This window comes from Miscanthus floridulus, chromosome 13 (assembly GCF_019320115.1).
Source record: "Miscanthus floridulus cultivar M001 chromosome 13, ASM1932011v1, whole genome shotgun sequence".
Classification (NCBI taxonomy): Eukaryota; Viridiplantae; Streptophyta; class Magnoliopsida; order Poales; family Poaceae; genus Miscanthus; species Miscanthus floridulus.
In genome coordinates, this window is record NC_089592.1 from 81,883,751 (window position 1) to 81,955,285 (window position 71,535).

The 71,535-nt window shown below is 50.9% G+C and overlaps 4 protein-coding genes across 4 annotated transcripts in view; 2 read left to right on the forward strand and 2 right to left on the reverse strand.

The window, feature by feature from the left end:
* Positions 1-2,786, forward strand: part of LOC136502083 (probable L-type lectin-domain containing receptor kinase S.5) — a 2,913-nt gene extending 127 nt beyond the window's left edge. The window contains exons 1-2 of the mRNA XM_066497569.1: positions 1-1,215; positions 1,708-2,786. The exon at positions 1-1,215 is cut by the window's left edge and continues 127 nt beyond it. Coding sequence (XP_066353666.1) covers positions 1-1,215; positions 1,708-2,555 — 2,063 coding nt within the window. The 3' untranslated portion in view covers positions 2,556-2,786. The remainder of the gene's footprint in view (positions 1,216-1,707) is intronic.
* A 2,390-nt stretch (positions 2,787-5,176) lies between these two features.
* On the forward strand, positions 5,177-7,303 carry LOC136501248 (BTB/POZ and MATH domain-containing protein 3-like). Its single transcript, XM_066496750.1, has 2 exons — positions 5,177-5,465; positions 5,666-7,303. Coding segments are annotated over exons 1-2 (1,038 nt in total). The 5' UTR covers positions 5,177-5,464; the 3' UTR covers positions 6,703-7,303.
* Positions 7,304-26,951: 19,648 nt separating this feature from the next.
* On the reverse strand, positions 26,952-43,314 carry LOC136498993 (cytosolic sulfotransferase 5-like). The gene is made up of 5 exons (XM_066494690.1): positions 42,786-43,314; positions 42,067-42,086; positions 33,013-33,038; positions 31,816-31,825; positions 26,952-27,389 (listed from the first exon to the last, which is right to left on the reverse strand). The coding sequence occupies exons 1-5, from the start codon at positions 43,312-43,314 to the stop codon at positions 26,952-26,954; spliced, it is 1,023 nt and encodes a 340-aa protein (XP_066350787.1).
* Positions 43,315-45,071: 1,757 nt separating this feature from the next.
* Positions 45,072-56,007, reverse strand: LOC136500154 (lysine histidine transporter 2-like). The gene is made up of 7 exons (XM_066495541.1): positions 55,999-56,007; positions 55,330-55,533; positions 45,968-46,195; positions 45,751-45,852; positions 45,506-45,601; positions 45,302-45,370; positions 45,072-45,170 (listed from the first exon to the last, which is right to left on the reverse strand). Exons 1-7 carry the CDS (start codon positions 56,005-56,007, stop codon positions 45,072-45,074), a joined length of 807 nt encoding a protein of 268 aa, XP_066351638.1.
* Positions 56,008-71,535: the final 15,528 nt, after the last annotated feature.

Consider the following 71,535-nt stretch of genomic DNA (forward strand, 5'->3'; position numbering starts at 1 on the left):
CCGGGTTCAGCTTCTCCCGGTTCGTCAGCGCGAACCGCGTCGTCAACGTGACGGTGCTCGGCGACGCCAACATCAACCAGGGCGCGCTCCAGATCACGCCGGACTCGCTCAACGACGCCGCCACCTACCTCACCCACAAGTCTGGCCGCGTGCTCTATGCCACCCCGTTCAAGCTCTGGCACCGCGACAAGGCCACCAACGCCACCGGCGGGGGCAAGCGGGTCGCGTCCTTCAGCACCGTCTTCACCGTCAACGTGTTCCGGCCCAACGGCACGGAGCCCGCGGAAGGGTTCGCGTTCGTGATCGCGCCGTCCGCGGACGTGCCGCCCACGGGGAGCTCCGGCGGGTACCTCGGCCTGACCAACGCGGCCACCGACGGCAACGCCACGAACCGGATCGTCGCTGTGGAGCTCGACACCGAGAAGCAGGCGTACGACCCGGACGACAACCACGTCGGGCTCGACGTCAACAGCGTCGTCTCCGTCGCCACCGTCTCGCTGACGCCGCTCGGCATCGAGATCTCGCCCGTCGTCCCCGTCAAATACGACGTCTGGGTCGACTACGACGGCGCCGCGCGCCGCATTGCGGTGCGCATGGCCGTGTCGGGGAAGGCGAAGCCCCGGCGCGCGGTCCTCGACGCGCCGCTGGACCTCGGGGAGACCGTGGCCGAGTGGTCCTACTTCGGGTTCGCGGCGTCGACGGGGCACAAGTACCAGCTCAACTGCGTGCTCGCGTGGAACATGACGCTGGAGAAGCTCCCGTGCGACGACGGCGATGGCGGTGGCAAGAGACGGACGCTCGGGCTCGCCATCGGAGTGCCCGTGGGTGTCGTCGCGGTGGTCAGCGCCGCCGTCCTGGCGTACGTGTGCGTGGTGGAGCGTCGGAAGGTGCACGGCGACGACGGCAACAGCAGCAGCGCCATCACCGGCACCATGATCCGGAGCCTCGCCGGCGGGCCGCGGGAGTTCGAGTACCGCGAGATCCGCAAGGCCACCAACAACTTCGACGAGAAGATGAAGCTGGGGCAGGGCGGGTATGGGGTCGTGTACCGGGGCGTGGTGGTCGGCGACCACACCAGCCCCGGCGGCGCCGGGAGCGCCGTCGAGGTGGCCGTCAAGAAGTTCTCCCGCGCCAGCACGCAGGGCCAGAACGACTTCCTCGCCGAGCTCAGCATCATCAACCGCCTCCGCCACAAGCACCTCGTCCGTCTCGTCGGTAAGCTAGCTAGCCCCACATTCTTGCTGTCCTCCGTCCGCCCGCCGGCGCGCCGCCCATTTCTCCATTCTTTATTCACCTGTGCTTCGGTTCTCATCATCTCATCTCGCACATGGAATTCCCATTAACAATGCCCGTTTGAACGCACTGCACTCGTCTTTCCAGGCGATCCATGTGCGCACAACATTTTTTTTTGTTCTGTTGACTCTCCACTTTGCGTCCAAACTAATTAACATACTAAAGCCCCTTTGACACGGCTCATCCAAAACGGCTTCACCGGTGAAGCCAAAGCCGGTGAAACCAGAAAAACTGGCTTTTTTCGGCTTCTAGTTCATTTTAACCCCGGCTTACAAAACGGCTTCACGCTACAGTCCCTCGATTTGCGCAAAATAGATAAAGCCGAAGCCGGCATAAGCCGTGCCAAAGAGGCCCTAAGTGGGCTACCACAATCACTGATTAACGACATGTTTATGGCTATCTTTGGACGGGCAGGGTGGAGCCACGACAATGGCGAGTTGCTGCTGGTGTACGAGTTCATGCCGAACGGGAGCCTGGACCAGCACTTGTTCAGCCCTGCTCCAGGCCGGCAGCTGCTGGGGTGGGAGCTCCGGTACAACATCGTCAAGGGCGTGGCGTCGGCGCTGCACTACCTGCACGACGAGTACGACCAGCGCGTGGTGCACCGGGACCTCAAGGCCTCCAACATCATGCTGGACGCCGCCTTCAGCGCGCGCCTGGGCGACTTCGGCCTGGCGCGCGCCATCGAGACCGACAAGACGTCGTACATGGAGGAGGCCGGCGGCGGCGTGCACGGCACCGTCGGGTACATCGCGCCCGAGTGTTTCCACACCGAGAAGGCGACGCGCGAGTCCGACGTCTACGCGTTCGGCGCCGTCGTGATGGAGGTGGTGTGCGGCCGCCGCCCGCGCTGCGACATCGAGGGCTTCCACTTCCTCGTCGACTGGGTGTGGCGCCTCCACCGCGACGGCCGCGCGCTGGAGGCCGTCGACGCGCGGCTCGACGTCCCGTTCGACGCCGACCAGGCGGAGCGGCTGATCCTGCTGGGGCTCGCGTGCAGCCACCCGAACCCCGCCGAGCGGCCCAAGACGCCGGCCATCCTGCAGATCCTGCTCGGGTCCATACCGCCGCCGGTGGTGCCGCCGTTCAAGCCGTCCTTCGTGTGGCCGGCGACCGATGGGGGGCTGGACACCATGTCGACCACGGCGGGCACCACGACCAGCCAGCTCAGCTTGACGTCGGCGTCCACGTGGAGCGGCAACTTCATGAAAGGCAGCCTGAAGCACGCGTTCGAGCAAGAAGGCACCGATTCCTTGGCGTAATGACTGAGCTATCATTCTTAATGTTTGTTCTCGTAAAACACCGCAACATGTTCGACACGATGGAATCTCCGTCATGGTCACTGTAGAGGTTAATTGTTCAAAGCAGAGTGACCTCCACGATCACAAGACGATCAAAGACCGTAGACCGGAGAAGATGATGATCTAGTGATACGGTTGTTCGTATGAACATAAATGTCATCTTTGTGTTTTGTTTGATTTCTTTACTTTCTTTTGCTTTGTTCAGATTTTATACCATTGTAATTATGTTTTTTTTTAGATTTTTTGATGTCGTCACTCGGTGATGAAGGTCCAGAATTGGCCGTCCACTTCTCTCTCTCTTGTTTACGCAATTAATAGAAAGTACATATCTAGCTTGTCGACTACGATGGGAACATATATAGTGCCGATCTTTCGTCGGGATAACTTTAGATTTGGTGAAAGATGTTGAGCAAGGTCGAGGGTACAGTGATACAGGGATTAGTAGTCATCCGTGTGTGTTTGCACATGGAAGCCTATCTTTTCTAAACGTCGATCATCCACGTATGTTTATGCGTGGAAGCCTCTTTTCTCTAAATGTGCACTAATACAAAGTTTTTTTTTGAAAGAAAGCACAAATACAAAGTTTTTTTTTGAACCTAGCACAAATACAAAGTTAATATAATATAAGTTGTTGGAGGAATAATTTTGAATCTGTCTATCCAACAACCGGTTGTTTTAGCCCCTCCCAACAACCACATTTTTCCCATGCACTTACGTGGTCTTATAACTATATTTACAGCGTCTTATTACTATATTTACAATGATTTCTTCAGTGTAATTTACTGGACAGAGTGATATAATTTGGAGATAACACAACTTTTATTTCCATAAACTGCAGATCTCGTACCAAATTTTTCATAAAAATTTACAAATTATTTCTATGATCAGAGAATATATGTTAAATTATTCATAAATTGTTCACGAGCAAATAACAAATTGTTCTCGAATTGCAGTGGGATCCATCGGTTGCGTTGCATACGCTCGTGGGGGTCGTGTCTGGTTTGTCAGAGAGAGAGAGAAAGAAAGTGTGCATCCGTCTGGTTTTGGCGGTGGGGGCCGCCTGCATGCAGTGGCGGATCCAAAGGGGGGGCTAGGGGGGCTCCAGCCCCCCCTAATATTTTGATTTCAAGCCTAATCACTGTAGCAAAAGCTTGATTTTACCATTAAATCTTCATGCAAATCAACATCTCCATTGTTTTAGCCCCCCTTATCCCGCATCGTGCATCCGCCACTGCCTGCATGTCTGTGCTGAGGGAGGTGCAGGAGGCGATGCTCCCTACAGGCCGTCGATCAGGGGCTAGGGGATCCAAAGGCCCAGAAACCACACGTTCTCGTGCTTTATCAATTAGCAAATCTGTAAATTTTTTATCCTACAAAAAAAGTGGGTTTAGCGAACTATTGGAGATGTTCCTGTATCTACTTCCGGGTAAAAGTGTACCAAGCTATTTCTTTAGTTTTCTTCAAAATTGATTTAATTTGTTTATATAGTTTTTTGTGCTGTTTTTTTTTGCGACGAAAGAAGAATTATATATTATATAATAGTTGGATACATCATTACGTTACAAGCACTCTGGATTATACAAATATCCAAAAACTGATTTTCATCTAAATTGTACCCACGCTGTGAATAACTTCAGATCTCAAAACCAAACCTATACGACGCTTTGCAGTATGGATGACCGCACGAGCAAACACTCGGCAAAAGTCATGAGAACATATGCCCAACGAACGACGGCCAACATTCATGTCGGCGGAGTGGAGAAACTTCTTTCTTTCTGGTGTCTTCCTTCTTCTTCTTCTTTCTGCCACCGAAGAATAAGAAAGACTAATCTGGAAATTATTCTCTCTAGTCCTTCGTCGTGGCTAGATCTAACCACGACAAAACGGAGAAGAGACCGGAGAAAATTATTCCATGGCGGCGACATCATCTCCACCTTGATGTCGTCCTCCGGAAAGAAAGGTCTCCATGTCGTCAAGCCGGTGAAGTTGATGACACCATAGTTGTCGCCCTCAGCTCCAGCAGAGCCGCCATGGAGAAAACAATTCCACCCTTCCTCTTTACCGTCGTCGGAGAGGAAGAGGTGAAGATAAATCATCAATACCAATAAATTTGACATGTAGAGACCCTAACTCTAAGGACTCGATCTACTAGAAAAATTTATGAAAATAATGGATTCTCACTCCCTCCGCCCTCCAGCGAGATGCCGGAAGATAAAGGAGGGGGACCAGCGGGGGTGCAAGGCGGCGGCGGGGGCGCTGCTTTAGTTTTTTGTGCTGTTGGAGATCCAACTTTAAACTGAATCTAAACGGACCTTCATCAAGATCAGCTAATTTTACCTTTAAATAAAAAAAGTAAACTGAGTGTAATCGACCCAGTCACCGAGCCCAATTCATCAAGGTTTTTATCGGTCCTAGAGCTGCAAAGCCATTCCTGGGCTAAATTAAAAAAAAAAAAAGCAAATAATGGGATTGAGACTGCGCCGTGGAAAAGCTGGGCAGCGCCGTTAGCATATCCAGTGCAGTGCAGGCCCAGGCCCAGGCCGTGTGGGTTTCACCCTTGTGAAGTTGTGATCCCATTCGTACGCTCGCACCCGGACGCTCGACACGCGGCCGCTCTTGCGCCTGCAACCGCAGTCCGCAGAAGCGAGACGAACCCTAGCGGCGGGCGAGGCGACGGACGTCTAGGTCCCGCGGAAGTTCGTTGCGGGAGCCGGGTAGGTGACGACGGTGGTGACGGGGCCGCGTTCACGGTCGGCCGGAGGACCTAAGTCAGGAGTGCGGAAGACGGAGGAGCTGCCGCCGGCGAGTCGCTGCCACCAGCAGGCAGGTGCAGGCACCAGCCATCGCCACGGCCACCTCCGGCAGCAGATAGTGAGTACCCCTCTCGTGCGCTTCAGTTCTTGCAGATTACGGATTTCGTTTTCAGTCTGATTTGGTGGTACACTGATCTGATGTGTGACTGCAACTCTGCAAGTGGAAGGATAAAAAGCTTCTGATTTTGTGATGTTCGATTTCTAGATCTGAGCGCCATTGTATTTGGTTTAGACTGAGTTTAGTTCCCGTTTATGCAGTGAGCAAGCGACGCCGGTTGGCTGGGCTGGAGGGGCAGACCATTGATTCCACTGTGCACGAATTCAGTGTATACTATGGGTGCAGCAAGGGCTTCAACTCCATCCACTCCCAACTCGTCTCCGCTGGTGGCCACATGTGGCGGGTTAGCTTCTTTCTGTGTGGGGAACATGAGTCTGGCCAGGCTGAGTACCTCAATCTCAGTATCCGCTTTAAGCTGGTGAGTGATTCCGGAGGCGTCTATGCCATGTTTGAGACATTCTTACTGCACATGAATGGGCAGCCACGTCATGTGGCTGCAGGAACATCTTCCATTCGTCCGTTCCTAAGTGGCCTTCATCTGTTCCAAACTGACTATCCTGAATGTGGCTGTCAGCACAACATTTTACGGACTGATCTGGAGAGAGAGTACGTGACAGATGGATATTTAACCTTTTTATGTGTCGTCATGGTTGTTTGTGACAGATCTATTCATGTGCCGGCTTCAGACATTGGAAAACATTTTGGCTCACTGTTGGATAGCTCAGACGGGACAGATGTCTCGTTCGTCATTGGAACTGTGACATTCCATGCACACCGAGCGGTGCTTGCTGCCCGTTCGCCGGTTTTCAAAGCCGAGCTCCTTGGTCCTATGGCTGAGTCTACAATGTCCTCCATCACCCTACACGACATTGCCCCTACAACATTCAGAGCCATGCTTCGGTTTGTTTACACAGATGCCTTCCCAGGAGGTGATGAGCTTGGGGACTCTCCTTCTGAGATGGTGCAGCATCTGCTAGCTGCGGCTGACCGGTTCGCATTGGACCGGCTTAAGCTTATGTGTGCACAGAAATTGTGGGAAGGGGTGTCTGTCGATACGGTTGCTGGGATCTTAACTTGTGCTGAAATGTACAGCTGCCTAGAGTTGAAGAACAAGTGCATTGACTTCTTTGCATCTGAGGAGAATTTCAAGAAGGCTGTGTTGACCAGGGGTTATGTGCAGTTGGTTCAGGAGTTCCCTTCAATTATTGATGAGTTACGACAGAGGATTGGGTTATGACAGTGTGTGAGAAGGCTCCATGTACGTAGTTCAAGCGTTCAAGTGTAGCCGAATATGGTGTTCAGATATTTTGGTCTAGTGTTTCTGTAGTTTTTCGTGCATAATGGGGCATTGAAATCTTCTCCTTTCAGTATTGAACTAAGTCGCTGCCATGTGAGGCAAGGTGGAGGATATTGTCAAATATGGTGTTCAGATATTTTGGTCTAGTGGGCATTGAAATCTTCTCCTTTCAGTATTGAACTAAGTTGCTGCCATGTGAGGCAAGGTGGAGGATATTGTCGCATATCAGGTTCAGCTGTCCAAGGCTATGAGGCGAGGTGGCTGTTGTCGCTCGGATCAGGTTCAAAGTTATGGAGCCATGGTTCAGATCCGGTGTGAAGCTATGGAGATTATGTTCACTTAGTAGCCTAGTTTTATTGTTTCAGTATTGTCTTGGGTCCTATCGTGTCCTGTATTTGGTTATGCTTCAAGCTTTTGAGATGTTCAGTTTTACTTTGCTACATTGTCTGGTCTTAACTTTATGTATTCTCATCTCCATGAGTAATGTCTGGCCTTTTCAAGCCTGTTGGAACATGGAAGTAGTTGGCTTTTGCATCACGACTATCCACCATTGCAGACTTCCGTTTGGTAACTGCAAACTGTGGTGACTTAATTTGTGGCGTGTTCAAGTCAATGCTCCATTCTATATGTCTCTTACTGTTTTTATATAACTGTGGGGGATATGACCCTAGTATCTATAAGACAAGACATGGGCCGCACCATCAGAGGTGGTCCAGCCCACAAGATTAAGACGTGCACATCACTGGTCGACGTGCACCGTAAGATATTATATAGTACCAAAAAGGATACTTTCCTTGTAACCCTACCCCTCCAGAGTATATAAGAAGAGACAGGGATTCCCTAGTCGACATCTACATACATCTCATATTCAATACAATATACCAAAGACACAAGACGTATGGTATTACGTCGATCAGACGACCCGAACCTGTCTAAATCGCTGTCTCTGCGCCTTGTGTCACAATCCGGTTCCTGATCACGCGCATCTCCACCGATCAATCTACCTTCGTGGGATACCCCTCGGAGGACCGCTGAGCATCTTTTGTCGACAGTTGGCGCCCACCATGGGGCTCGTGCGCGCTGATCCCTGGCGAACCAGATGGCGTAACTCAAGATCAACATCCTTCGCGGCAACTCGGCGGATCGTGTCGACATCCTTCGACAACCACGGCGCACGTCTTCGTACGCGGATTGACACCACCAAGCTCCGACTATGTCGTCCTACTCTAACACGAGATCAACTTCATTCCAGCCGTCAAGCGAGCCGCTAAGCGAGCTTCCCGCGACGCCGACCAGATAACGCCATACGCCACTGATCAGACGTTCTGTCTAAAGCTAAGTCACGCTTTAATATTTTTCAAAATATTCTCCGATCTTCATATATCGCCACGATGTTTCTCCGAGCTGTTTTCTCCATGTTTATTCTCCAAACGATTTTCTTTCATGTATACCATCTTAAAGATGGCATACAACTAAGTCTAAGGCAAATCCTCGAACAATCATGTTGATGCTCGGATGTTCCTAGAGACGGCCCTGTTTCCGACTCCTCCCTACACGTGTACGAGCGTCTGTCCTCTACGTTATGGGTGGTCGACAGTGGCTCCTTAGCGACGCTTTATTCTTCCTACACGCATACGGGCTCCGCGCTCCGCCTTATAGTTAACAGGCTAGCTAGGGCTGGAGACTCAGCTACACACTAACTGGTCGGACGTTTTGTATTAAATATAAATACATCTTCACACCAACTGATCGTTGAGCTGCATACGCTATTTCATCACCATTGCTGATTTTTCTCTGGAGTTCATATATTTTTACACCATGTACTACCCGTTCTACATATTTATTGCAGGATCATCGTCCAGGTGATCGAACCACCTGGTGTTCGGACTTCTCCACCAATCAACTGGTCGAACCGCTAGGTTCATGGACTTCATTGTCGACCAGTTGATCGGACTGTTCACCGATCGCTTCTACTCAATGCTCACTTCGCCGCCGACTAGTTGACCGGACTGTTCATCGCTCGTGCTTCATCATCAGCTACGCCGGGGACTCCTCGGTGCTCGGACATCGCCAGCTACGTCGGAGACTCCTCGGTGTTCGGACATCGCCAGTTACGCTGGGGACTCCTCGGTGCTCGGACATCGCCAGCTACGTCGGGGACTCCTCGGTGTTTGGATTCTTCGTACAAGCATCGCTAGCTAAGCTGAGGACTCTCTTGGTGGTCGGATCTTGCTACATCTCATTGGTGTGCTATCAAGCTGCTCCAAGCTGTTCGGATCAGGGTGCAGATCTTGGGCAGCACGTTTGGGGTCTTGATACGCGCATGTCAGATGACGTCGGCAAGCTTTCAGACTTCTTTTCTTTGACCCTGCTACAAGATTCATTCTTCATCTTTCAGCAAGCTCGGGGACTAAGTAGCTACACTTCACCTGGCAGTGAATGTAGTGCTTATTTCTTGATTTACCCTCCTTATTGACGGAGTCTAAGTGGCTACACTTCTCCTAATTGGAAGAATTTTCAGAATTTTTAGATTTTGAACTTGAGCTCCTTACATCCTTATGACAAGCCTTACTTGGATACACTGCTCGGTGATGGTTCACAACTGCTCGACGATGGTTCACAACTGCTCGGTGACGGTTCACAACTGCTCGGCAACTCATCATGGTGGTCGGACCATGAGTCTAACTGCTCGGCTTTGTTCGCACCTGCTCGGACAAGCTCAAGATGACATTGCACAACGGATATAAGGCGCTCGGGGACTAGCTGTGGGGGGATATGACCCCTGGTATCCAAATGACAAGACATGGGCCGCACCATTAGAGGCGGCCCAGTACACAAGATTAATGCATGCACGACACTGGTCGACGTGCACCGCAAGATATTATATAGTATCAAAAATGATACTTTCCTTGTAACCCTACCCCTCCAGAGTATATAAGGAGAGGCAGGGGTCCCTAGTCGACATCTACATACATTTCATATTCAATACAATACACCAAAGACACAGGACGTAGGGTATTACGTTGATCAGACGGCCCAAACCTGTCTAAATCGCTGTCTCTGCGCCTTGTGTCGCCATTCGGTTCCTGATCACGCGCACCTCCACCGATCAATCTACCTTTGTGGGATACCCCTCGGAGGACTGCCGAGCATCCTTTGTCGACAGTAACTAAAATTATACACCATTTGTTTGGGTAAGATGCTTGTTATCTTGTACATAGGTCTATGCCCATGCATTGCCCCGGTAGCTAAAAAATGATGCCATATGGATTTTACTTACCCATTTAAAAAAACATTCAACTTTCAAAGTAAAAAGGCAGGCTCCATTTCTACTAAAATGGAGAACAAAACTTCAGAACAAAGATTGATAAGAAAACCAACCTATGGGGGTATTAACCCCTATACCCTTATGGCTAAGCTTGGGCCGGCCCGGATCGGTGGGTCTGGTCCACCAAAAGACGACGTGCGGCCCGGCTAACCTGATCGGAGTCCCGCGCAAGGAGTCAAGGCGGATTTGGCGATCAATCAAGATCCTGGTCGGTTAGAATAGAAATCCTTATTCGACCACATATGGCAATTGTAACTGGCTAGGATTAGTTTCCAGATCTGTAACCCTGCCCCCCGGACTATATAAGGCGGGCAGGGGACCCCTCTTAAAAACATCTCTCATTGACATACATCAATACAAATCAGACGCAGGACGTAGGTATTACGCCTTCTTGGCGGCCGAACCTGGATAAAACCTCGTGTCTGTCTTGCGTCACCGTCTTGTTTGTGGCTTGCGCATCTGTCTGCCGACAATCTACTACCTTGGGCATACCCTTAGGTAGACTGCCGACCATATTTTGTCGACAGTGGCGCGCCAGGTAGGGGGTGTGCGTAATGCTCTCCAAGCAAACAAGATGGTCATCATCTCTGGCTCCATGGCTACACCGAACGGCCTCACGTTCACCGTTGGCTAGATCACCTGGACCACCGGCTCCGACGACTTCATCGCCATGACCCCGGAGGAGGCGCGAATTCAGTTTGCGCCGACCACTGCTTCACCTACATCGGCTACGGCTCCGACCACGATGGATACGGCTCCGACCATGATGGATCTGGCTCCGACCACGGTACATTGGCTCCGACCATGCCTGCATCACCTTCAGCCATGCCGATAACTCGTCATCCGCTTCCCCGCTACAAAGGGAAGCGGATCGACAACACTGACCTGCTCGACTCCATCGATCGGGTCGGCACCAAACTCGCCGAAACCCTAGCTCTGGTAAGTATGATTCAAAGTCAACCTAATGAGCAGGTAACCACTCCCCACAATAGATCTACCCGACCAGCTCAGACCAGTCATCCTACACGATTTGGTACAGATCTCGTGGTCACATCTACTCCTGAAGGGCGCTCTGCTCGTCGCCGGCCAGCCTTCGCGACGGGTCTCTGGCTCTCTGAGTACGAAGCCTCGACGGAGAACCACCAGGTCCAGCCCTACGGCCTGCCAAATGCTGCCTCTAGCTACGTCTACAACCTACAACGCTGCTTGGATCTGTGTTTTATGCACCGACCTCGGCCGAAGCCGCGCAACTTCGTCAACATGATCCGGATTGAAGATTATCAAGAAGGGTCCGTCCACACAGTCCAAGAGGGTGACTCCAGCTCCTCGTCTGGCACCGCATCTAATGCATCTGTCCACACCGAGCTTCAGCATCACGAAGATGAAGGCGTCAAGTACGATCTGGATATCCCAGACCATGCCCCGAGGTTCTCACAATTCCCGTCTTTCCCGCCAAGACGAGGGGATTTGATCCATGTTGTCAGCAATGACGAACCGTCAGCAGTTGGCGAAATAGAACAAGAAAGGACTGCACGCGAAGCACGCAATATTGACCGGTTTAATCACCGACAAATCGAAGCCGAAGCAGACCAGGAGGCACGACGCATAAGGGTCCAGCCACGTGACCTCAACGATGCTTTCGATAGGGTGGGGGACAAACATGTCTTTAGGACTCCAAGTGCCAACGTAGCCATCGCCATGGCGACAATGCAACGGCTACCCAACACCCCAGAAACCCAAGCAGTTCGCGATAAAATACAAGCCTATCTGACGGCTGCTATGACCCAGACCGTGGAGATTGTAAACCAAGCTCGGGCTCCATCCATTTCAGTCTAGTCAAGCCACAACCGCCAGCACCCAAGTCGCTCACAGCCACTCAACCAACGTGGCTCGCGCAACAACGACCCATCAGACAACCATCAAGGTGGAAATGGTGGCCAACCGCCGCCGGGACAACAACCGCCGCGACATCTGGGATGATAACCGCTGGGACAACCGCGACAATCGTCGCGATAACCACGGTCGCAGGGCTAATCCAAATGGCAATCGAGATCGCCGCGATGGCAATAACGATCTCCGCCATTACCTCGGTGGACGCGATCTGCGTGCTCGCATCAACCAGAGAGCCGACGACCGAGCATCCCATGAAAGTTACCGCTGTATGGAATATGACACTGCCCACGGTCCGCTGGGTTTGAAGCAGTTTACTCCACACCTTCGCCAAGTCATATGGCCCAAGAATTTCAAGCTCGATAAACTTCAGAAGTATGACGGCAAGGAAAACCCTGAATTATGGGTCATGCTTTACGAGACTGCGTGTAGATCAGCCATGGCTGATGAGCACGTCATGTCTAACTATTTCCCAGTCGCTGTTGGCCATGCGGGTCACCAATGGCTGGTCAGCTTGCCGGCGAACTATTTTGACTCTTGGCAGGAGCTCAAGCAAGCCTTCATCGACAACTTCATTGCTACTTGTGAACAACCAGGCAACAAATACGATCTGCAATGGATTTGAGATCGAAAAGATGAGCCACTACGTGAGTATGTCCGGCGTTTCTCGGAGATGCGCATCAAGGTCCCATCAATCTCCGACAACGAGGCAATCGAGGCTTTCATCACTGGCCTCCGCTTCCATGACGCCCTAAGGGACAAGCTTCTCCGCAAGAGACCTGATTCGGTCACAGCGCTCCTAGCCACCGCTAAGAAATATGCGGACGCCGATGACGCTAAAAAGATAATTATTGAAGAAGCAGCAAGGGTTCCACGCTCCGACCACCCCCCACACCGCGATGACTACCGCGGCAACCGTGGTCGGAACGATAATTTTGACCGCCACAACCAGCACAACGACTCCCACGACCACCGTGACCAACGTAATCAGCAGCGTAACCGCCGTGACGATTACAGGAGCAAGCGTGCTCGGGAAGACGATGGCGAGGTCAACACCGTTAAAAAGGGTGGCAGACGTCGTAACTATGAAGACAACTACGCCAAAGCATTGAAAGGGCCCTGCCAGCTCCATCCTAAGTTAAACCATACCATGGAGAATTGCCGCATCCTCAAGTCTATCTACACGCGTCAACAGGCTCCGGATACGTCTAACAAGCGTAACGACACAGGGGAACAGCGCAACGATGATAACGACGATGATGATGCAGACCCTCGTCACAAATACGTCAAGCCAACCGATCGCGTGCACACCATCATCAGAGGCAAAGTGTCCATTGAGACCAAACGAGAACGCAAGCTGCTCACCCACGCTTGCTTGAACGTGGCCAACACTGACCATCTCCTCACCGATCCACGGCTCCCTCCGTGGTCTCACCACGAAATCTCCTTCAGCAGAAAGGACCAATGGGCTGCAATACCTGAGCCAGGGCGTTTTCCCCTGGTCCTTGATCCTTGTATCAACAAGGTTCAGTTCGACAGAGTACTGATCGACGGCGGCAGCTCCATCGATATACTGTTCAAGAATAGTTTGCCCGCCCTGAAGATAGCTCAGGAGGACCTCAAGCCGTATGAGGCACAGTTCTGGGGTGTTCTCCCCGGACAGAGCTCTACACCTCTCGGGCAGATCACGCTATCTGTGCAGTTTGGGACCCCGGACCACTTCCGCACCGACTACGTCAACTTCGTGGTCGCTGACTTTGATGGCACCTACCATGCTATTCTTGGTCGACCGTCGCTCACCAAGTTCATGGCCATACCTCATTACAGGTATCTAGTGCTCAAGATGCCTACCGAGAAAGGAGTTCTAACCCTCTGAGGCAACGTGTACGCAGCTTATACCTGCGAAGATGATAGTTTTAGAATAGCAGAGGCTCACGACCTCTCTATTTGCATGGCCCAGACCGTGCTTGACGCCAAGAAGACCTCGACCGACCACCAGGAGATCCTGGAGCTCGAGGCTCCACGCAAGAACATCAAGTCCAAGGAGCACAAGGTGATCCAGCTGGTTGACGGTGATCCCGGTAAAACAACCCTTATCGGGGCCAACCTGGATCCCAAATAGGAAGACGCGCTCGTCAGGTTCTTGAGGAGCAACGTGGATGTGTTCGCATGGAAACCTACTGACATGCCCAGTGTACCTCAGAACTTGATCGAGCACTCCTTAAATGTCAACGGCAAGGCTAAACCTATCAAGCAGAAGCTACGACGGTTCGCTCGCGACAAAAAGGAGGCGATTAGGGTAGAAGTTACACGGCTTTTGGTAGCCAGATTTATCAAAGAAGTGTATTATCCGGAGTGGTTAGCCAACCCGGTTCTTGTACGCAAAAAGAATAATGAATGGAGAATGTGCGTTGATTACACTGATCTCAACAAACACTGCCCTAAGGACCCCTTTGGCTTACCTCGCATAGACGAGGTCGTAGATTCAACCGTCGGTTGCGAGCTCCTTTCCTTTCTCGATTGCTACTCTGGTTATCACCAGATCGCTCTCAAAAAGGATGACTAGATCAAGACATCTTTTATCACGCCCTTCGGCGCCTACTGCTACACGACCATGTCGTTCGGGCTCAAGAACGCCGGGGCTACCTACCAACGTGCTATACAAGCTTGCCTCAAAGACGAGATAAAAGATGACCTCATCGAGGCTTATGTTGATGATATAGTTGTCAAAACCAAGGAAGCTCATACCCTTGTTGACAACCTGGAATGCACCTTTGGATCCCTTAATACATTCCAGTGGAAGTTAAACCCAAAGAAGTGCATCTTTGGTGTTCCTTCTGGCATACTACTCGGCAACGTCGTCAGTCATGATGGCATACGCCCTAACCTGAAGAAAGTCAAAGCTATCTTGGACATGAAGCCACCCAAAAAGGTGAAGGATGTTCAGAAGCTTACCGGATGCATGGCCGCCCTCAGCCGTTTCATATCAAGATTAGGCGAAAAAGGATTACCGTTCTTTAAACTACTCAAAGCATCCGAAAAGTTTGAGTGGTCGGAGGAAGCAGACGCTGCCTTCGCACAGCTGAAACAATACCTTACGTCACCTCCGGTCCTCACTGCTCCAAGAGAAGATGAAATACTCCTGCTATATATTGCGGCTACTAATCGAGTGGTCTCCACGGCCATGGTGGTCGAGCGAGACGAGCCTGGCCACGTCTACAAGGTACAGTGACCAATCTATTTCATTAGTGAGGTACTCAATGAGTCCAAGACCAGGTACCCATAGATTCAGAAGTTGATCCACACCATACTGATAACATCCCGAAAGTTGAAACACTATTTCAACGGATATCGTGTGATGGTCATGACTGAGTACCCTCTGCGAGACATCATTAGCAACAAGGATGCGAATGGGCACATCGTCAAATGGGCAATGGAACTATGCCCCTTTTCCTTGGAGTTTGCAAGCCGCACTACAATCAAGTCTCAGGCACTTGTCGATTTCATCATCGAGTGGACAGACTTAAGCACGCCTGCCTCTCCCGGATCCGACGAATATTGGACGATGTACTTCGATGGCTCTCTCAACATTGACGGTGCAGGAGCAGGAGTCCTTTTCATGTCACCATCCAAGGAGCAGCTCCGGTACGTCCTCAGGATTTATTTCCCAGCATCTAATAATGCCGCCGAGTACGAAGCATGCCTACATGGTTTGCGCATTGCGGTTGAGCTTGGCGTTAAACGTCTCTACGTCTACGGAGACTTTGCTCTGGTCATCAACCAACTCAACAAGGACTGGAACACAACCAGCGAAAAGATGGATGCATACTGCAAATTGATCAGAAAGCTAGAAGGCAGGTTCTATGGCATCGAGTACATACAAGTGGTCTGGGACAAGAATCAAGCAGCGGATGCACTATCAAAGTTAGGATCATCTCAAGCAAAAATCCCACATGGCGTATTCGTCCAAGACCTGCTCACGCCTTCTATCGAAGAGGAAGATTCCACGACAGACAAGCCTCTAGACCAGAAATTGGTGGCTATGGTTCCGGCATCAAGCACCGCCGAGCCCCCTCCGACCACTCATGAGCCTGACTGGAGAATACCTTTCATCAAGTACCTAACAGATGGCAGCGGTTACACTGATCGGACAGAGAACGAGCGCCTGATGCATCGCAGTAAGCAGTACCTGCTCGTCGATGGCAAGCTATGGTGCAAGAACACAAAGGAGGAAATCTTGATGAAGTGTATAACCTAGGAGGATGGCGAACATCTCTTGGACCAAATCCACTCTGGCTCCTGCGGCAACCACGTGGCCTCAAGAATGCTGGTCGGCAAGGCTTTTCGAGCAGGGTTCTATTGGCCGTCAGCAGTAGCCGACACAGAGAAGCTAGTCCGCCACTGTGAGGGTTGTCAGTTCTTCACCAAGAGAATCCATGTACTAGCACATGAGATCCAGACAATACCAGCCTCTTGGCCCTTCGCATGCTGGGGACTGGATATGATCGGGCCCTTCAAACCGGCTCTAGGGAAATTTACATGCGTCTTTGTGCTGATCGACAAATTTTCTAAGTGGATAGAATACATGCCTTTGGTACATGCATCCTCAGAAAAGGCTATCACGTTCCTCGACCAGGTCATCCATCGTTTCGGCATACCCAACAGCATCATCACCGATCTGGGTACTTAGTTCACCGGGAATGCTTTTTGGGACTTCTGCGATGAAAGGAGCATAGTAGTAAAATATGTCTCGGTGGCGCACCCTAGAGCTAATGGACAAGTCGAGCGGGCAAATGGCATGATCTTGGACGCGTTGAAGAAGAGGATGTATAGAGAAAATGACAAAGCTCCCAGAAGATGGCTCAAGGAGTTACCAGCCGTAGTCTGGGGACTCAGAACTCAGCCCAGTCGTAACACCGGTGTCTCACCATACTTTATGGTTTATGGTGCTGAGGCAGTCCTCCCTGCAGATATAGCTTTCGGATCAGCACGGGTAGAGAACTTCGATGAAGGCAAGGCCAACGAAGTATGGGAGCTAGAAGTGAATAGCGCAGAAGAGAAGCGGCTCGATTCTTGTGTACGTACGGCCAAATACCTTGCTGTTTTGCGTAGGTACTACAACAAGAATGTTAAAGAGCGGTTCTTTGTGGTCGGGGACTTGGTCCTGAAGTGGAAGATGAACCAGGCTAGTGTCCATAAACTCGCAACCCCATGGGAGGGGCCCTTCATGATCAAGGAGGTCACACGACCAACGTCTTACAGGTTAGCTCACCTGGATGGTACGGACGTACCAAACTCGTGGCACATCGATAAGCTTAGACGTTTCTATGCTTAACTACTGAGATATGTACCCCTCTTGTACTTTCGATTTACTTCAATAAAGCTATTATGATTTCTCCGACCACTCTAATGTGTCACTTCGACTTTTATGGTTATTCTAACGTAGCTAGTAAAAGCCGACCACCACTCCTTCTACGGTTTTTGGAGCACGACCTCTCTCCGGTTCCTCCCAACACGTGCACGGGATCCGCTCTCTATGTTACGGGTGATCGGCAGGTCCCCCTTGGTTTGACTTGTCCGTGTCTGCGTGTGCACAGGTCACGCACCTCACACTCTGACCACATGGCAAACTAGGGCCGCATAAACTTTTCGGGATGATGTGTCGAGCAAAATGGTACAACTAAACAGAACGTTATCATGTTCTCACTCAGTTACACCAACATAAGTTTCAAGCTTAAATATGTTTTATACAAAGCAAACAAGCTTATAATGATATACAGTTACATTATTACAAGCTTGCCTGAAGAGGCCCAAGTTTACAATAACACAACAATATCCTCCTTCTACAGCTCTAAGCCTATTACATTGGCTGGTCGGGGCGGGCGGCACCTACTGCTCGCTGCTTCTGATATCCTACTCGAGTCTTGGGGACTCTTGTGCTAGTCGAGCTGAAGGGGATGGCCCCGCCGATGCCTGGCTGGTCGAGGCCGCAGGCTTCGTCGGTTGGCTTGCAACTGATGGCGTTTCCAGCTGACTTGTCGATGGCGTACCCTGTACAGGTGCTGTCCCACCTCCACATAGGTTAATGTCGCCAATTATCTTTGACGACAGGTCTAGCTAGGCCATCCGAAGCTCCTCCGCCTTGTCTGGGTCTACCTCCTTCGGGTATCCAGCCTCCAGGCGCTTGAGATCGATCAGAGGGTAGTGGGCACGCACCATGCTTAGCACATGGGCACCCGTGTACTCACCCGCCTCCTTCACGAACTCTTGGAACCATCCCCATGCTTGTCTGCATCTCTCGACCAGTCCGAGCTGAGGCATCCTTGGCTCTTCCTCTGTGAGCGCTGGATCGACAAGGTCGAGGATGGGCAAAATGCCAGTTGCCACCTCCTGGCACCGGTTCTTCCATGTGTCTCGATCCTCGGTGGCCTCGAGGCATCATGCTTTCCAGCCGTCACGCTCTTTCATCACGGCTTCTAGATGCCTCTTGGCATTGACTTTTAAAACTGCACACCGTACAAGACATCAAATGTAAAGGCACGACAAGATAAGGCGGGCAACAGAATGAGAATGGTGGTATGGAATACTTACTCTTCAGTTCCTCCTTCATTTTGGTGGTGTGGTCCTGGAGTTGAGACTGGCTGCGTGCCAGTTTCTCGTTGTCCTCCTTTAGGCGACCACACTCTGTGGTCACGCGGCTATTCTCCTCTTGGAGGCGGGTTACCTCAGCTTCTAAGCCTGCATTACAGCTGTCATTACCAATAACGCAACAACACGTGTCATACACTTGCTGTGATAAAATGACAACTTACTTGTTTTTTCTGCTCTCTGTCATTGAGCTGGCCGACCAGGTTCTGGTTCTGTGTTTCTTGCTCTGTCCTCTCCTAGTCGGCGGCTTCAAGTTGGTGGCGCAAGCGTTCCACCTTAGCCGCCAGTTCTCTATTGTTCGCCGTGATTCCCTCAATCTGGTCGAAGCACCTCTTTCGGTACTTTGCGGTCTTCATCAAGTCCTGCACATAAACAAGCTAAGTCAGACAGATCGACTACATAACAGGGTCAAGTGGTCAAGCCAAACATACCTGGACTTCTGTCACCAGACGCTTTGCCGCCCGTTCAACTTTTAGGGCCTCTTCAACCTCTGGGATTTCTTCGTGCATAACCCACTTGTCGTTCCGCCAGCGTGACACATATACATGTTGTCGTTTATCTTGGGGACAGCCCAGGATTTCTTCTACTTCGTCCTCTTCGGCCTCTTGTTCAGGGGGCGGCGCTGGTCTGGAGTCTGCAGTCTCCGCGACCACTATGACCTTCCCACGAGCCGTAGCATCAGCTAGCGTGCTCTATGCCAACTCCGGTTGCTGCTTCTCGGCTTGGTCTGGTTCCCATGGCGCCAAGGTACCTGCTTCAGCAGGGTTAGTGCTTGGAGCACTTGTACTTTGCTCGGCTGTCTTCTCGACCAGCTGCTCGGGGACTGACGTCTGGCCGCTCGTCTGCTGAGGTTCTGGCGGAATTTCTTCTACAGGTTCCTCCACAACCGGCTGCTGAGTAGTTCTTTCCGCCAGTACTGGCGAAGCCGTGCCACACCCGGCTAGCTGGTCGGGATTTTCGGTGGACGCCGACCTGATATACCAAGGAAAAGTTCAGAAGACAATAGTATTCAATACAAATTATAAGCTTACATCAAAGTTACAAATTCTTATAGCTTGGAAGCATGGAATGATGTGGCGAAGGAGCGTCTCTTCGATCACGCCTGCTCCACGTGCTCGGCGGGTCCCACCGGGTCTTTTTCCATGACCGGTACTAGCGCTGGGGTTTGGTGCTCGACACTTCCCCCGCTTGTCCTCTGTGTTGCAGTGGTCAGAGATGCGATCACTACTGGCACAGAGGAGCCACCCTGCTCCATCGACTCCATTTGTCTCCTCCTCTTTCGAGGGACGAGTCAGAAGATGTCCGCATCCTCTGTTTCGTCATCTGAAAGGGGGAAGATGGCCTGGCGATGTTTGTTGGCAGCCGGCCGCTTGCCAGCAGCTCTGGCCAATGCATCCTCCACAACCTCAAGTGCCGCCCAATGGACGTCTTCGGTCCTGGCACTGGTCTAGGCGGCTAGGCTGGCAACTTGCGGCCAATCCACACTAGGAGGCGAAGACATGAACACTGCTACCCGGTCATGACCATTACTCTGGGAAACATAAAGGAGACAACAGTGAATTTCTTGTTACAACATGATTCTACAGGTATAAGGAAGCATCATTTACCTTTGGGGGAGGTCAGGCCAGCTTGAAGGCATGCTCGATGTCGTTTAACCTGACATAATTGGGATTGGCTAGGTTGAATAGCTCCCCAATCCTGGCCTTGACTACTATCTTGTTGAGCGCCTCTTTCTTGGTCCTCATTGGATCTGCGCTCCCCTGGTACTCGAAGCCAGGATGTACCCTCTTCTGGTAGGGCTGGATCATTCGGCTGATGAAGTTCCTGACCACACTTGGACCATCCAGCTTTCCCCATGGGATCATCCCGAGCAGTTCTACGATCTGCTCCAAGTGCTCGGGCTTCTCTGACCAGCTGTTCTTCTTCTCTGGAATCAACCCCACGTCGCACAGGGTGATTATGTTCGGCTCTTTGCGGATGTAGAACCACTTCTTGTACCATTCGTCTAGCGAGGTGTTCTAGGGGCAGTGCAAGTACTGGGCTTTCATACCATCACGCAGATTGAGGTAGACGCCTCTGGCTATCTTTGAGCCACCACTCCCTTTCTTCCGCAGACAGAATAGGTGGCGAAAGAGGTTGAAATGGGGCTGGAAGCCACCATAGGCCTCGCAAAGATGGATGAAGGTGGAGACAAGAAGAATCGAGTTGGGATGCAGATTGCAAATCCCAATCTCATAATACAAGCAGAGACCCTGAAGGAAAGGGTGCACTGGAACCCCAAAACCCCGCTTGAAGAAATCCTCGAAAACCACAATCTCACCTGGTTGTGGATCGGGGAAGCTTTCTCCTTCCGGCGCACGCCATCCCACGAGTGCCTTGTTGTGGAGCACTCCCATGGCGACGAGGTCTTCGATGGTCTGCTCATTGCTCCTTGATTTCCACCACTCCTTCGCCATGACTCCACCTTTCTTCTGGGTGTCTCTCTTCACCATTAATCTGCCCTTGCTAAGGGGGTGGATGTGGTGGAGGGGGGATTGGTGGTGATTTTTGGAGGAGTAGGGTTCGGCAAGAGGAAGAAGAAGGTTGCGGCGGCGAATGACAATGGGGATCGGTAAAAAGTAACTTACCAGCTCTATATTATAAATAACCAAGAGCTCCGTCATTTTGTCTGCCCAAGATTCTTGGGAGACGTGCGCACGCGCCGTAGACGGTTGTTTTCACAACCTCGATATCTACGCCAATAAACGCGTCTCTTTGTTTCCAGTGTACGCGCCTCTTCGTTGATAATGTGAGAGGGCCCACACTGACGCACCTCCATATAGGCGCCAAGCAACTGTTTGCCAGAAAGAGTAAGAAGTAAGAGTGATATGTTATATCCGTCTGCTTTTTTGACCAGACGTGGCAGATTGGACTTGACAGAGTAAGGAGATAAATAAATACACCAAATAATAATACAAGCGGCGTTCTTTTTTTTCGCTGCATGTCTTGAGCTCAATGATGGACCAGACCACTGCTGTGCTCGGGGACTGCCCAGACCACTGCCGTGCTCGGGGACTACCCAGACCACTGCTGTGCTCGGGGACTGCTCCGACCACTGTCGTGCTCGGAAACTGCTTCGACCACTGCCGTGCTCGAGGACTGCTCCGATTACTATCGTGCTCGGGGACTGTCCCGACCACTGCTTGGAGATCGTTCTTCTCAGCTACATGTGATTTGTACTCACATACAGTTGAGAGACATTTATTTAGACCTTGCTACAAGGCTCATACTTCGCCTTCCAGCAAGCTCGGGGACTACATCGGTACGATGCACCTGCCAGTGCATCTCATATCGCCTACATGACAATTGGATTCTTAACTTTAATGGAAATTCTTTTTTAGACCCTGGCACCACGTGCCTGCATCACCTACTACCAGGCTCGGGGACTAAGTGGGCACACTTCACCTTGCGGTGAATGTGTTTGTTTAATCGACCCTTATGCTTTGACTGATTGTAAGGATTACTATCGTGCTCGGGGACTGTGCCGACCACTGCTCGGAGATCGTTCTTCTCAGCTACATGTGATTTGTACTCACATACAGTTGAGAGACATTTATTTAGACCTTGCTACAAGGCTCATACTTTGCCTTCCAGCAAGCTCGAGGACTACATCGGTACGATGCACCTGCCAGTGCATCTCGTATTGCTTGTACGACGATTGGGTTCTCAACTTAATTGGGAATTCTTTTTAGACCCTGGCACCACGTGCATACGTCACCTACTACCAGGCTCGGGGACTAAGTGGGCACACTTCACCTTGCGGTGAATGTGTTTGTTTTTCGACCCCTACGCCTCTGATGATCAAGGACACTACGCTCCAAGACGCACTTACATTTCTGTTCAGAAATACAAGTGGGCACACTTCCCAGGACGGAAATCTTTTTCTTTTTTCTTAAGAGCACCATATATTCTTCGGACAACCTACTTCTCTAGCGACAACGGTGGTCAGAGATGTCAAGGACTCAAGCCTTACTTGTTGAAGAAGGTTAAAGTGGCGTGTCGCAGCATAATACATGGTGCTCGGAGACTAGCTGTGGGGGTATTAACCCCTATACCCTTATGGCTATGCTTGGGCCGGCCCGGATTGGTGGGTCCGGTCCACCAAAAGACGACGTGCGGCCCGGCTAACCTGATCGGAGTCCCGCGCAAGGAGTCAAGGCGGATTTGACAATCAATCAAGATCCTGGTCGGTTAGAATAGGAATCCTTATCCGGCCACATATGGCAATTGTAACTGGCTAGGATTAGTTTCCAGATCTGTAACCCTGCCCCCCGGACTATATAAGGCGGGCAGGGGACCCCTCTAAAAAACATCTCTCATTGACATACAGCAATACAAATCAGACACATGACGTAGGTATTACGTCTTCTTGGCGGCCGAACCTGGATAAAACCTCGTGTCTGTCTTGCGTCACCGTCTTGTTTGTGGCTTGCGCATCTGTCTGCCGACAATCTACTACCTTGGGCATACCCCTAGGTAGACTGCCAACCATATTTCGTCGACACAACCGATGCCTAAGCCATCAAGATCTCAATCTGGTTCAAGAAATGATGTTCCCTGGCCCCCTGATCCTCGCCCTGAGCTGAATTGAAAATCCAATGCTATCAGAGTGAAGTATCCACATGTTTTTTTCAAAGAAAATTGATACAGAATGAAGTATGGTTGGCTTACATCTAAGAATACCGGAATGCTTGTTCACAACACCAAATCTTATCATTGTCCATCATACACTACGGGGAACGGGAGCTTTGCAGTGTGCCTATGGCACACGGCAAATAAACTAAAACACTCGGCAAGCCCTTCGCTGAGTGTAACACTCGACAAAGGGCACACGACAAAAATTTATCGGCAAACTCACTTTGCCGAGTGTTTTTCATCGGGCACTCGGCAAAGACGTTGCCGAGTGCCCAAAAAACACTCGGCAAACATTTTTTGCAAGAAATAAAAAAAACAAATTGCCACCGACCGCCGCCCACCGCGGCCACCACGCCGCCACCGGCCGCCGCCCACCACGGCCACCATGCCGCCACGCCCGCTGCCCCACGCCGGACACCGCCATGCCACCCACGCCACATGCCAAATACGGCCACCACACCACCAAGCCCCACGCCGGACACCGGCCGCCACCACGCCATGCCGCACGCCACCCGCCGGATCCGAGAGAGGGGAGAGTCAGCCGCCGGGACGCCGCCGGATCTGGGAGGGGAGGGGCCACCGTCGGATCTAGGGAAGGAGTGGAGGGGCGGCGGCCGGGGGAAGGAGGGGTAGCCAGGCTACCGGATCCGGTCAGGAGGGGAGGGGCCGCCGGCGGGGAGAAGGGGAGGGGGCATGCAGACGCAACGCGAGGAAGGGGAGGGGGCGTGCGGACATGGCACGAAGAAGGGGAGGGGACATGCGGACGCGGCGCGGGGGAGAAGGGGAGGGGGCGGTGGCCAGGGGAAGGAGGGGTGGCTGGGCCGCCGGATCCGGCCGGAAGGGGAGGGGCCGCCGGTGCGGAGAAGGGGAGGGAGCGTGCGGACACGGCACGGGGGAGAAGGGGAGGGGGCGGCGGCTAGGGTAAGGAGGGGTGGCCGGGCCGCCGGATCCGACCGGGAGGGGAGGGGCCGTCAGCGGGGAGAAGGGGAGGGGGCGTGCGGACGCGGCACGGGGGAGAAGGGGAGGGGGCGGCGACCGGGGGAAGGAGGGGTGGTCGGGCCGCCAGATCTGGCCAGGAGGGGAGGGGTCGCCGACGGGGAGAAGGGGAGCGGGCGTGCGGACGCGGCGCGGGGAGAAGGGGAGGGGGCTGTGCGGGGAGAAGGATAGGGTGCGTCCGCGGTTAAAAAACATTTTTCCTTTGCCGAGTGTCCTGGATCTGGGCACTCGGCAAAGTTTTTACTTTTTATTTTTTTCTTCTCCTTCTTTTCCAGAAAAAATATTTTTTTCCTTTACCGAGTGTCCTAGATCTGGGCACTCGACAAAGTTTTTTTTTTCATTTTTTTCTTCTCCTTTTTTCCTAGGAAAAAAGATTTTTTTTCCTTTACCGAGTGTCCTAGATCTGAGCACCCAGTAAAGTTTTTTTTCATTTTTTTTCTTCTCCTTCTTTCCCAGAAAAACGATTTTCTTTCTTTGCTGAGTGTCCTGGATCTGGGCACTCGGCAAAGTTTTTTTTCATTTTTTTCTTCTCCTTCTTTCCCAAAAAAAAGAATTTTACTTCTTTGCCGAGTGTCAAAAAAAAAAACACTCGGCAAACCCTATCTTTGTCGAGTGTTTTTTTGACACTCAGCAAACCTCCTGTTTACCGAGTATCTTTTTTTTGCCATGTGTTTTTAGCGCAGCACTCGACAAAGATCTTGTATGCCGAGTGCCCGAGAGAATACACTCGGCAAACATAAAAACACTTGGCAAATTTAACGTTTCCGATAGTGATACCCATGGTCATGGATTTGAGCCTTTGCCGTTTCGTCTTTCATATCTAAGATGGCTCCTTATAGTATGGGACTATAAAACATATGTATTAGCATGAACCAACTAGTATGGTCAAACTAATGTTCATGGGAAAAAAGGTTTTCGACTAATAGTTGTGTTCCAATCTTCAAATCGTTCTCTACTTCTCTTTAACCACCAGAAACTTGTAACCTTAAAAAGATTTCACTCCTCCATGTCTCAAAGATCTGCAATGCAAGTTGCGTGACCACTGACAACTATATTTTAAAAGAGTAAATGTTTCTTCAAAATGATCTCATGCATTTGAAAATGGTCACCAATAAAAAATTCTAACATCTCTTACAAGGATGCATATATGAACAAATTGAATTCTTCTTGTGGAATTCTGCTATGGCATGGTTGCGAATTTTTTTTTCATAATCTGCATGATTAACTGGAAGTGAGAACATTTATCAGGGAGCTTATGGTTTTGATATTCTTCAGACTCATCCTCATTTTCATTTACCACAATTACATTAGAACCTAATATGAATGCTAATTTCATTTACACAATTATACTAGAACCTAATATGAATGCTAACCAAAGGAAGTTGACTGCTGGCCCTGTTCATCAAAAGAAAAAATGTGTTAGTTGACAGGCTAGTTTATAAAGCTGCCAGGTTTACCTGACTTTATTAGGAAGAAAATAGTATTGTGCCAAATTCTGAACATTAGAGTTCTTGATAACCAAGGTCATCCTAAAGGCGTGGATTATAATCATTTTGTGAGGGTCTGTACGGCATGGGTGTTTGTAGGGACTCTTGCCCCTTTTCCCCTTCTATAATATAATGGTACCAGCTCTCTTGTATGTTCGAAAAAAAAGAGAAAACAATACTTGCACAAATATTTGGTAGAAAGATCCGGGGATAAAGGAAGCATACATTAATACAAAAGTACGTACATGCTGGTGGCAGCCAGTGGCCCAAAGTTGTAATCAGTAGCATGCTAATGTCACCAATCACTTATGGTGTGTTTGGTTTGTGGAGTCACCCTATGCTTCATAAGGTGATGCATCATGAGTTCATCCCATGAATTTGGTGGAATCAACTCATTCCTCATGCATACACTAATTATTAGCTTATGAGGAATGAGGTGGTGATGGATCAACTTATTCCATTCCACAAACCAAATACCAAAAGTGAGGAGTGAGAAGATAATGGACCACCTCATTTCTCAAACCAAACGCACCTTAGTTTCAAACTTGCACTATACTACAATTCTCTGGTGTGTATATGGTATTAGCTTTCATTTTGCAACCTCCTTTAACTTTCAATTTGCCATTACTAAAAAAACTTTCAATTGCAATGCACGGCTCCCTCATGTATCCACCTGCATTTATAATGAGGTCAAAATGAACATAAACAGTTATGAATGGCTGTAATTTGTACCTGTTTGTGAAAGCTCTTTGTGAAATAGTTGCACGGGTAAAAAAAAAACATCTCTTGCCCATCAGTGCTTTAGGCAATATATGGTATTACCATATCAGCTTGCTTTAATTTAAATAGCAATTAAACCTTGAGTGTATTTGTATTATTTGTGGACAGCTGATGCCTCTTTTATGAATGAAGAGGACTGAAACGGGTAGTATCAATCCATTCCATTTGCATTTTTGTCCACATCTACCGGTGCCTAGCACACGAAGGAGCTAGCTAGGCACACACGGCACTCCTGTGAGACCCAATGAGGATGTAGTGACATATGTTGATACATAAAAAACCGACAATTTTAACAATGACAGGTTTTTTAAAACATAGTTTAGGCTCTTTGGAACGCAGGAAATTTTCCTGTCAAAAAGGTGAGGCCGGACCCCTTGAGTTTCTCCTCAACGATGCAATCCAACCTGTGTGCCATCTCCTGCGTCAGGTAGTTCTCCCAGTCTCCTAAGTCCTACCTTGCCACTCCGAAACCACAAGGAATTCTTGACGGGATTAGCGACGGCGGCACCGATCTGACCGGACACTCCATGCGTGTTCGCAGCTAGATCCTTCAGGTTCTGGAAGCTGCACAGCCTCACCACTTCCTCCACGACTCCGCCGCTCTCCTCTTCCTCGGTGAACGGAACGCCTAGGAACTCGGCGAGCGTCCTGACATGCTTGGCAGGCTGCGCCATCATCTCCTCGTACTTGAGGAAGAGAACCCTGCTACTGCTAGGGTTTTTCTTGCTCAGCTTCCAGTACTCCAGGTAGTGCTCCCAGACAGGCCCACAGACCGAGACCCCCTCGCAGAACAGCTCGAAGGCCTTGTCGAAATCCCCGAGGGACTCGGCACGGCAAAAACTGATATACACTCGGCAAAGTCTTTGCCGTTGCCGAGTGTTACACTCGGCAAAGAGTGCTTGGTAAATAGTTTATCGGTAAAGATTTCTTTGCCGAGTGCACTTTATCGGATACTCGGCAAAGTCTTTGTCGAGTGCTAATCTGACACTCGGCAAAGAAAAGTCGCCTTGACGACGAGCGACACCGTGACGGCGGCTTTGCCGAGTGTCAAGATCAAGCACTCAGCAAAGGTCGCCGTTTTGCCGAGCGTCGTTGACTCAGACACCCGGCAAAGGTGGCTACTGTGCCGAGTGCCACCGGCAAGACACTCGGCAAAGGTAGTCTATTTGCTGAGTGTCCTGTCAAGACACTCGACAAACAGGAGACCTTTGCCGAGTGCCTGACTCGTGGCACTCGACAAATTTATGATGTTTGCCAAGTACAATGGCCTTTGCACTCGGCAAAGCATGTTTCTAGGTAGTCACTTTGCCGAGTGTTATGGCAATTGCACTCGGCAAAGTGATTGAAAACAGTATTTTTTATTTATTTTTTACATCCCATCCAAACAAACAGAAGATATATATAACAAACATCACCAACATCACATATATATCATCAACAGCACATATATATCGCCAGCACCACATATATATCACAAACGTCACAAATATATCACAAACATCACATGTCTCACAATATATCACAAATAAGTTCACAAGTAATACAGGTGCTCCATCATCTACAACCACAATTACAAATAGAAGTACCATTAACAACCACAAGAATCTTAACCAGATAGCCAATGAGACTGATTTGGTGAAGGATTCGCTGAAGCATGAGGATCGTTCGATGCCGCCGATTGATTCTGCATAAAGGAGAAGAGATTACATGTGTGAGACAAGATAAATATATAACATACATGAATAAAACTTTCATACTCCACTAAGTTTGACCGTAAGCATGAACATACAAACTAAAATATTTATACTCACAGGAGTAGAATAGTGAGGAGGTGGAGCGAATAGCTAAGGTGGTGGAACTACACCCGTAGCGGCGCCAAGACTTTGCATGTACTAAAGAATCTCCGCCATCCTCCGCTGCTCAGCCTCCACCCTCTACATCTTCGTCTGCATCTGCTCCCGTATCCTCCTCTCTTGTTCCAGCTGGGCCTACAATATATTCACCCCAATGTTACAATAATACAAAGGAAAGGTATAAAAAAACCAATGAACGATGAATAAACCAGGAATAACCTCGAGTGCCTCCACATAGTGGTGTGAAGTGTCCTGCCAAGGTCGTATGGCCGGGCTGGTGCTCGTGCTGCTTGCTCGAATCTAGGAGAGACTGGGAGTAGCGGTCGAGTCGATTGCGCCATCGCCAATCCAGTACCGCCTATGCTTCTTGTATCCTCCCACTCTCATGATGACTTCTCCATCAAGGTCCTCGGTGCTCAGATTGTACTCTAGCCCATGGACCTCCCTTGCCATCGATGTGTACTCACTGAGGCGGTTGTGGACGGTCGCATTGTTGTACGTTTCGGGCCCATCCTCCAGGTTGTAGTCGACGTCGAACGTTGCCTTGCCCTTGTGGGCCATAGCAAATGCCTTGAAGATGGAGCAAGGTTGGCCACCATGTGACGCCGACTGCGAGAAAAACAACAAGATGGAAGTTCACCACCTCCTCCAGAATGTATGCCTCTGCAATGGAAGCCTTGATTTTGCATTTATTTCTACATTTCTTTTGAAGAACCTTTAGACATCTCTCGATTGGATAGCACCAATGGCCCTGCATGGCCCCCCCATTCGTGCCTCATACGGGAGGTACAAAATCAAATGCTGCATCGGATTGAAGAAGCTGGGTGGAAAGATCTTCTCCAACTTATAGAGCAACACATGTGCCATTCTTTCCAAGTCAGCAATCACGGTCCAAGATAACTCCTTGGCACAAAGCTGGCGAAAGAAATAGCTCAACTCTGCTAGCACTAGCCAGACATGCTCAGGGACATAGCCTCGAACCATCGCCGGAAGAAGCCGCTCAATCCATATGTGATAGTCATGACTCTTCATCCCTAAGACTCGCATAGTAGATAAGTTCGCTCCCCTCCTTAGATTAGCTCCATACCCATCAGGGAACATTAACGTCTAGATCCATTCTAGTACTTCCCTCCTTTGGGGCTTGCTCAAGACAAAATCAGCCTTAGGCCTTCTTCATGTCTTGCCGCGACTAGGAGGCTTCATATATTGGTTTGGTCTATCGCATAACATTGCCAGATCCACTCTAGCCTTAACGTTGTCCTTTGACTTATCAGGAATGTCCATGATTATTGCCCAAAGTGCCTCGGCGACATTCTTTTTAGTGTGCATTACATCAATGTTGTGTGGAAGGAGAAAGTCATCAAAATAGGGGAGCCGAGTCAAGCCCGACTTATGAGTCCACATATGTTGCTCACCATATCCCACAAAACCACCTTCTGGATTGACCACGAGACCATCTATCTGTTCACGAACCGCGGCACCAGTCATTATCAGTGGTGCAGGGTCTATCACTATGACACCTTTCGTAAAGTTCTTGATGTCTCGTCTGAATGCATGGTCAAGAGGGAGGAATTGCCGATGTTTGTCGAATGATGAATACTTGCCACCCTTCTACAACCAAATGAACCTCAGACCTTCCTTGCATACTGGGCATGGGAACTTCCCGTGAACACACCAGGTGTAGAATATCCCATACGCTAGGAAGTCATGCAGGAAGTAGTGGTACCAAACATGCATTTTGAAGTTTTTCTTTGTAGCTCGGTCATATGTCCATACCCCTTCCTCCCAAGCATGGACCAATTCATCAATCACATGCTCCATGAACACACCTATATTATTCCCCGGGTGTTCAGGAATTATCAACGATAAGAATACGTTCTGTCGTTGAAAGCATACGCCGGGGGGAGATTGAGGGGGATAACGAACATGGGCCAACATGTGTATGGGGCAACCATCATTCCATAAGGATTGAACCCATCTTTTGCCAGCGCAACACGTACATTAAGAGCCTCTTTAACTTTCTCATGATGAATGCTATCAAAGTGGGTCCATGCTTCACCATCAGATGCATATACCATCCTGTCAGGATTGTATCGTTTGCCATTTTTGTGCCATGTCATCTGTTTGCTCATACGACATCTTAAGTGCACGAAGGAGTTTCTGTGACTCGTACATGCTCTTTGGTAGAAGGTGACCCTCCGGAAGCAGGCTGCCAATAACTGTCAGCATACCATCGAAGGCGTCTCGACTCAGGCTATACTGGGACTTTAACACCATTATGCGTCCAATGGCATCCAGTTGAGAAACCTTTGTCTGGCCATGAAGAGGTTTCTATGCCATGGCAAACATGTCGTAGAACGCCTTTGCGGTTGCCTCTGGCTCCTCCTCCGTACGTCCTTCAGTGAACTGTGCCTCGTGATAGTCATTTAACATGTCTACTACCTCGGCATCAGCATCATAATCCTCAACGCGTGGTCTCACCACCTCCTCTCTCATACGATTGGCTTCACCATGGTAGACCCACCGGGTATAGTCTGCCATAAATCCATTCTTCCAAAGATGTTCTGATGAGGACATGACCTCCATACATATGACCATGCTTGGAGAACCATATGGAGACCAAGTAGATCAGAGAGGGTGTCCAAGTCAAAAAGGAGGTCCGAGGCTAATTTGGTTCGAGTCCCCGAGGTGGAGGCCCAAAGCAACTCAAGTTCGAGTCTGTCTCGGGTTCCAGGACCAGTCTGTCATAAATTGGTCACCCAGGACGCATCCGAACTCCATTTTCGATGATCCACATATGGATGGAAAGCTAATTGGATAAGGAAGCCAACCCAATTGGTTTCACATCAAAAGACCTTTGGAATCAATAGGAATCGTCGAAACAAGTTAGCATCCAGAATCTACTAGGGTGCTCGACATCGTCTTTTGGTCCGTTGGACCGTGTATCGTGTTTGGGCCCATTAGGGGCGCGTCCAGGGGGGTGACGCCCAAGACTCTATAAATAGCAGCCGTCGCTCTCCTTAGGGTTTGGGTTTTGTTTAGTTCTTGATTTCCTCGTGAAACAGACATTGTTTTGCTGCAACTATGTCGCCAAGGCTGCTTGCTGTGAACCAAGGCCCCAGTTCTTGATCTTGTTCGCTTGTGGCGATTAGTCCTTTTGAATAAAGACTTGAACTCCTTTTTATTTTCATAAGCCTCATATTTATTTATAATTTCAGATTGCGTTCATCCCATTCTTGCTTGTGTTCTCGATTCGCTTGCAGGAAAGCCTTCTTGGCGAGGTCAATCGCGTTCGCGTGGTTGATAACCAACGGAGCAGTGGTGTAACGGTTGTGGGGGTCCGAATCAGTCTTGGTTCAAAGCCTACATCGTGAACGTCGAGTCTCCACCAATCGACGCTGTCATACCTTTCGGAAGATCGGGCCTTTCTACATCAAGTGGTATCAGAGCCCTTGTTGCCCGTTAGGTATAACTTTGTTTTCCGCTTTAGATTGCTACTGTTTTTGTTTTACCTATAGTCCACAAAAAGCCAAAAAAATATACACTATCACATATCTCTAGTCCTATAGCCCCGTTGTGCCTTTGCAATTTTTTTTAATTTTAGTTTGCTTTATTGAATTGTCATCCCTCGCCGCGTCTTAGTGTTCGTTGTGTTCTGATCTTGTTCTTGGTCTAGTGTCAAGTCTTGTTTCCTAGTGTGGCTTGCATCAGATTGATCTCCAGTTTTTCTTTGGATCTGAAATAGTCACGGAGTGGGTTGCGTGATTGAGTTTGTTTTGTCTAGCAATTCCTTCTACGGCTTCCTCGGTTAAGTATTTTTCTTCCATAGTGGAAATATCTAAAGTCTAATCTCTTATGTGCGGCACTTTTGTGAGATAAAAAAAACATAAAACAAAGAAAAAGGCAAAGAGGTGCAAAAACCAAAAGAAGGAAAAAAAAGTCGCACCTAAAAAAGAGAGAAAAAAATAAAGAAGGAAAGAAAAAGAAAGTGAAAAAAAGTTCTGAAGTGCTTGCATCCTTTTGAGTCCTTGTGTTGAGTTGTATTGTATTGCTTGCTTGAACTAGGTTCAGGGCCAGTTTGGGCCAGCGACATAGACTAGCTTGGGACTACTTTTCAATCTTGCAATTTCTGAATTAAATTATTGCTATTCCTTGCTACTATATTGTGCCTGTCCAAGCCCCACTTTCTTCTAACCAAATACAGGTTCGCCTTGCAACTGTTACACTCAAGCTACAATGGTATCACAGTCACCGACCGATTACACCACCTGTTGCTTTGGTAAGAACACTTGTAAGACCGTGGTAAGACGCTTGAGAGTTGAGTGCCTTGTTTTTTTTCTTGTCCACAACCTAAGTCGTTGATAGGGATAATACTTTTGTGTTGTCTTTTGCTCTCTTCTAACAATGACAGGTTATTCGTATCCACCGACTTATGATGGTATAGGTGCTGATGTGTACATGGAGTGGGAAATTGCCATCGATAACATATTTGCTACTCGCTTTATGTGTCCAAGGAGGAAGGTAAAAAATGCAGCTAGTGTTTTGTGACATTCTGCTTTATCTTGATGGGAGTCTTTAGATCCTTCTGATAAACCTCAAACTTGGAATGATATGAAACATCTTATGAGAGAAAAATTTGTTAATCCATCTCTTGTAATTAATTCAAATGATGAGGTGCATCAACTAGATCAATCTCTTGTTATTCCTCCTACTATGCCTAACCTTTTGCAGGACAATGTGCAAAAGAGCGAGGATGACGTGACAGAAAAGGAGATGCTCATAGCCTCATGTGAAAATTCAGAACCATCAACTATTACGCCTGCTGAACATGAGAGCAAAGGTAATGGCCACGATGCTAAACTCATGGAAGGTGAGAGTTCTCTTGATGTGCTGATTTTTTTCACCAATCATGCTATGATAGAGCAAATTTTAGTGGAGCCTTCGCTTGATTTACCTTTGTCACAAGATGATTTGCTTGATGTTTTTTGTGATGAAGATGACTTGCATGATGATATTTATGTTATACCTATGCAATCATTGAAGAATGATCATGATATATGTGTGCTGAAATCGAGCACTTGTGCTGAAAATAGACTTGTTATTCATAATGCTAGTGAAGTTGATGAACTGAAATTGTTGTCTTCTTTAAATACTTTGGATTACATTGAATTTGATGTTCCGTTTAATTTTAGTTCTTTAGAGGAGAAACTTTATGCATATGCTGATTTGCCATGGTTCTCTAGACATATATATCATGTTTTTAGTAAATATAACAACCAAGGGCAATATTTGATACAACGAGTTTACATTTGTACTAATCCGAATTCTCCTTTTGTTGTACAAATTAATGATCAACTAGAGGATAGTAAAATCAACACTGTTGTTATGCCATATTCCTCTAATTTTGCTTTTCGAACACAAGTGGAATCCAAAGAAAGGGAGCATATATTTCTTGTTAGTACTAATCGTTTGCAGGATAGTATTGGCAAAGATCGTGTGTATTTCAATTGAGCAGACTACATGTCTGTAGGACAAGACATGCTACAAACCTGGACATGTGGTCATATTCTTTCTCACAACATTGTCCATTCCTATTATTTTGGAAACCTCGTTTGTCCTCATGTTGTGTAGGATCGACTTCAAGCAAAATCGACGCCGAGGACGGCTTTTCATTAAGAAAGGGAGGATGATGAGGACATGACCTCCATACATATGACCATGCTTGGAGAACCATATGGAGACCAAGGAGATCAGCGAGGGTGTCCAAGTCAAAAAGGAGGTCCGAGGCTAATTCGGTTCGAGTCCCCGAGGTGGAGGCCCAAAGCAACTCAAGTTTGAGTCTGTCTCGGGTTCCAGGACCAGTCTGTCATAAATTGGTCACCCAGGATATATCCGGACTCCGTTTTCGATGATCCACATATGGATGGAAAGCTAATTGGATAAGGAAGCCAACCCAATTGGTTTCACGTCAAAAGACCTTCGGAATCAATGGGAATCGTCGAAACAAGTTAGCATCCAGAATCTACCAGGGTGCTCGACACTGTCTTTTGGTCCGTTGGACCATGTATCGTGTTTGGGCCCATTAGGGGCGCGTCCAGGGGGGTGACGCCCAAGACTCTATAAATAGTAGCCGTCGCTCTCCTGAGGGTTTGGGTTTTGTTTAATTCTTGATTTCCTCATAAAACAGACATCGTTTTGCTGCAACTGTGCCGCCAAGGCTGCTTGCTGTGAACCAGGGCCCCAGTTCTTGATCTTTTTCGCTTGTGGCGATTAGTCCTTTCGAATAAAGACTTCAACTCCTTATTTTCGTAAGCCTCATATTTATTTACAATTTTAGATTGCGTTCATCCCGTTCTTGCTTGTGTTCTTGATTCGCTTGTAGGAAAGCCTTCTTGGCGAGGTCAATCGCGTTCGCGTGGTTGATAACCAATGGAGCAGTGGTGTAACGGTTGCGGGGGTCCAAATTAGTATTGGTTCTGTCACAGAATGGACCAATTTATAAGAACACAAGTACAAAAACAATCGCCGAAATGATCAAATTCTCGAACTTGAGCCCATATAAACCCGGTAGTCAACCGAAATCCCGAAGGATTTCAAACCAACTTGCATACAACCAAGATCATAGTAATTCAACATAACATATCGTACGTTACAACATTTCACAGACATTCACAAATAGATTACATCATCACAGAGTCATTGTTATTACAAAACAAGTCTTGTAAACATGCGGAAGCAAATAGTTTAACTCACACACCGAGTTCAAATACACATACTGGTTTGCTGATCACGGCCCGCAAAAGCATTCAGATAAGAGAATGGAGATCATGCCTATGATCTAGTCTTCATCACCCGCCGGGTGGAGACAATACTTATAGAATCCCTGATATAGAAGGTCATCTACAACAAGAGGAAATAAACCCTGAGTACGGGAATGTACTCAGCTAGACTTACCCATCGAAAACCAAACAAATGACACCAAGGATTATGCATAGCTTAATGTAGTGGAGCTGGCTGACACTTTCTTTTTGTAGAAAAGCATAAGTAATATGATCAACTCTTAACCTGACTAGCAGTGACTTTTTAGCCATTAACATGTCATCTATATTAGCACCTGTACTAAGCAATCATTTTATTAGGGTGCAAACATTAATAACCATATCAGGTATTCATTGTGGCAACCTTATCATCGTCATCCATTTAACCATATCGTTAAATTAATTGAATCTACGTTGCCACTGCTCAGTTAAGTTCTCACTATCCGGGAGAGACGACGATTCGAATCGATTCCTATCTAGCTGGAGGGGTATTCCTAAACACAAACCCTGCTTCCCCCGTCAGGGTCGCAACAAGTCACCGTTGGTACAATTCAGAAGTCGCGAGTCCGAACAGTGCCGCAAAATCAGAGAACCACTCTGCCATGAGTGCTCGGTGACTTAACCCGCCCTTGGGCTTACGCCAATAGTTCCCTGCACATCCTTACTTCCATTCAGATTGCGGACCCCTGCTCGCGTCCCCAGCTTGAACCGAGCTACTAGGCTTCGTGGTCGGAATGACTTATCCGGCCAGCTAAGTGTTAGGCTGCGTTCAACATGACATGAGGACGTACAGCATATCGGTCCTTAAACGACTCAGATGGAGTCACTATGTCCAAACCTACACAAGACCCCGCCCGGTCTCAATTCATTATTCACATGGTTCTTTTCCACGATAGCAAATATAGCCAACCGTGATCCACCTCATCCTAAAGCTCGCAGGTGATAGGAAATCACCTGACTTCTACCGCACTAAGCATGGCTAAGCATTTAACCCGTCCTGAACTTAAATAGGATTCCAGTGCGATATCTGGACAAGGAAGGATATATAATGCAGCAATTGGTTCCAACCAATTCCTATACTTAATGCATCATCAACGAATAAAAGATACTCAATGTATTTGTAAAAGCATGGGAGGCTTAATATCCTCTGGGGCTTGCCTTTCAGGAACGAGGAAGGCTGGTGGTCAGGGCACTCGAGCAACTCCTCCGTGGCGGCTGCTTCGTCGGCTTCCTGCACCTCGGGCTCCTCCTCCTGGTTGGCTCCCTCGAACTCTAGCAACGTCACTCCCTCCGGCACACCTATTGCATGAATGCGCAAGATAAATATCATGGATGCACATGAACGAATGTCAGGGATGCTCGGGGAATGCGCATGTTCGTTGTAGTTTGCATATTCCAACTTAAGCCCTATTCAAATCACTTTACTTACCAAGTTTATACAACCTAATGTATAATTGCTCATCTTCAGTTAATGACCTAGGACCTGCACCTAAGCATATTCTCAAGTTAGGCTAACCCCTAAACAATCAACGAGAACATTGCACAAGCATACACTCAAGCATTTGTATTTCAACAAAATGGAGACTATATAGCGGTACAGTAAACTAGCCATAACTGGAGATTTATAAATCCAAATGACATGCAACAAGACAATCTGGAAAGCTTATGAAATTATCTACAATTCATTTTAGACCTGAAAGCATGATTCAAACTTTTATCAGGTCGAATTCATCAATCAACAGAACTCTATCCTCACAAGGCAGAGAAGAAGCAAAAACTGGAACCTAACTTTAAACAGCTGTAGTTTCTAAACTACTAGGCCAAATGCCCTCAAATTTTGACAGGAGCTAGATACATAAATTATCTACAACTCTTGTATTCATCACATTCATAGAAAACCAAAATATCATGGGGAACTTTCTAAAGTCCCCAGATCTGTCCAGAGGGACATAATGCAAACGAATAATTAATAACTTAAGATGTAAACATATAATTGGACAAAACTAAATCTACTCACATGTCACACATATCACAAGGACACCATAAAGTAGGGTGTTCATCACCAAAACATTTCCTCTAATACCTTTCTTAATTTATTTAATTAATTAGAGCAAATAATAAATATATATGAAAACTACACCATTAAATCTACAAAAATTACAGTAGACACTACATGCCCTAAGTAGACTACCATAACAATTTCACACCATTTTAGTAAGTATAACAGCCTACACAAAATGGGTAAGGCAGAAAGGCTTAAAATGGCATAATTAGGAAACCTTAGTGAAAAGTGTCCAGCAACAGATTTCACATTTTTCCTAGCATCCTTAAGGTACCAAGATACTACCTTCCAAGTTTCATGGCCATAGGATTCCTAGATAATTTACAAAAATTCACACAAGTATCCATAAATGATAAAAGGAAAATATATAACTCAAAAACTACACATGCAATGACCCTCAAATTTTAACCAGAGCTTCTACTAAGCAATACTAACTTACCCACAAAATTTCACAATTTTTGGATCACAGAAACTCAAGTTATGATTTAAACAAGTTTGCATGCATTCAAAAACACTTTTCAAGTTCCTCTTTAATTCATCCAAAATTTCTACATAAAGTGCTCAAGACATATTTTTCTTAAATACTAGACCTCATTGTGAGTCTAACAAAATTTGAATCACAGTATTTAGATCTACACATTTGAAGATACAAAAATCTCAAATCAACATTCAAACTGGAATTTTTGAACTAGCTTATGACTCAAACAGCCACTGCCGTGTGGGACCCGGGTGTCAGCCGACCCCACCAGTCAGCGACAGCGAAACAGGGGAGGCACGACGACGGTGCGGCACACGGCGAAACTCGCCGACAGCGGCTCCTCCGGCGAAAGCGATGGCACCGGTGTGCTCGCCTCGACGAACCGCATCTAGCCATGTCCTACACGCAACCTCTACCGAACCCTAGGTACGTCGGCCATGGCGCACGACGCCTCGGCCATGGCGCATGGCAGAGCTCTGGCGAAGTACGGCGCCCAATGCCCTGTTAAGGTGCTCGTAGGCCTCCTGGGATCACGGCGGACCTATCTATGCTACCGCTATAGGCTGAGGTGAAGTGCTCGAGCGTGGCCACGGGAGGTCACCGGTGGCGACCATGGCGCGACGGTGTGCGGCCATGTTCTGGCTAGGCCAGACTGGCTTCACCGGTAACATCATCGCTAGAGCCACTACGCGTGCTAGAGAAGACGGAACGAAGGCTAGGGAAGGAGTGGTGCGGTGATGCTCTGGCCACGACGAATCGTAACACCGGTGAGGTCTGGCCATGGCTACGGCGTCGGAAACAGGCCAAGGTTCCTCACCTAAGGTCGATTTGACGCTACAAGTCGGTGGAGATGATGGAGCTAAGCAATGCAAAGCTTCCAGCTAGCTGGAGCGAGGTAGAAGGCGATGGCGAGCGCTCTATGCATCGGCGGAGCTGCTCGGCGGGACAATGGTGGGCGGTGGCTCCGCTTCGGCGCTTCTGGTGAGCAGAAGAAGTGAAGGGGGAGGCAGAGCGCGTGCGGAGGGCAGCAGGGCGTTCGCCACTTCAAGCCGGCCAGCACGCGGCGTGGTCAGGCCAAGCCAGGCGCGTGGCGGCCACGCGGCGGCCATCCTCTAACCTTGGTCGGCCATGATCGGTCTGAAGCTCGCGTTTCAGAGTTCGTCCATTCCGACTGACAGGCGAAGTTTAACACTGATTTACTCCTAAACCGTGATGATCCAGCTCATGGTGTAAATGACAAAGTTCGAGATCCAAGTGAGTACTACAAGTTTGCCAATTGGAGTACGAGCTAAATCGGCTTGATTTGGGAGCTACAAGGTGAATAAGTTGGGTACATGAAACTAAAATCCAACCCTTATACTTAGAAAATTTCTAAGTGTCAAATACAACCCCAAAACTGACTTGTGGGTCCTTTTTTAACATGTTGTGCACATTTTCATGACTTGACTTCTAAACAAAGTTTGTTCCTTATAAAATTTGCTACAACTTTGTTTTAGGTTGCTCAGACATGCAAACATCCTAAGCCACACTTTTTAAACAGTCAAACAAAAGGGTTCGGGGGTCAAATTTGGTCAAACCATGACTTGGGAACCTAATTAGTCAAAGTGATCAACATGAACAATGTTCCAAAAGACATTCTATATGTAAATTAGTCACTTACAAGAGTTTTTAGCCACACCATACATTGGTCATACAAGAGTCAAGCAAGGTATGTACTGAAACAATGAAAAACACATTAAATGTTACAACTGTTTCATAGTCATGTTTCACTTGTTTCCTAATCTTGTTGCATAGTACTAACTAACTTTGTTTCACTAAGTGAGTGGCACATGTTGCACTTAAGTGTTGCACACTTTACATTTCATAAAGGAAACAACACACAAGAAACATAACGATACGTTGCAATGTTTCAAAGACATGTTTCATGTGATATAAGCTTGTGAATGAATGAATGATGCTCATGTCCATGAAATGCAAGTGCAAATGTGGAAGGCAAACACCTGGGGTGTTACAGGTTCGAAGCCTACATCGTGAACATCGAGTCTCCACCAATCGACGCTGTCATACCTTTTGGAAGATCGGGCCTTTCTACATCATGTTCCCCCATGACCTTTTCGTTTGTCTTTTGTTGTTTGCACATTTGCTACAGGGACAGCAAATTTTACTCGCTCCTTTAGCAGCCACGCCAAATGCCCATTCCAAGAAAGCATCGGTCTTTTTGATCCATTCATTGGTGACCTAACCCTGACTTGCGCGGCCCATGTACATCCACTCATGGTCCTCCATCCTCTAACATATGTAGGGGCGAGTAATATAAACATCAATTCCATCTACACGACATTCCTACTATCTAATAGGTGAGGATAGGTCCTAATCCCACGCGAGGATCCGTAGATGAGGTTAGTTTTCATGCTCTACTCCTATCAGAGACAGAATTTCGGCAGCACCACCCCGCTGTTCTCCAAATACACGTCCTGCCAGAGAGTGTGTATCCGGAGAACAACAGGGAGATGATGTCGAAACTCTGTCTCGGATCGGAGCAGACCATGGAAACTAACCCCACGTATGCATCCACGGGCTGTCCAAAAAACGTGGACAATTCGAAACAGATACGGTTTTATATATGGAAATATCTGCATATTTCCAACCGTATCTCTTTCGAACGGGAGACGCCTAATTGGGTTACATGATCTACGACCATGATATGGAAAGAGGGGTTATACCTAGGGTGGCGGTGGAGTCAGGCTAGCGAGGCCGTGATGGGTCGGTGCAGTGGCGAGGCGACGCGGTGCAGGCAGACCTGCAGTGGCGAGGAAGGCGATCGGGGTCGCCGAGGTACTTCGGCTCCGCTCCAATGGGCTCTTCTTTGCAAAAAAAGAAATATAATACTATCAATACAAAATTTCGGCAGCACCTCCCCTGCACGGTGGGGTTTCCAAAACCTGCAAGAAAACCAACAGCACGATGGCCAACATGCACAAGATTATATCCAACCACATATATATAACAATGTCACAACCACTCCTATGACTACCACCACTGCTACTCTACCACTACTACTACCGCAACTACTAGTAATACTATGACGACGACGACGGCGGTAGGGCATACCTAGTGGGCGTCGTAGGGCGGCGGTGGTGAAGGGGCCAGGGCGCCGATGGACAAGGCGATGGCTAGGGAAGCGTCGGGGATGTGGCAATGGTGGTCGGGGCACCTCCTCCTCCTCCTCCTTCTTTCTCCTTCCTCCTTCCTCCTTCTTCTCTTTCTCCTTCTTCCTCCTCTCTTCCTCTCCTCCTCCTCTCTTTCTCCTCCTCCTCCGATGGCGTGGCGCGGGCGTGGATGCAGGGCGGCGCGGCGGTGCTGGTGCGGTCAGCGTGCGTGTGTGCGGTGTGTGCGGGCCGACTGGGCCGCCGGGGTTAAATCCCCCTTTGCCGAGTGCCCCCGATCTGGCACTCAGCAAAGTATTTTTTTAATTTTTTTTAATTCTCTGCCGAGTGCACCAGGCCTGGCGTTCGGCAAAGAGGGGGTTTTTTAAAAAAATTCTTTGCCGAGTGCCCACGATCTGGCACTCGGCAAAGTATTTTTTTAATTTTCTTAAATTCTTTATCGAGTGCCACCCGGCCTGGCACTCAGCAAAGAGGGGTATTTTTAACTTTTTTTTAAATTCTTTGTCGAGTGCCAGCCATCCTGGCACTCGACAAAGAGGCTCCTTTGCCGAGCGCTAAATGCAAACACTCGACAAACCGTTTTTATTTTTTTTCCTGCCCCCAAACTTTTTCTATAGTGCTCATACAATACCTGGTACTCCATGTTTCAATGTGGCACATTTCTCGGACTTTTTCTATATTTCTTTAATTTATTTCATTTAATTGAATTTTCTTGGATAATTCAAATTATAACAGCTAGTCATTCGAATAATGAAAAAATGAATGGGAAAATGATATTCATGTTATTTAGTATAATGTGAGACCGTATCCAGGAACAGACCACCAATTTCGAACATCTTGTTCACGAAACATAACCACGAACTTGCGGTCAAGTTGTTTTTAAATTCTATAAAAAGCAAACGAAGACCGAAAATCTTGAAACTTGTCAAGATGTCATGATATCATATGTGGAGGTTGTGATAAAAAATTGAGGAGGTTTCGCGTAAGTTCGTCACGTACGATGCTTACCACCTCGTCGGCCTCTTCACGAAATCATGAAACTTCTTCGGAGATTCTTCGGTTTGCAAACATCGTACGTGACAACTTACGCGAAACCTTCTCAAATTTTTATCACAGCCTCCACATATGATATCATGACATCTTGACAAGTTTCATGATTTTCGAACTTCGTTTGCTTTTTATAGAATTTAAAAACAACTCGATCACAAGTTCGTGGTCATGTTTCGTGAACAAGATGTTCGAAATTGGTGGTCTGTTCATGGATACGGCCTCACATTATACTAAATAACATGAATATCATTTTTCCATTCATTTTTTTCATTATTCGAATGACTAGCAGTTATAATTTGAATTATCCAAGAAAATTCAATTAAATGAAATAAATTAAAGAAATATAGAAAAAGTCCGAGAAATGTGTCACATTGGAACATGGAGTACCAGGTACTGTATGAGGACTGCAGAAAAAGTTTAGAGGTCAAAAGTGAAAAAAATATAGTTTGCCGAGTGTCAAATAATGACACTCGGCAAATCACCGCTTTGTCGAGTGTCAAGAGAAGACACTCGGCAAAGGGTTAACGGCGGCTGCCGGTCGTTAACGGCGGTGGCCCTTTGCTGAGTGTTCTGGTTTGTCGAGTGCCCGACACTCGGCAAACCTGGTCTTTGCCGAGTGTTATTGTTTGCCGAGTGCTCGGCACTCGGCAAACCACCTCTTTGTCGAGTGTCAGTTGTTTGCCGAGTGCTTTCTCTCTGGCACTCGGCAAATAGCCTCTTTACCGAGCGCTCGATAAAAAGCACTCGGCAAAGTATGGGACACTCGGCAAAGAAGTCGTCTCCGGTAGTGCTTGGGCTCTCGGCACATGTAGACGTCGCGGGAGCTCGTCATCAACATGCCCGGCGGCAGCAGCGCGGGCGGGAGATGCGTGCACAGGAGCCTCGGGGAAGGGACCGCCTCGAGCTCCGCGACCGGACGGACGGTCCGGTCAGGCAGCTCGAGGAATGGCACGAGGTCGTGAGGGTTGCTGCTAAGCAGCGGGTGGTGGTGGTCATCTCCGGCGCCGGTGATGATGACCGGATGGCGGGAGTGGTTGATGAGCGCGAAGGCGAGAGCCTTGAGCCAGGTGGTGCCGGACTTGGGGAACGTGGCGAGGAGGACGTCGTCGGGGCGCGGCTTGATCTCAGCTTGCATGAGCTCGACGCTCCTAGCGAGTCGCGCCGTGAGCCAGCAGCCGTGCAGACAGAAGAGCGGCGCGGCCCACCACCCTTCCCTCGTAGGAAGGGTGGATAAGAAAACGCTGCTGCTGTCGTCGCCTCCTTTCTCGGAACCGCCGCCGCTTGGTTGGGTCTGGAACAGTTGAGGTGTTGTATCAGCCATGGCGGCGAATGTGCCAGGTGGCCGGTGGATTGGTGGAGGATGATGTGGTCTCTGGGCGTTTGGCAGCTGCTGAGGTTGGGTTCAATACATATATATTGCTCCATCAGGTGTATCACGTGAGGTTGACGCTCCACCAGCTACAGCTACCGACGCCTATAGATGGAGCAGATCTAGCACGCAGGCACCTCTAGGTTCTTACTGTCACCGGCCCTGGCCAGGTGCATGCATGCATCGACGAATGAGGAAGGAACCATGCATGCAAGGGGGAGTAGGGCGAGCTACTCTCGTCTCTTTTCACCGGGCCTGGCCTGATGAGTGAATGAGGGATGAATGATGATGAACAAAATGTGCAGTCAGAGGATTAGAATGGTGTGTGACTGCAATGCAGGTGTAACGATTAGAAAACTGCCCGCTTGCATTGTGAGTTGCTATATTTGAGCGGCATTATACTCCATTTGTTCCAAATTATGGGACGTGCTGGCGCCCGGACGTCTGATGGGATAGGATTCCGTCAGACGGCTGTTTTCAGCGCACGTCTGCACAGCCTGTCCCCCATCCGCTAATTCGCCTTGCCTGCATACGCATCGCGCTGGCGTAGCATCCGTACGACTCGTTCACAATCCGCCCCGTTCGCCTCGATTCGACCCGCCCCATCCAGGCACCCCGCCCCCATCCGTTTGTCCCGTCCCGCAGGCGCACCCCACCCTATCGTGCCCCCGGCCGTAGGCCCCAAACGCGTCGTGCATCACGTCTGCCGGCCATCGGCTCACCGCGCCCCATTCCTCAGCGCCCGTGACATGCCACCATCACTCCCCCGCACCCCTTAACTCTCCGAACAACATGAAACAAGTGCAACATAAACACTTGAATGTAATATACGTCTAAAACAGATAAAACATCTGGAACATACACTTGCAACATATCTATACTATAAAGGAGCAAAGGAATTAGAAAATACCGTATGTGTAAAAAACATATGCAATATCCAGATAAAACACTTACAAACTTACAACATGAAAACTTGCTGCAACAAAAGACTTGAACAGATGAAACATTTGAAACATATTGTTGCAATATATGTGTGAAGCATATACAACTTGTAGATCAAAACGCTTGGAACATACGTCTGGAACAGATGAAATATTTTGAACAAACTCTTGCAACATGTCTCTGAAACATTTGCAACATCCCCGATCTATATTTGCAACGTCCATACGAAACAACTGCGATATACCTATGAAACGTCTGAAACACTTGAAACATATATTTGCAACATAGGGGATGAAAAGCGCCTATGCCGGTCAATTCCGTCCGTCGAGGTGGAAGCCGACGGTGAGTTGCGGCGCGCGAGCACCACTAGCATCTAGCACCAGTGGCGCGCGCGAGCACCAGCGCCACCAGCATCGGGCTTGGGTTGTCCGAGCGGGCGGCGTGCACGATGGGCGGAGCGAGCACCACTAGCACCGGTGCGTGATGGGAGGGGGCGAGAGGCACGCGCTACGCCATCATCCATACATATCCAAACGCACACATCATATATATATATATATATATATATATATATATATATATATATATATATATATATATATATATATATATATATATATATATATATATATATATATATATCTCTCTCTCTCCTAGCTAGCCTTTTTTGACGACACAGATAAGTAGATCGATTAAGCCTAGCTACTTGCTCATGTTTATCTAGCTAGCTAATAACTAAAGTCGTGGGCGATGAATGGAATAATCGATCACGAGAAGAACTTGTAGGTGGAGGCGTTGACGATGATCGAACGGAGGCCACCAATGGGTGCAAACACCGTCAGGTGAACGCCAACTATGATACAAAACTGCAGGTCAAAGACATATCATTTATTTATTAGCAAACATCGATGATTTCCCAAATTGCAGGCATGAATCATATATGTAAATACAGGTAAAAGAAGAAGAAAAAAATATTATGAAATAAGTAATGACTCACCCAGTTGATGAACCAGGAGAGGCTAAACGTCTTTGGCTTCTTAATCTTGAGCCACAGGATGCAGGGAAGCTGTTCAATTGTAGTAGCGTCGGTTCAGTCAAATTAGTAGTACATCAACAACTTGCATTGCTACTATAATACATACATACATACATACATACAAAGATCTCATAATTGAAAGAAAAATTGTCAAGGATCTCTCACATAGTAGGTTGTCGGTGCAAATGCGAAACCACCAAAGAACCCCAGCAACCCCCCGAAGAACGGCACGGCGATGCCAACCAGATCGAGCTGTGAACACTGCACGTACAACACAAGATGCATGGAGCAACAAATAAATGATGAACAACACACTATAATACGTCAATTGATAGGTTTTCTTAGACACTAGACTATGCATGTAATCAGATCAAATAATAAATGCATTGGATACATAAGTACTTACCAACATAGAGTGAGCGCGCTATCAAACGGAGAGGCAGACCTGGCCTGAACCGGAGTTTCTTCACTAGGTACGTCTCGAGCATGTCGAACACGGGCATGGCGTAGATCTATTATAGATGTATCTCGATCAGAAATGTCATCAATCAATGAATCAATGCAATAATACATATGAGATTATAGGTGATCGACGACGGGCCAGCAGGGACCTAGCTATCGTCGGACCTGGTAGCTGCCGATGACGTGGACCATGACGAAGATGTTTGCCATGGCGATGAGCCAGCATGGCTTCTCAAGTGTGATGAGGATGTTGTCGTCAACGGCATTGCCCAAGACATAGTAGCCGATGAACGCCACGGGGAGGTAGCAGATGGCGACGACGATGTAGGCGAGGACGACGCCCTGCCACATGGGCTTCCTGGACGGCTTGTCGGGCGTGGACGGGATGGTGCACTATCGGACAGAGCATCTTTGTCGAGGGTCTGAGGATTTGCCGAGAGAAAATGCTCGGGCACTCGGCAAAGAGTCTTTGTCGAGGGCCTGACCCTCGGCAAAGAACAGCCCTCGGCAATCTTTGCCGAGGGCCAGACAAGCACACGGCAGCAATAATTCTTTGCCGAGGGCTAAGCCCTTGGTAAAGGGCCGGCCCTCGGCAACATCGCCTGACACGACATCCATCCCCTGCCGTCAATCTTTGCCGAGGGCACAACCATTAGGCCCTTGGCAAAGACTTTTTAACCGTTTTTGAAAATTTTCTTTTAAAAAATCCTTTGCCGAGTACCTCTGGCCCAGCACTCGGCAAAGACAGTCTTTGCCGAGTGCCAAGCTGGCACTCGACAAATTTTTAATTTTTTTTGTTTTTTTGACCCCAAATTTTTTGTTGGTCCCGCCTATATTGTTTACAACTTCATGTTCAAATTTGATGCTTTTTCTAGTTTTTTTTGTTATATTTGGTTGATTAATTTGATTATGTTGAATTTTTATATATAATTCAAATTTGAACTGCAAGTGCATGGAATATTGTAAACTAGTGCTTCGAAAAATGTTATTCATGGTATTTGGTGTATGTTGAGTCTCTATCCACGAACTCGCATCAAATTTCGCGTATCTTCTTCACGTAACATGACGAGCCACTTGCCAGAAAAGTGTTTTAAAATTATATAAAGTCCATACGAAGTCCGAAAATCACGAAACTTGTCGAGGTGTCATGTTATCGCATGTGTAGGCTGTGGTAAAAAATTGAGAATGTTTCGAGCAAGTTGCGACGTCAGATGCATAAAACCCAGACATCTCCACATGATCGATGTCTGGGTTTTCCCTCCGGCCCGCGCCCGTGCTCGGTTCCGCACCCCCACCGCCGCTCACCTCGCCGCCCCTCCCCCGACCTCAGCTCCCACCGACGGCCGCCCCGCGCCCCACGCCGGCCCCCCTCTTCCACCCCAGCCACCACCGCCGGTGGCCCCTGTAGCTGCGCCCGGCCGCCCTGGCTCCATCGGCGGTCGCCCCGTGCCCGGCCGGCCCTCCTCCCCCGCGCCGGCCACCACCGGCGGCCCCCTGCGCCCGGCCGCCCCGCGCTCGGCCGGCCCTCCTCCCCCCGCGCCGGCCCTCCTACCCCCGCGTCGGCCCCCACCGGCGGCCCCCTGCGCCCGGCCGCCCCATCCCCACCGCCACCCCGAGGCCAGCCCTCAGCTCGGCCTGGTCGTCGGCTGGTGTTGGAGGGGAGGAGGCAGAGGTGAATTAGGAGGAAGAAGAGAAGGAAAAGAGGATAAGGAGGAAGGGGAAGAGAAGGAGAAGAAGAGGAGAAGGAGAAGAAGGGGAAGGAGAGGAGGAGGAGGAGAAGCGGAGAAGAGAGAAGGGAAGGGGGGAGGAGTACTCCAGCGCCCTCGACCTCGCCGGAGAAGAAACTAAACCTCGCATCGTGACTCCCGACTCCGCCGCAACACTAGGTAAAACTCTCGTAATTGGCCTTCGTGCCGTATGTGGTTGTGTGGGCCTTCGTGTTGTATGTCGATATGAGGGCCTTCGTGCTGTTGTCGTTGTCGGCCTTTGTGCCGTTGTGAATGTCGGCCTTCGAGCCGTTCTTTTTTGTAGGTTATGGAAACCTCACCGTGCAGGGGAGGTGCTGCCGAATTTTTTAACAAATACTAACCTGTTGCCTTTTATATTGTAGAGGATCCGTCGGAGGGGACCAGAGGAGCCCGATCGTCTTCGTGGGCATTGCGGGTCTGCCTGCACCACGTCGCCTCGCCACTGCACCGACTCGACATCGCCCCGCTAGCCTGACCTCACCGGCACCTTAGGTATAACCCCTCTATCCGTATCATGGTCGTAGGTCGCGTAACCCAGTTAGGCGTCTCCCGTCCAAAACAGATACGGTCAGAGGTATGCGGATCTTTGCATATCTGCGACCGTATCTGTTTCGGATTGTCCACATTTTTTAGACAGCCCGCGGATGCGTAGATGTGGTTAGTTTCCATGGTCCGCTCCGGTCCGAGGCAGACTTTCGGCATCACCTCCTTGTTGTTCTCTGGATACACACTCTCCCTTGTAGGACGTGTATCGGAAGAACGGTGGGGAGGTGCTGCCAAAATTCTATCTCAGATAAGGAGCGGAGCATGGAAACTAACCTCATCTACGCATCCGCGGGTGGGATTAGGACCTATCCTCACCTATTAGAGAGTAGGAACACCACGTAGATGCAATTGATGGTTACATTACTATGTGCTGTATATGTGGAAGGATGGAAGACCGTCAGTGGATGTACACGGGCCGGAGAAGCAGGAGTGACTTTGACATTGAGTGGGTGAATGGGACAGATGCTTTCTTGGAACATGCATGGAGCTCGAGTGTAGCTAAAGGACATTCTAAACTTTGGTGTCCCTGTAGCAAATGTGACAACAACAGAAGGGTAGACAAGGTGACCATGGGTAAACATCTTGTATACAATGGTTATATGGCTGGCTACCACCGATGGATCCACCATGGTGAAGCAGATCGTATAAGAGCGAAGGTGGTGAGACCACCCCTCGAGGCTTTTGATGATGATGCCGGAGTAGCAGACATGCTAGATGACACTCACCAAGCTCACTTCGCAGAAGGACATGAGAAGGAGGAGATGGAGGAAGCCGCTAAGGCCTTCTACGAAATGTTGGACTCGGCACAGAAACCCCTTCATGAGAGTACAACGGTTTCTCAGTTGGATGCCATTGGACGTGTTATGGGGTTGAAGGCCGAGTTAAATCTGAGTCGCAAAGGCTTTGATAAGATGTTGGCCGTGTTTGGCAGCATGCTACCGGAGAAGCACATTCTGCCAAAGAACTTGCATGAGTCATAGAAACTACTTCGTATGCTTAAGATGCCATATGACAAGATACATGTTTGTCCGAAGGGGTGCGTCTTATTTAGGAAAGATCACAAGGATGCAAAGTATTGTCCGAAGTGTAAATCCTCAAGGTACCTGGAGGTAGACTCTGGAGATGGCCAGAAGAGGTAGCTTACGATCCCCACGAAAGTCCTACGGCACCTTCCGTTTGTGTCAAGGATCCAATGGCTTTTCATGACCGAGGAATCTGCAAAACAGATGACATGGCATAAAGAAGGTGTATGGTACAAGCCATGGACGATGGTGCATCCATCCGATGCCGAAGCATGGACGTACTTTAATGACAAACATCCTGACAAAGCAACTGAGGCTCGTAATGTACGTGTCGTGCTAGCAATAGATGGGTTCAATCCTTGTGGACAGTTGTCTGCCCCATACACATGTTGGCCCGTGTTTGTTATCCCCCTGAATCTCCCCCCTGGCATCTCCTTTCAATGGCATAACGTCTTCTTGCCGTTGATAATTCCTGGACACCCAGGGAGTAATATGGGTGTGTACATGGAGCCTATGATTGATGAATTGATCGACGCTTGGGAGAAGGGGGTATGGACATACGACCAAGCTACAAAATCATCCTTCAAGATGCATGTTTGGTACCACTACTCCCTGCATGACTTCATGGCATATGGGTTATTCGCCGCCTGGTGTGTCCACGGGAAGTTCCCGTGCCCAATATGCAAGGAAGCTATGAGGTTCATTTGGTTGAAGAAGGGTGGCAAGTATTCATCGTTCGACAGGCATCGTTAATTCCTCCCTTCTAACCATACATTCAGACAAGACATCAAGAACTTTACAAAAGGTGTTGTAGTGATAGACCCTAAACTGCGCATGAAGAGTGGTGCTGAGGTGCGTGCTCAGATAGATGCTCTTGTGCCCAATGAAGGAGGTGGTTTTGTGGGATATGGTGAGGAACATATGTGGACTCATAAGTCCGGCTTGACGAGGCTCCCCTATTTCGATGACCTTCTTCTGCCACATAACATTGATGTAATGCACACCGAAAAGAATATCGCCGAGGCACTTTGGGGAACTCTCATGAACACTGACAAGTCTAAGGACAATGTTAAGGCTAGAGTGGACCTAGCGATGTTGTGTGATAGACCGAAGCAAGAGATGTGGCCTCCTAGTGGCTGAAACAAACAATGGAAAAGACCTAAGGTCGATTTTGTCTTGGAACCCGATCAAAGGAGGGAAGTACTAAAATGGATCAAGACATTAATGTTCCTAGATGGATATGCAGCAAATCTGAGCAGGGGAGTGAACTTAGGCACTTTATGAGTCAATGGGATGAAGAGTCATGACTACCACATATGGATTGAGCGGCTTCTTCCAGCGATGGTCCGAGGCTATGACCCTGACCATGTCTGGCAAGTGCTGGCAGAGTTGAGCTTTTTCTTCTGTCAGCTTTGTGCCAAGGAGATATCTCAGACCGTCGCTTAGGACTTGGAAAAAGCGGCACCTGTGTTGCTCTATAAGCTAGAGAAGATCTTTCCACCCAGCTTCTTGCCCATGCAGCATCTGATTGTGCACCTCCTGTCCGAGGCACGTTTGGGGGGCCCGTGCAAGCCCAGTGGTGCTATCCAATCGAGAGATGTCTAAAGACTCTTCGCAAGAAATGTATAAATAAAGCCAGAATTGAGGCTTCCATTGCAGAGGCAAGTCTAAGGGAGGAGGTGGCAAACTTCACAACACTATACTACAAGCCGAAACTTCCTAGCAATCATAATCCACTCCCTCGTTACAATGTTGGCGAAAATGAATGGACCCACAACCTGTTCCAAGGCCAACTCGGCAGCGCAAGTGGATCGACCAATAAGATATTGGGAAATGAAGAGTGGCGAAGTGTCATGCTATATGTGTTGACCAACCTTCCCAAGGTGCAGCCGTTCGTCGAGTAAGTTCTCAACGAACTTGTTTCAATACGCCCTGAATAATCTTCATGCAACCCCACTGATTCTTGTTCGGACAGGGAATTTGTTCGTGAGTCCTGGCATCAATCAAGGGATCCTACCTCATAGGAACATGACACCCTTCTTTCTCGTGGTGTGGGTGCGGGGAGGCCTAATTTCATTTCTTGGTTCAAACAAAAGGTAATGTCCAATTTAGCTCCCACGTTCCATATTCCAAGTTTCTCGTTCGTTCGATTAATATAACAACCTATCATGCTTGAGCTTGTAGGCCCAGACTGACTCGTCCATGAGTGAGGAGTTGAGACAGGTTGTAGGCGGCTATGACATTAGGGTGCAGTCATTTACCGGTTATGACGTGAATGGATATCGCTTCCACACAACAAGATATGAGCAGACTCGGCCCAAACGGAAAAGCACAAATAGCGGAGTTTGTACGCCCGGCACTGATGGCCTCGACTATCATGGTAGAGTTAAGGAAATCTATGAACTCTCATTTCATGGTCATAAACATAAACCTGTCGTGTTCAAATGCCACTGGTTTAATCCTCGAGAAACGAGATGGACCCCTCATCTTGGGCTGGTTGAGATTTGAGAAGATTCCGTCTATCCAGGAAAAGATGTCTATATTGTGTCTCAACAGGCTGTGTAGGTGTACTATACACGATATGCCAACCAAGACAAAGTGGATCTTAAGGGTTGGGCTATTGTGCACCAGGTGTCTCCACACGGTAAACTACCTGCCCCAAACAATGACGATTACAACTTCAACGCAAACACATATGATGGATAGTTCTATCAAGAAGATGGGCTACCAGGCACGTTTGAGATAGTCTTACCCGAAGCGATCAAAATGGAAGTAGACAACGAAACGGAGGATGACGAGGTTGATGGAGATGTGGTGCAAAATGCCAAGGACATAGAAATGCTTGACCGATTAAGGCTAGGCAATGACGACGAAGACAACATAGAACCTTCAGATAGTGTTGCCCATTTGGAAAAGTTTGACAGCGATGACGACACCTATGATCCTAATCATGAAGATTATTCCTAATACATGTAATACTACGTTTGTTTTAGTTTGTGTTTTCTTTATTTATTTTGAATCTATTTCTAATATATATACTAATAAGTCTTGTTCATTCTTTGTGATTGCAGGTGATGGCGAGCAGCCATCCACGACATGAGATGGCCTCCCTTTATGGGAGACTATGCCCTCCCATTTCAGACAAGGGGTCGGGGTCAGGGGTAGCGTCCACAGGAGGTTAGAGGAGGAGGACCAGGGTCAGCAGGAGGCAGCGGACTCCTTCCCCACCACCTTCAGACGAGGTGATGGAGGAGGAGCACGTGACGGCCACACCTGAGGACGAGGTCGAGGATGAGGATGTCCGATAGACCGAGGATGAGGTGGCCAAGGATGAGGCCGTCGAGGACAATAGTTCTGCTACCCCGACTGTCTACCAGCAAGGTCCCGCGAGCCTCCCTCAGCCTCCGCTTCCTCGCAACCGAGCACTGATTCGCCCTATGGCAAAGAGGTAAGTAACTATAGATGTTATCACAACTACTTCATATGATAATGTTGGAAATCAAAAGAGGAACTGATAAATTTTCTTAATCACTTGTGCAGGGCCTGGTTGGTTTTATCGGGTACTCCTGCACGCTCCCCCGCGAGCATCCTTGGTGTTTTGTGTAGAAAATGGTACCCCAGCCTTGTGAACATGTCCGAGGATGTGCGAGAGCCAGCCTACATGTGGGACAGGTACCAGTTGGCCCCTAACGACAGGTACCACAACAAGCAGGAGCGGGTACTGGTGGAGTTTTGGGTAAGTCTCTCTCGCACAACATTTTCATTGGGCAAGTCTTTATTGAAATAATGAATGGATACATCGGTTTTGTATGCAGAGGTATTTCAAGCCAAAAGAAGGACTTGAGGCCCGGGCGGATCAGGCGGCTGCCGCCGCCTGTAGGAAGTACGTCATCAACATGCACCACGAGGCGCGCATGCAGGCCCATTGAGACTACTACGCTGTGGTGTTGAAGCAGTCCATCAGCAAGCCTGATGCAAGACAGGTGGAGCTATCCCGGGCCCAGTACCTTGAGGTAGACGAAAAACATTAATAATGATTCGTTTTGAGATTAAGTCAGTTTAATTTTATCTTTTTCTATGTCAAATAATCGATGACTTGTAGGTGATTCCCTGGTGGTGCCGATCCCACTCCATGTGCTGGGAGATGATCGTGGATAGGTGGTTGTCCAACGACTTTGCTGAGAACCACGCGAGGCAGCAGGACCAGCGTCTGCTGAGGTGAGCTGCTACTCACCATCAAGGTAGCCGCAGCCGCCCCACCTACAAACAAGCATATGTAAGTGATTTCTTTTATCTTATTTGATGCTGAGTTCTACCTTATTTCTGACCATCTTGTCGTCTTACTCGCAGGAGGCTGCACACCCGGGCGTGGAGGTCTTGGAGTTCTCTATGTGGGCTATGTCCCACATGGGTAGGGCGTCTTCCTCTGTCTCCTTCGACTCGTCTGCCCTGTGCGAGGTGTACTCCGACCCGACCGTGCACACTAAGGTCCAAGAGTACACCTCAAAGGTGAGGGAGGTCCATGGGGAAGATTACGATGTGCGCACTGAGTCCATTGATGCAGAGACCATCATGAGGCTAGGAGGAGGCAAGAAGCATGGGTGGCTGTGGATTGCAGACGGCGCCATCGACTCCACCACTATTCCCTCTCTCGACGTGCTCCGAGCACGGAGCACGAGCTCTAGCCAGCCCATACGCCCACGGCCTACTTCGTCACTACAGCGAGTCGACGCTCTTGAGGTACGTCCTGTTTTACTCATCGTACGTTCATCTTTGCACACCTAAGTTACATTTGCATTACTGAAACATTGAAGTTTGTATTGCAGGCCGAGCTGCAGGCCCAGAAGTTCATGGTTGAGGCTCAAAGCACACAGCTGTAGGCCTAGAGGGAAGCGTTCATGGCCCAGGAGAGGAGGATGCAAGAAATGGAGGCCTTCATGTGGAGTGTCCAGCAAGGGGGTGTACCTTTGCCATTGGCATCTCCTCCACCGCCTACTCCTACAACCACTCCTATAAGTATAAAAGTTCACTCTTACTAGATGCTTCCTTGACATACAACCATGGTTGACATACAAACTTACTAGATGCTTGACATAGAAACTTACTACATGCTTGCACTAGCTATGACATACAACCATGCTTGATATTCTCAATTTACTAGATGCTTGACACAGAAACTTACTAGATGCTTGCACTAGCTATGACATACACCAATGCTTCACATAGAAACTTACTAGATGAATCTCATACATGCATCCTCTTATCCTTTTTGTAGCTTCCGTCAGTGGGTTCGAATAACCCCGCTCATGCGTCACCGAATGATGGAGCCTTTGCTTCACCATCGTGTCATAGGCCACCTTTTTGAGGAGTTGTGCTCCGTCATGTGCTTGGACTTGAGCTTCGCTTGTGGTTGTGACTTGTGCTTGGACTTGATGGACTGTGGTTGTGAATTTGTGACTTGTGGTTGTGATATTTGACTTGTGGTTGCGATATGTTGTTATTTGAGTTGTGGTTGTGATATAATGTGTGAAAATGGTTTCGTTGTGATATATATGTGATTATTGTGATGTTTGTGATATATATGTGACATGTGATATATATTTGAACTGTTTGTGTCAGTGGAATGCAAAAAAAAATTTGCAATTTCGGTTGATTTGCCGAGTGCAATGGTCATGGCACTCGGCAAAGCTGGGAAACTTTGCCGAGTGCCAGGACATTGCACTCGGCAAAGATTTTTTTTTAAAAAAGCAAAAAATCTTTGCCGAGTGCCAAGCTGGGGAGAGTGGCAAAGAGCTTTTAAAAAAATTAAAAAATGGCTTTGCCGAGTGCGCGCCGCCGTGGCACTCGGGAAAGAGTTTTTTTTAAATAAATGTTTTTGCCGAGTGCCTTGCCGCCGCGGCACTCGGCAAAGAGTTTTCGAAAAAATGTCTTTGCCGAGTGCCTTAACTGTCGGCACTCGGCAAAGGCGCCGTCAATGGAGCAGCGCCGTTGACGGCTACTTTTCTTTGCCGAGTGCCGCTATTGGCACTCGGAAAAGGCTTTGCCGAGTGCTCGACAAATGGCCCTCGGCAAAGAGCCTCTTTGCCGATAATTTTTTTTCTGAGGGCTCTTTGCCGAGGGCGGCACTCGGCAAAGCCTTTGCCGAGGGCTTTTAGGCCTTTGCCGAGTGCCCTGGGCCCTCGACAAAGAGGGCGCCTCCAGTAGTGGTGGCTTGGATCTCCAGCACCACGTTGTGGCCCGCGTACGCGAACGCCACATCCCCCAACGCGCTCAGGAAGTTGAACGTCTGCCCCGTCGCCGTCCTAGTCGACGCCTTCTTGCTATAGTCCATGTCTGCATGCCACCCCTTGTGCGCCGATGCCGCCCATGCAATGGTCGAATAGCTGCATACTATGATGGAGCATGACCCCAAGCCCTAGATTTTACCGGCGCCGCTGTAGGTCCCCTCGCCGGAGTGCACGCACGGCGACGAGCAAGGCTCGGCTTCTCCCCACGAGTCGGTGAGGCGGCAGCGGAGCTCCTTCCCACACGGCAGCGATGGTGACGCGTGGCGGAGAGTCCGGGTAGGTCCTCCCCTCCTTCGTTCTTACTCTAGGGTTAGGGTTAGGGTTTTGGGTTGGGGTCCGATCCTTTTCTACAAATCAAATCCTTCTTTCGACTCTTCTACTCGGTTTTCTACCCCGATGAGCTAGATCTACGCGTAGTTAGGCGATTGATACCATTGATAGAATAATAGGATCATCTAGCCATAGATCTAGCATACATACTGACTTCTGATTGAATAGTGTCGGGTACCACGAGAAGGGGTCCCCTAAGCGACAATCAAAAAATCGCTTAGACCCCGTCAAAGTCAAAGCCAAGGGACAACTGTTGGCCAAACCCTGGCCATGTCCGAAGCCACCTACTCTCTGCCTCGCTAGAGGCCTCGCACGGAAGGCCTCGGCTGGCCTACCGAATCTCCGCCTTGCTAGAGGCCTCGCACAGAGGACCTCAGACGGACTACCAATTTTCCGTCTCGCTCGAGGCCTCACGCGAAAGGCCTCGGCCGAGGAACCAATTCTCTGTCTCGCCCGAGGTCCCCGCGCGTATAGCCTCGGACGAGACGCCGATTCTTCGCCTCGCTCAAGGTCGGCTTGGCAAAACAACCCTGTCGCCTCTGCCTCGACCAACTTCCCGGACAAGACGTCATAGCGGCATAGCCTCCCACGATATCAGTCGAACGATAGCTCGACATAGCGGCATGGCCGACTGGACGCCAGTCACATCAAAGCCATGTCGCCCGAGATAGGATAGGACAGGGGTTACCAACCACTATGCTCGGTACTATGCCCATGACCGGCGCCTGTACTACACTATGCTACCTAACCCCTGCTCCAGAAACAACGCGGCGTGCGGAGTCAAGTCCAGGTTACTATAGCCTCGAAATCAGTGTACAAAACCAACTACTCCCTCCATGCCTCGGTAGTCTACTTTGGGGTCTCGGCAACCTCGGGATTCATGCCTGTCGAGCCCCTTACAACGGCTCAGCCTCAGCACCAACTGGGCCTCGACTCTTCACGCAGTCAACGCACAGCAACCAACACGTCGCTCGCCAGGCCCTGTGTCTAGCAATCACTAGAGCTCCCACGTCGCACAAGTTCGGGTGTGACCGGCGCGTTGCTCCAGCACTTCAAGGGTAGGACCACTCCATCAACCATGCCGCCATAGTAACAGGCTATAGGGCTAGGACATGCCGTCTCTGTTCGCACGATGCCACGTAGCTAACACATGTATCACCCCTGTCCCCCCCCCCCCTTCAACTATAAAAGGGAGAGACCGGGGCCATTTCTAGGGACAACGAGTTCAGGCTCACAGGTTCACGAGGTAGACGAACACACACACGACATTCTGTAACATGCACGCTTCTCCACCGCCTGAGACCAAGATCTCAAGCAATCCATGCCGCTCCACGCAGAGACCTGGGACTAGCTCCCTCTCTCATCCTGCTTGTAACCCCCTGCTATGAGCATTTTGGTGCAAGGAATAGAAGACCGATCTCTCAGACTGGACATAGGGCACTCATTGCCCGAACTAGTATAAACCTTGTGTCTCTTTGCATCACCGTCCGAGATTAGGGGCACGCAGTATGTTTTTTACTAGTTGGTTGAGGGCCCGCCGGTCCAAAACACCGACAGTTGGCATGCCAGGTAGGGGGATCTGTGTGTCAGCTTCATCTCCCTAACAAGTTCCGGATGGCAGATCCCGTACGACCGCTGCATCTCAGCACGGTGATCTGGTTCGGGAGCCTAGAGTTCATGTCTCTAGGATGTGAGTACGATATGGTACTTCTCACACCCCGAGCCCCACCGACCGATGATGATGTCACGCACCCGCAGCCCAGGCATAGGCGGCGCCCGGGCGGCTGCTCTCGTTGCGATCGCTAGGTGCGATGCGAGCGGGGCCACCCCGACACCACGCGAACTCAGGGCGACACGCCGCCCTCCACTGGTTTCCCACGTCCAGCTGTTGGCACAAGGTCCCTGGTTGGGGACCTGTCTAGCCTGAGCCTGGACAAGGGAAAGATGCCGGTGGCGCACGACGATGCCCCATCATCAAGCTCTACCCCACCACGTCCTGAGGAGTCAACTTCGGTGGAGCAAAGCTCAGCGATGACACCATCCCCGTACCCCTTCGGGTTGAGAAATGCCGCTGCCACCTATGCTTCCGCCTATGCTTCTGCTCACGTAGAGCCCTCAGGATGCCACCAACGCTTTGCCCTCGACTTCGGCACCACGACTTCAACTCACGCCCACGCTGACTCCTCAGAGGAGGACGAAGCATGGGCCAGAGTAGACTTCTCTGGACTTCGTGACCCTGAAGCCATGCGCCGCTTCCTAGCCACGAGCGACTACTGCTTCGGCTACTCCGACTCTAACGATGAAGACACTTATGATCCCACTTGTGAGTGCTTCCACGTTGGACTCGGGATGCCAAGCACAGGTGATGAGGACGAGGGGGTAGGCAACCGTACCTCACTTCACCAGGGAGCGGGTGATGCCACACCCTCATGCGTTGTCCCACCAGCAGCGCGGAATGAGAGCCTCACCCTCAGACAACTTTGATGCCCGGACCTAGAGCAGCTCCGTGAGCTTCAGACCAAGGTCGAGCAAGATCGACTCCTTCTACAGCAGCTCCGAGACACACTCGAGCAGGAGCAGCAGGGTTGCAGTGATGGCGGAGGAGCCTGGCGGAGGGCCCGCGACGTCCACCACTGCATTAACGACGACGAAGGGGGTGACCAACCCCGAATCTTCAATCGTGCTAGCCAGAACGTCGCAGCTACGGCAATGCTAGTCTGAACGATGCCCGAACCCTCTACTACAGAGGGGCGATGGGTCTACGGTGAGCTCCGGGATCTTCTCGAGACCGCTGTGGTGCAGCAGGCCAAAAGTTCCGCCTCCCGACGGCGCGAAGGCACCTCAAACCTTCCCACGGCACTGCCTCGGCAGGACAGGGAGGACTCGGCTCATCCCGAACCCACTCACACACCGATGATCAATAGGGTCCCCTTGCTGCATGACCGCCTCGGCAACCAACGCGAGGCATAGGGCGACCACGAAGTGATCAGCAGGCGACGACAACATGACAATGAGGGGCCCGCTCGGGGCTACCATCTGCACCGAGGTGGCCGCTACGACAGCGGGGAAGACCGCAGTCCTTCCCCTGACCCGCCTGGTCCTCGAGTCTTTAGCAGAGCCATCCGCGCTGCTCATTTTCTGGCCCGGTTTCGGCAACCGGCCAACCTCACAAAGTACAGCGGCGAAACCAATCCTGAACTTTGGCTGGCCGATTACCGCCTGGCTTGTCAACTAGGTGGCAGGGACGATGACTTGCTCATCATCCGCAACCTCCCGTTGTTCCTATCAGACTCAGCGCGAGCCTGGCTTGAACATCTCCCTCCCTCATAGATCCACGACTGGCGCGACTTAGTAAGGGTCTTTGTTGGGAACTTTCAGGGCACATACATGCGCCCTGGGAACTCCTGGGACCTCAAAAGTTATCGCTAGGGCTGAGACGAGTCTCTTCGAGACTTCATCCATCGCTTCTCCAAGAAATGCACTAAGTTGCCAAGCGTTGGCGACTCGGAAATCATCTAGGCTTTCCTTTCCGGCACCACCTGCCGAGACCTAGTCTAAGAATTAGGCTGGAACATACCAACCTCGGTGGTCGCACTCCTCAACATCGCCACCAACTTCGCCTCGGGCGAAGAGGCCATTGGGACCATCTTCCCCGATGATGACACCAAGGGGAAGCGGAGGGACGAGGCCGCCGAGGCCTCGGCTCCCCACCTCCCCAAGAAAAAGAAAAAGGGTTGCTAGGGGAAGCAGGAGGTCCTCGAGGCCGGCCTAGTCGCGGCCGTAGAGCGCAAAAATCCCTGAGGCCCTAGAGGCCTCGAGCTCTTCGATGACATGCTCAAGAAACCCTGCCCTTACCACTAGGGTTCAGTGAAGCAAGCCCTCGAAGAGTGCACCATGCTCCAGCGTTACTATGCCAAGCTCGGGCTCCCCTACGACGATGCCAAGAAGAAGGGCGCCGGCGACAAGGACGACGACAAGGACGATGGATTCCCCGAAGTACACAATGCCTTCATGATCTTCGGCGGGCCTTCGTCATGCCTCACGGCATGACAGCGGAAGAGGGAACGTCGAGAGGTCTTCTCGGTGAAGGTGGCCGCTCCCCGATACCTCAACTGGTCTCGAGAGGCAATCACCTTCGACCGGGACGACCATCCCGATTACGTCCTGAACCCCGAGCAGTACCCACTTGTCGTCGACCCCATCATCGGCAATACCCGGCTCACTAAGGTATTGATGGACGGAGGCAGCGGCCTCAACATCCTCTATGCCAACACCCTAGAGCTCCTAGAGCTCGACCAGTCGCAGCTCTAGGGTGGCGCCGCGCCTTTCCACGGCATCGTGCTGGGGAAACGCACGTGGCCCCTCGGGCGCATCGACCTGCTCGTTTGCTTCGGTACTCCCTCCAACTACCGCAAGGAGGTCCTCACCTTTGAGGTGGTTGGGTTCAAGGGACCCTACCACGCCATCCTGGGGCGGCCGTGCTATGCCAAGTTCATGGCGGTCCTGAACTACACGTACATCAAGCTCAAGATGCCGGGCCCCAACGGCATCATCACTATTGAGTCCACGTACGAGCATGCATACGACTGTGACGTCAAGTGCATCGAGTACGCTGAGGCTATCGTGGAGGCCAAGACCCTCATCGTCAACCTCGACCAGCTCGGCAGTGAGGTGCCCGACCCCAAGCGTCATGCCGGGACTTTCGAGCCCACGAAGGCCGTCAAACTTGTCCCAGTCAATCCCACCTGCCCCGATGACCGGGCGCTGAGGATCAGTGCCACCCTCGACATCAAATAGGAAGCCGTGCTTGTCAACTATCTCCATGCGAATGCTGATATGTTCACATGGAGTCCCTCGGACATGCTGGGCATACCGAGGGAAGTCGCTGAGCACGCCTTAGACATCCGGGCTAGCTCCAGGCTAGTGAAGCAGCGCCTGTGCTGATTCGATGAGGAAAAGCGCAGAGCCATTGGCGAGGAGGTGTAGAAGCTTTTGGTGGTCGGATTCATCAAGGAAGTGTCCCATTCGGAGTGGTTAGCTAACCCTGTGTTAGTCAAAAAGAAAAATGGGAAGTGGAGGATGTGTGTAGACTACACCGGTTTGAATAAAGCCTGTCCGAAAGTCCCTTTCCCATTACCTCGGATCGACCAAATCGTTGACTCCACTGCGGGATGCGAAACCCTGTCTTTCCTTGATGCGTATTCCGGTTACCATCAAATCATGATGAAAGAGTCCGACCAGCTTGCGACTTCTTTTATCACGCCATTCGGCATGTACTGCTATGTGACTATGCCATTTGGCCTTAGAAACGTAGGGGCCACATACCAGCGGTGCATGACCTAGGTCTTTGGCGAGCACATTGGGCGAACCATCGAGGCCTATGTGGACGACATCGTGGTCAAGTCTAGAAAGGCCGAGGATCTCATCGACGACCTAGAGATAGCCTTCAAATGCCTCAGAGAAAAGGACATCAAGCTCAACCCTGAGAAGTGTGTGTTCAGGGTTCCCCAAGGCATGCTCTTGGGATTTAGAGTCTCGGAACGCGGCATCGAGGCCAACTTGGAGAAGGTCTCGGCCGTGACCAACATGGGACCGATCTGAGACCTCAAGGGAGTACAGAAGGTTATGGGATGCCTCGCGGCTCTGAGCCACTTCATCTCGCGCCTTGGCGAAAAAGGCTTGCCTCTGTACCGCCTCTTGAGGAAATCGGAATGCTTTTTGTGGACCCCCGAGGCCGAAGAAGCCCTCGCCAAACTCAAGGCATTGCTCACTAATTCTCCCGTCCTAGTACCGCCAGCCAAGGGCGAGGCTCTCTTACTTTACGTCACTGCAACGACCCAAGTGGTCAGCGCGGCCGTAGTAGTCGAGAGGCAGGAAGAGGGGCATGCTCTACCCATCCAACGACATGTCTACTTCATCAGCGAAGTACTCTCCGAGGCCAAAATGCGCTACCCTCACATCCAGAAATTGATCTACATCGTAATCTTGGCTTGACACAAGCTGTGTCACTACTTTGAATCCCACCCGGTAACCGTGGTGTCGTCTTTCCCCCTGGGGGAGATAATCCATAACCGGGAGGCCTCGCGTAGGATAGCCAAGTGGGCCGTCGAACTCATGGGGGAGGCTCTATCCTTTGTGCCTCGGAAAGCGATCAAATCTCAGGTCTTGGCCGATTTTGTGGCAGAGTGGACCGACACCCAACTACCACCTGCCCCAGTCCAGGTGGAATGCTGGACCATGTACTTCGATGGGTCCCTGATGAAGACCGGGGCAGGCGTGGGTCTGCTCTTTATCTCGCCCCTTGGAGTACACATGCGCTACATGATTCGGCTCCACTTCGCTGCCTCCAACAACACAGCCGAATACGAAGCCCTCGTCAATGGCTTGCAGATCGCCATCGAACTTGGAGTACGGCGCCTTGACGTGCGGGGCGACTCACAGCTCATCGTCAATCAGGTGATGAAGGAGTCAAACTATCATGACCCTAGGATGGAGGCATACTGCAAGCTGGTACGTCGCCTTGAAGACAAGTTCGACGGTCTCGAACTTAACCATATCGCGCGCAAATTCAATGAGGCCGCAGACGAACTGGCAAAGATGGCATCGGCGCGGGCCCCGATCCCCCCGAACGTTTTCGCCAGAGACCTCCACAAGCCTTCCATCGACCACATCTCAGCAGTAGGAGAGGGCCCACTGGTCGAGCCCCTCGCAGAGCTCGAGGCCCCCACCGTCGTCGAGACCCCTTCGGCCGAGCCCGAGGTTATGGAAGTAGACGCAGAGCCTCTCGAGGCCAACCAGGGCACAGATTGGTGGGTCTCGTTCCTTGATTGCCTCATCCGAGGAGAGCTCCCTACAGACAAGACTAAAGCTAGATGGCTTGCGCGACGAGCCAAGACTTACGTCCTCAGCAACGGCGAGTTGTACCGGTGAAGCCCATCTGGCGTCCTCCAGTGACGCATCACCACCGAGGTAGGTCGAGCCCTACTTTGGGACTTGCACGCAGGAGCCTGTGGGCACCATGCGGCGCCTTGAACGCTCGTCGGAAACGCCTTCTGCCAAGGGTTCTACTGGCCGATGGCGGTTGCTGACGCCACCAAGCTAGTACGCTCCTGCGAGGGATACCAGTACTATGCGCGGCAAACGCACCTCCCGGCACAAGCCCTCCAAACCATCCCCGTTACATGGCCCTTCGCTGCGTGGGGGCTAGACATGGTTGGGCCTCTACAGAAAGCCCCCGGGGGCTATACCCATCTGTTGGTAGCAATCGATAAATTCTCCAAGTGGATCGAGGCTCGTCCGATCAATCAAATCAAATCCGAACAAGCGGTGCAGTTCTTCACTGATATCATCCATAGGTTCGGGGTCCCGAACACCATCATCACTGACAACGGGACGCAATTCACCGGTCGCAAGTTCCTGGCGTTCTGCGACGACCACCACATCTGTGTGGCCCGGTCGGCCATGGGACACCCTAGGACAAATGGCCAAGTAGAATGTGCCAATGGCATGATCCTACAGGGCCTCAAGCCGAGAATATACAACCAGTTGAAGAAGTTTGGCAAGAAATGGCTTGCCGAACTCCCGTCAGTCATCTGGAGTCTGAGGAATACCCCAAGCCGAGCCACAGGGTTCACACCATTCTTCCTGGTCTATGGGGTCGAAGCCATCCTCCCCACTAACTTGGAGTATGGTTCCCCAAGGCTTCAAGCCTACAATGAGCAGAGCAACCGCACTACCCGTGAGGACACCCTCGACCAATTAGAGGAAGCCCGAGACGTTGCGTTGCTACATTCGACCAAATACCAGCAAGCTCTACGGCGCTATCAAGCCCGACGCGTTCGAAGCCGAGACCTAAAGGTGGGCGACCTGGTGCTGAGGTTGAGGCTGAGCAACAAGGGCCGCCACAAGCTGACCCCACCATGGGAAGGACCGTACATCGTCGCCCAAGTGCTGAAGCCCGGGACCTACAAGCTAGCCAATGAGAAGGGCGAAATCCTCACCAACCCTTGGAACATAGAACTGCTACGTCACTTTTACCCTTAAAATTTCCAAGCATTGTATACATTGTTTCTCGGAATACAATTAAGAAGCGTTCTTTAGTTGTTCTAATTTTTCGAGAAACCCGCCGAGCCCATCACGGGCCTCGGCATTACGATAACACCATAAGGGAGACTCAGCTCTGCCTCTATAGAGGTGCCCACTACGGGGCTCACATAGGACACGGCTCCGCCACTGTAGAACCGAGCCTCCCTTGGGGGCTAGAAGGGGGGACTCCCCCCCTAAGTCCCATGCACCATTTTTAGTCGTTTTTCAAAAAAATTCCTACGCCAAACTCTCTAGCGTGCTCTGACAAGTCGATTGTGAAAAAAACCTAAGGACCGAAAGACTGTCTCAAGGCTAGAAGGCCGGCTGAGTCATGAGACGGCCTACGCCTCTGGGCTACGACACTCCCTCACCACCTTTTGCTCGAGGGGTAGCTTAGGCGCCGAGGAAATTTTTTGCAAGAAACTTGTTCAGAAATGAGACAGAGGGTAGAGGCTCGAAAATACAATGAAAAACGATTAAAGAAGCGTAGTCACATGATTACTTTAAAAAGGCCTCGATGGCCACCAGCATTATGGTAGGGTAACATAATCCCTAATCTATTTACACGGCCTCTCGGGCCCAGGTCAAGACTTAGGGTCTCTAGCATCGGCGGATGACGTAGGAGGGACCACCTCCTCTTCAAACAGTTTGGCCAGCATCGTGCCGGGGCCCTCCGCCGCCTCCATTAGCTTTGCAACCTCCTCGTCGGCCTCCCCATCATCATTAGGTAGGACGTAGCCATCGCTGATGGCCTTGACGTCGACGCCGATGTAGTGTGAGGCGATGACGGCCAGGGCGCGCTTAACGCCCGTATGCAATGCCCCTCGGAGTCGCTCACGCACTTGGTCGCTCAACACAATCAGACGGCTCCTGAGGGAGCTTCCTGACTAGACCCCCTCGACTTCTAGGGCCTCGCAGGCGGTATGCGTGGCACTATTCAGCGCATCGTGCTCCTTGATCTCGGTCTCAAGCACCGCTTGCACTACGACGGAGGCCTCGGCTGCCCGAGTGACCTCGTTCTCCAGCTCTGCGCCAAAAGCAACGGAATGGGGTTGAGTGCAAAGGAAAACAAGCCAAATAGGGGTAGAAGCCTATGAGACTCACCCTCGGCCTTCTCCTCCTAGCGTCAGGCCTCGGCCCGGGAGGCCTTGGCTTTCTCCTTCCAGCGCTGGGCCTCGACCCGAGAAGCCTCGGCCTTCTCCTTCAGGCGCTGGAACTCGACCTGGGAAGTCTTGGCCGCCCTAGAAGCCTCTCCCTCCAACTCTGTATCACACCAAGGAGTTAGGGGCCGAACACAAGAAAAACAAATAAAACAAGGGGAATAAGGCTCACCCTCGGCCTTTCCCCTCTAGACCACAGCCTCGGTCCGAGAAGCCTCAGCCGCCTTGAGGGCCTCATCCAAGGCACCTTTCGTTAGCTGGTGCGCACCCTGCTCCATCCCCAGCTGCCCAGCAAGGGCCTTGACAGAGGTCGTGGCTTCTCCAGCCTAGGACCTGAAGGTGTCCTAATCACCGGCCACGTGGGTCAGCTCCTCCTCTAACTCCTTGACCCGCGCCGCCAAGGGGGCGACCTGCTCCTGAGCCACCGCCGCCGCTGCCTTCATGTCGGCACCGTGTAGGCAGATCGTCGGCCACTACGAACAGCGCCATCCACAGTGACCGCTCCGCTAGCTGGCGGTATTGCTCGAAGGTGTCCCAGCGCCCGCCCTCGGCCATGTCCTCGAGGGCGAATAGAGGCTCCCCCTTAGGGTCGTCCCGGCTCTGCCACAGGACACGTGGGTGGTCCTACCCGCGAGGCTCGGGTTGTACCCGCACGAGGGCCAAGCTTCCCTCGCCTAGGGTCAGAGCAGGCTGCTCCACGGTGCCGGCCACCTCGACGTCGACCACCTCCTGCGCCCGGGAAGTATCATCGGAGGAGATCGGATGGACCTCCGCCTCCTGGGCGCTCCCCCGCAACAGCGGCAAGCCTTGGACTAGGGGCGCCACCGAGGCCTCCACCGCCTTTATCTCCACTTCCTAGGCCGACGGCTTCACCGCGATCACGTTGGCCTTAGTGGTCCTAGGGGCTCTGGCCTCCGCCATCATGGCCTCGGTGGTCCCGGGGGCTCCGGCCCCCGCCGCTGTGGCCTCGGCAGTCCTGGACGCCTCGGCCTTCGTCGCCTCAGCCTCGGTGGCCCGAGGGGCCTCGACCTCGGTGGCCTCAGCAACTGAGGGCGCCTTGGCCCCATCTGACTCATGAGCCTCGACCTCGCGGGGTGGAGGCGCTCCCTCCCCCATCTGTGTCGATGTCACCTCGGCAGCCCCTCCTTGGGCGACTGGCTCCTTTGGGTCAGCCCTCGCCGACACCGCACCACGTTGTATGGCGGCTTGTGCCTCCACCACCTAGTGGGCGGTGGAGCTGGGGCTCACCTTGAGCGCCTTAAGTGGCGCCAAGGTGGGCACCTCCGCAGGATGCTTCTGGCTAGAGATGAGATACTTACGGGGTCAGCATGAGACCGAAGAACGAACAGAAAATGCTGCAACTCTGCTGAAAATACGCTTACCTTGAGCGGGGCTGCAACCGCTTCGGCACGGCGACCCTTCTTTACGAAGGCGGTGACGGCGGCAGAGGCACGGCCTCTGTATCCGCCGGCGCCGACCGGTCCTCGACGAACCCTGGCGCCCCCTCGGTCCTCTGGGGGGGTAGTTGCGTCACCTCCGCCGCCACCTGCTCCACCGCTGCCGTCGAGCCCACTGGGCTGACGACGTGCTTTCCCAACACCCACGCCTCGGGCGTGTCAGCCTCGGCCCTAGGGCGGGTGATCGTCGGCCCCGAGGCGTCTCCTCCTCCTCCTCCTCCTAGGAGCGTTGGGCTACTTGCCGACGCCCCGAGCACCATCTCCCCGACGTCAGGGAGATGGTCCAGGGGACCCCACCCCATCTCGCCCTCATCATCTCCATCCGAAGCATCCGTCGACAGTGACGGCGATGGGGACGCCTCCAACAGAAGACCGTCCTATCTTTGCTGCCGGTGGCGCTTCTCCAGTCCCTTGCGCATGAGGATATTCCTCGTATGCTTTGCCTCCTTAGCGTCCTTCCGCCTCTTCTACGCCTCAGCGTGCACCTGGTTCACCGCCTGCCGCGCTGTGTCCTCGGGAACGGGTGGCGGAGAGGCTCGCACGTCCCTCATGCCCTATAGGAACGGCGAACACAAATAAAGGACCAGAAAACAGTAAGGAATGAGGAGGCCTCGGGGGCCATAGCAGCGTGTGACTTACCAAAGAAAAGTACCCCCACGATGGGCGCATCATGATAGGGGCCAGACCCCCGCTCCTCAGCTTCCCATCCACCATCTCCCTCACCCGACGTAGAATCTCCTCATCGGGGAGGGCAGAGGCAGACATCCGGATGCCTTTGATCGGCTCATCCGGTCTCATCTCGAACAGGCGCCGCCACCAAGCCATCAGTGGCAGCACCCTCTGACGGTGGAAGGCTACCACGACCACAGCCGCCATGAGGCCATGGCCACGCAGCCTCTCCAGTCCCTCGAGGAGCGGCTATAGCTTGGGCTGATCCTCCTTCAGGACGCCATACCTCCACTTCTCCGGATAGCTCTCTACGATCCACCCGGTGTAAGGGGGAAGCCCGCCGTCGTTGTTGCGGAGGTAGAACCAGCTGGTATACCAGTGGCGATTGGTCAAGGCGAGCTGGGCCGGGATGTAAAGGTGCTGCCGATCCTGGCGCAATTGGAGAGTCTAGCCGCCGGCCCTCACCGCCCTCCTCGCACCCATCGTGCCTGTCGGCTTGGTGGTATGCCCCGCCCAGAAGAGGAGTAGCCACAACTCCCAATGGGGAGCAATCCCCAGGTACCCCTCATAGACAGCGACGAAGATGGCCGCCTACGCGATGGAGTTGGGGTTGAAGTTGTGGAGCTCCACGCTGTATTAGTATGGGAGCGCCCGCATGAATCGATCCGCCAGCAAGCCGAGGCCGCGCTCGTGAAAGGACACGAAGCTCATGACGTAGCCGTCGCATGGCCTCGGCTTCGGCTCGCCCGACGGAGCGATCCACTCTGGCCTATTGGGGTCGGTAACCAGGCGAAGAAGTCCGCCGTCGACGAGCGACTGAAGTGTCTCCACGGTGACATCGGACTAACCCCAAGAGTCTGCCTCAATGACAACGGCACCGGCCATGGGTGCGACAGAGAATACGACTACGACGGTGAGCCTCTCTCGCTCTCTCTACCTCGCCTCTCTCTCTCCTTCTCCTCGGCGCTCTCTGTTCTAGCAACGGTGCAAGGGCGGCAAAGGCGAATGCAGGCAAGGTAAGGAGGAGAGAGGTGAGGCTCGTTGCGTATTTATGCAGGAAGGAGGTGAAATGGGTGGGCGATGAAATCGGGAAAGTTCCCCTAGATCCGGCACAGTTAATCCAGATCCAATTTTACCGCCCACATACCCACCTTTCCCTCATTAATCGCGTGAGCAGTTATGTTCCATCCGCTGACACGGCGTCGCATTCGACCGCTGCAGTGGCAGTCGCCGTTCCACCTCCCCGAGAAAATCGCCTCAAAAGGCACGCCTGCTGTTGTCGAACCGATGGGGGGAGGGAATATCCCCCACCTGATTCCTTTCAGACAAAGGAACTGGGCGCCGAGCCTGCTACGGTCCAGGGGTTCAAAGGCTGGGCCCCCGAGGGTTTCGATAGCCGCCCCAGGGAAACAGAGTCAGGGACAACTATGAGCGAGCCCATACGGGGTCGAGACCCAAGCAAGCGAAACGCTTGGGACACCCTAAGTCGTGTCCGAGACCGGCAGGGAGGTCTCCGAATGGGATCCCACCGTAGGGAGGCACCGAGCCATCAGGGCCCAGCGAACGGCCCCGGCACCCACTAGAGAAACCCTCTGGTACTCTTGGAGTGCGTCTCTGGACCACTAGTTGACCCCTAGCGAACGGGGCACAGGCCTCCACTCGGACTTACCCGATAACAGCTCACCGAAAGTGCCACCGCTCGCGCCCATCGAGGGTAGCCTGGCATATTCCACCCCTCCTTCCAAACGAAAAGGTAGCGCGAGGGTCATACAAAAAGCTAGGGGAACCCCTAACGACCCTCTCGCTCCGTGTAGAGGCTAAGGGGCTCTTCCTGCAACCTTGCCGAGACCTAGCGACCTAGGCTCGCACTCGAGGGGGCTCGTCAAACAACCCCTCCTTTTGAACAAAAAGGTTGCGCGAGGGTCGTACAAAAAGCTAGGGAACCCCTGACGGCCCTCTCGCTCCGTGTAGAGGCTAAAGGGCTCTTCTTGCAAATATGCCAAGACCCCGCGACCCAGGCTTGCACCTGAGGGGGGCTCGGCAAACAAACCCTCATGCGTGAGGGGCGCACAAAAAGCCAGGGGAACTCCTGATCGCCCTATCACTCCGTGCAGAGGCTTAGGGGCTCTTCCTGCAACTTTGCCAAGACCCAGCGACCCAGGCTCGCACTCGAGGGGGCTCGGCAAACAACCCCTCCGTCCGAATGAAAAGGATGCACGAGGGTCGCACAAAAAGCCAGGGGAACTCCTGACCGCCCTCTCGCTCCATGCGGAGGCTCGGGGGCTCTTCCTGCACCTAAGACGAAGACAAGCAACCCAAGCTCGCACTCGAAGATTCGGAAAAACACAATAAAGGGTGTCGAGCCCGTTATGGTCCAGGGGTTCAAAGGCTAGGCCCCTAAGGGTTTCAACAGCCGTCCCAGGGCAGCAGAGTCAGGGACGACTATGGGTGAGCCCGCGCATGGCCGAGGCCTGAGCAAACGATCGCTCGGGACGCCCTAAGTCGTGTCCGAGACTGGCAGGGAGGTCTCCGAATGGGATCCCACTGTAGGGAGGCACTGAGCCACCGGGGCCCATCGAACGGTCCCGGCACCCACTAGAGAAACCCTCTGATACTCTTGGAGTGCGTCTCTAGACCGCTAGCCGACCCCTAGCGAACGGGGCATGGGCCTCCACTCGGACCTACCCGATAACAGCTCACCGAGGGTGTCACCGCTTGCGCCCACCGAGGGTAGCATGGCACACTCCACCCCTCCTTCCAAAAGAAAAGGATGCGTGAGGGCCGCACAAAAAGCTAGGGGAAACTCTGACGGCCCTCTTGCTCCACGCAGAGGCTAGGGGGCTCTCCCTGCAACCTCGCCGAGGCTCAGCGACCCGAACTCGCACTCATGGGCCCGACAAACACAATAAAACCCCTCTCATAACGCAAGAAAAGCCCCTGGAGGAATAAATCCACTCCTTCAGGGCCTCGGGGGCTACACCCGGCGGGTGAGCTCGCGCGCACCCACCGAGGCCTCGAGTACGAAACATCATCCCGCCAGGAGCTGCTACGAGCCGAGTCTCGACAAAACCTCAAAGAGAGTGCTCGCACTCTCCCTAAGGCTCGGGGGCTACTGTCGGGTACCACGAGAAGGGGTCCCCTAAGCGACAATCGAAAAATCGCTTAGACCCTGTCAAAGTCAAAGCCAAGGGACAACTGTTGGCCAAACCCCGGCCATGTTCGAAGCCACCTACTCTCTGCCTCGCTAGAGGCCTCGCATGGAAGGCCTCGGCCGGCCTACCGAATCTCCGCCTCGCTAGAGGCCTCGCACGGAGGGCCTCGGACAGCCTACCGATTTTCCGTCTCGCTCGAGGCCTCGCGCGAAAGGCCTCGGCCGAGGAACCAATTCTCCATCTTGCCCGAGGCCCCCACGCGTACAGCCTCGGACGAGACGCTGATTCTCTGCCTCGCTCAAGGCCGGCTCAGCAAAACAACCCCGTCGCCTCCGCCTCGACCAACTTCTCAGACAAGACGTCACGTCCGACCGGGGCGTTCGACTGCTCCCGCGATATCAGCCGAACGACGGCTCGACACAGCGGCGTGGCCGACTGGACGCCAGTCACATTGAAGCCATGCCGCCCGAGATAGGACAGGACAGGGGTTACCAACCACTGTGCTCGGTACTGTGCCCACGACCGGCGCCTGTACTGCACTGTGCTACCTAACCCCTGCTCCAAAAACAACGTGGCGTGCGGAGTCAAGTCTAGGTTACTATAGCCTCGAAATCAGTGTACAAAACCAACTACTCCCTCCACGCCTCGGCAGTCTACTTCGGGGTCTCGGCAACCTCAGGATTCGCGCCTGCCGAGCCCCTTACAATGGCTCGGCCTCGGCACCAACTGGGCCTCGGCTCTTCACGTAGTCAACGCACAGCAACCAGCATGTCGCTCGCCAGGCCCTGCGTCCAGCAATCACTGGAGCTCCCACGTCGCACAAGTTCGGGTGTGACCGGCGCGTTGCTCCAGCACTTCAAGGGCAGGACCACTCCATCAACCATGCCGCCATAGTAACAGGCTACAGGGCTCGGACATGCCGTCTCTGTTCGCACGACGCCACATAGCTAACACATGTATCACCCCTGTCCCCCCCCCCCTTCAACTATAAAAGGGAGAGACCGGGGCCATTTCTAGGGACGACGAGTTCAGGCTCACAGGTTCACGAGGTAGATGAACACACACTCGACATTCTATAACACGCACGCTTCTCCGCCGCCTGAGACCAAGATCTCAAGCAATCCACGCTGCTCCACGCAGAGATCTGGGACTAGCTCCATCTCTCGCCCTGCTTGTAACCCCCTACTACGAGCATTTCGGTGCAAGGAATACAAGACCGATCTCTCAGACTAGACGTAGGGCACTCATTGCCCGAACCAGTATAAACTATGTGTCTC

What these genes read in the sequence shown, in the direction of transcription:
- LOC136498993 (XM_066494690.1), bottom strand. Translation starts at nt 43,314, where the DNA reads ATGGCTGATACAACACCTCAACTGTTCCAGACCCAACCAAGCGGCGGC. An exon ending in CTACATGTGCCGAGAGCCCA is followed by an intron (nt 42,087 to 42,785) that starts AGCACTACCGGA and finishes ATGAAACTTGTC; the next exon opens with AAGATGTCATGATATCATAT. An exon ending in AAGATGTCATGATATCATAT is followed by an intron (nt 33,039 to 42,066) that starts GTGGAGGCTGTG and finishes TTCTCTCATAAG; the next exon opens with ATGTTTCATATCATTCCAAG.
- LOC136500154 (XM_066495541.1), bottom strand. An exon ending in TGATAGCGCGCTCACTCTAT is followed by an intron (nt 45,602 to 45,750) that starts GTTGGTAAGTAC and finishes TTGTACGTGCAG; the next exon opens with TGTTCACAGCTCGATCTGGT. An exon ending in TTGCACCGACAACCTACTAT is followed by an intron (nt 45,371 to 45,505) that starts GTGAGAGATCCT and finishes ACAATTGAACAG; the next exon opens with CTTCCCTGCATCCTGTGGCT.